This window comes from Oncorhynchus gorbuscha, linkage group LG02, assembly GCF_021184085.1.
Source record: "Oncorhynchus gorbuscha isolate QuinsamMale2020 ecotype Even-year linkage group LG02, OgorEven_v1.0, whole genome shotgun sequence".
NCBI lineage: Eukaryota > Metazoa > Chordata > Actinopteri > Salmoniformes > Salmonidae > Oncorhynchus > Oncorhynchus gorbuscha.
In genome coordinates, this window is record NC_060174.1 from 63,760,786 (window position 1) to 63,811,897 (window position 51,112).

Genomic DNA, 51,112 nt, shown 5'->3' on the forward strand with positions numbered 1-51,112 from the left:
GGACCTCTTCAGCTAGCCGGGAGATTGGTCTAGCACGAGGCTAGTTCCCTGCTAACTGGTGCTTGCTTCCGGACAGAGACGTTAGCCAGGAGCAGCCACTTGGATAGCAGCTAGCTAGCTGCGCTGATCCAGGTGAAAAGGTTCAGAGCTTGTGGTAGCAATTCGGAGATATGGAGATTTGGTGGAGAAAAGGCAGTCCGGTATGCCCTGGGTTGAATCGCGCTGTGCAGACTGGCAGGAGTTGACCGGGCTAAGGTTAGCTGATGGCTGCTTGCAGTGGCTAACTGACTTCTAGCTAGTAGCTAGTTAGCCGGCTAGCTTCTGTTGGGGGTTCCGGTTTGTTTTAATGGACAGTCAAGCAGGCATTGGCTGTGTAGCCGATTGATCATAGGGTCCAATGAGCAGCACTAGATGAAACAGGAAACAGTTCGGTAGTTGATTACTACGTTGAGAAAGCGGAAGACACAGCGTTCAGGGTGCTAGCAGGCCGGGGTTTGCAGATAGATCATCACCAAACATCCACGACCCAGAGGCCGGTTGAGAGCTCATCGGTCGAGTTATGTCAGTTGATCAGCAGACCAGTCGTGATGGATCGGAGGGGCTCCGTGTCGACAAAGGATCCAGGCCAATTGGTAAGAGAAGTGTTGTAGTTGGTGTACTTTGTTTGCTAGCTGGGAGATGGGCCTAGCTTGGAGCTAATTGGTGCATGCTTCTGGACAAGGGCGTTAGCCACAATAGCTCCTCGGTAGCAACTAGCTAGCTGTGAAGATCTGGTGTAATGGTCCAGCTTGTGGCAGGAATCAGGTGATGTAGTGGAAAAGAGCAGTCCGGTATGCTCAGGGCTGGTATCGCGCTGTGCAGACTGGCAGGTATTATCTGGGCTGTCTAGGCTAAAGCGGCAGGATACCCGATGATGTGGCAGGAATCCGGTGATGTAGTGAAAAAGAGTAGTCCGATATGCTTAGGGCTGGTATTGCTCTGTGCAGACTGGCAGGTATTATCTGGGCTGTCTAGGCTAAAGCGGTAGGAGTCCAAGCTAAAGGTAAAGACAGAGGCTAAAAATGACTGAATAGCTCGTAGCTAATTCGCTGTCTAACCTCTGATGGAGGTTCCAATTAAAAGGTCTAAAATAAATAGCTGATCCGTACCACATCGGTTGAGGCGGGTTGCAGGAATGTATATTTATTTTGAAAATGGAAAAAGAGATTGAAATGTATACAAAAAAAACAGAAAAAGACAATATTTACATGGGATGAAAACAAACACGTCCTTACTGCTGCGCCATCTTGGAATGGAATGCAGAGTCTCAATTTGGTGTTTGTCCCATTTTGTGAATTCTTGGTTGGTGAGCGGACCCCAGACCTCACAACCATACAGGACAATGGGTTCTACAACTGATTTAAGTATTTTGCCAGGTCCTACATGGGATGTTGAAATGTATGTTCCTTTTGATGGTGTAGAAGGCACTTCTTACCTTGTCTCTCAGATCGTTCACAGCTTTGTAAGTATAGTTTTTTGTATTCTCTAGGGCAACAGTATCTAGATGGAATTTTGGTCCTGGAAACTGGACCTTTTTTGGAACACCATTATTTTTGTCTTACTGAGATTTACTGTCAGGGCCCAGGCCTGAATATGCAGGATATGTAGGTGCTGCAGTAGGCCCTCCATGGTTGGGGACAGAGGCACCAGATCATCAGAAGACATTTGACTTCACTTTCTAATAGGGTAAGGTCGGGTGCTGCAGACTGTTCAAGTGCCCTCCCCAATTCGTTGATATATACAGTACCAGTAAAAAGTTTGGACAAACCTTCTCATTCAAGGGTTTTTCTATATTTGTAGTTTTTCTACATTGTAGAATAATAGTGAAGACATGAAAATGATGAAATAACGACATGAAATGTATGTAGTAACCAAAAAAGTGTTGAACAAATCCAAGTGACTACCTCATGAAGCTGTCATCAAGGCAAAAGGTGGCTACTTTGAAGAAGTAACTATTTTGGTGACTACATTTTGGTTACCATGTGTTATTTTGTTGTTTTGATGTCATCACTATTATTCTGCAATGTAGGAAATAGTAAAAATAAAGAAAAACCCTTGAATGAGTAGGTTTGTCCAAACTTTCGACTGGTACTGTATGTTGAAGAAGGTGGGGCTCAATCTGCATCCTTGTCACATCCCACGGCCCTGTGGAAATAAATGTGCGTGTGTTTTGCCCATTTTAACTGTCTCATTTGCAGTTGAACCTCTGTGAGCATGGCTCTGTCACTCTGATGTCACTTGAAGGTCACTAACCAGGCCGGGAGGCGCATGCCTCAGTGCTGTGGTAATGGAACGGAGACTCACCCTGCTCTGCACCCCTAAGTCCCCAGAAATCTCACCTCTTATTTAATACAACTGGCTGAAATCCCTTCAGAAGCCTGTGAGGGCAGCATTCTGGACCTGACACCTCTGTAAATCAAGACCTACCTCATCCCTATCCTAAACATACCCCTCTCTTGGCCTGTTATCCGCTGAACAAACATCTTGACAATGCTGGGGCTGTCTGGTGCATACCCCAACACATAAGAGACACACACAACCATCACTCAATCACCTACCAATGTGGTATAACCTATACATCCACCTCGTACCATACAAGCACCAGCACTATCCAATAACCATCAGCCATTTACAACCACATTATTGATCACCCCAAACCCCCATTTGCCAGGCTTTGTTCAGTGTTATCATAAACAAATAAAGTCTTTGAGTTAGTTTAATTGCAGTCTTTATTTCACCGTGCAGTGCTGTTCAACAGAGGTATTGCTCTTCAGGTTTGTCCCACATTAATACTATCCCTGCAATAACTCTTAATTACAACCTCTAAAATACATACCTGACAACAATCATGTTGTAAATCACACTTTATTTAATCCATAAAAGTAATCTATTTATTTTATTTTGTCCCATTAAGCGACAGCCGGATCCCTAATGAGTCTGACCCCATTCCTCTGTAGCAGTGTCGTATCTCAGAGATGTCAAATACATACTGGCACCGTGATTTTCCAGTCCCCCCCCCCCTTCCAATGAATACTGGTGGAAAGGGCTGAAGGTGGGAGGCTGTCACGATGCAACGCATGCACCTCTCCCATTATGTCTTATTCCTGGAAAATCAAAGGACACATTTTGTGGTTCTGACAACTGAGAGTACATAATCTGGGAGTGCAGACGAGCATGTGCTGGGGAGAATGTTTACTCAGATCATCTCTCGTCCACCCCACTCCACCCCCTGGCTCCATCCCTGCAGACCCCTCTCTCCCAGCCTTGGGTGAGTGAGTTACGGCCACAGGCATGGTCCACATTTTCACACGGGGCGGATCCACGGAGCAGATAATGGGTCTAATTTAACTCTGAGGCCGGTGGCCAGTTGCCAAGAGGCCAGGGATCAGACTCCTCACAGTGTTCCACAAACCAGTGGCACAGAGCCACTAGTCGGTAACTTAACTCAATTAAGCCTCACCAAACTGCCCTCTATGGGAAGAAATGACTCTGACCCACATTACCCTGGAGGGATTACACTCAACCAGGGTCCTAGACCTAGACTACCAGATAAAGCTCAATGCTTGATCCCTTTATCTGGAGACATCAGGGTACATAGAGCCCGGCGTGGTGAAGTAGATCCTTTGGGGTGTTGGCTGTGTGCTGCAACACAGGGAGAGCTCATGGATGGTTCTCGTATCTAATTAGGCAGTGGGCTAGTTCAACAGCTTTGTGTTGCTGGGTCCGAGAGGGTTATCCTATGAGGTGCTAGTTGTGTCATACGGAACCTTTTCTAAGCAGTAGAAATTGTAGCATGGTCACAATGCCTCAATAATCATTGTTGTTTGTGTTGTAGTCTTGGCCTTTACTAAACAGACCTTTGGCCTTCTGAAGTAGGCCATGTCATCGGGGAACCATTCAGTTCTGGGGAAGACCTGGCCATTCTTAGAAGGAATTCCATCTGCAGCCCCCTCCAAATAGCGCAGGTGCTTGTTGAACGTTCAGCCGACCCCCTCTCCCTGGCAAGAGGCCACTCAATTCACTTAGATGGCAGGCTACCATTTAACCTGTTTCCAAGAAGCCAGTGGCACCACCATTAATAAAAGAAGGGACCCGCTTTGGTTTAAACACCCAGAACAGATTTGGTTCATGAGTAACAATAGAAGTTAAGTGTGATAATCTGCTGCCCTGCATGCCCAACATTATGGGCATACGTCCGAGGTACAGGGACATGGCATCCTGCCACCTCCACTCCGAAACTCCACAAGGCCACAGCTCATGTGTGTGTGGCGCCAAGCCTTCTTAAAAGACAAACACGGTCGGAAACACTAGCCAGATATGCTAGAGCCAACCCTGTTGCCATACGGTCTATATTCTTTCCGTTTTAAAACACACACCGGAAGAACATTTCTTTACAAACCAGCCTTTGCCAACGCCATGTCATGTAACTAATGCTTTCTCTCTGTGATATGGGCACCATCTGGTTGACAAAGAGTACATGCACATCCCTACGCCACACGACACAATCACTGATGCCCAGAACATGTGGGTAGCCGTGCACTCACTGATGACAACAATCATATGAGTCCATAGCCACAAAAAAACCTACCTTCTACACATCGTTCCGTCCACACATAGAAATCGTTCTATACAATACCATACAATGAAAAGGGTTCATGTGGTTAAGGGTTAAGGGTTGGAAGTGGATAACCCATACTTACTATCCTCAGAGGTACAGACCTAATGCCACTCTGACAGCCAGCTGATGGCCAACATGCCACAGTGGCCTACAGTCTGTCTGAAGCCTAGCATCTCCTTCAACAACATCTCCCTCTCTACAATCACACATTGGTCCTGTGGGACAGATCCCCTTCCCCAGGAGCCATTAAGTCATACCGTGAACAAGGCTGGCCGATACATGAGAACCATCGCCGAGAGCTGGGCGGCTGGGTACTGTCTAGTTTTGGAAGTTTCACATTTCTCAAGAAAGGTCCTGTCGTGACTACCTCTCCGGGACTATTGTATGTCAGGATGGGGTATTGCGGGGACACTGTGGAGGAGTGGACCCATTCAATCATCTCATTGAGCAGTGGCTATTCATTGGTTAAGATATATCCTAGTAGCCCTTTCCTGCAGTCAAATGACCTAGTGGCCTCGTGGTTGGAATGTTATTCATCTTTTTTTTTCATTTCATAATTAATAAACATTATTATTTTTTAAACTGCAGAAAATATGGTGTTTCCATGTCAAACGGTTTTATTACATTTCAGTCTTCTGTGATGTCTATAAAGTGTAATATTGGGATGCAAACTCAAAATATCTATATTTTCTTGCCAATAACCATGTGTGTGAGTTGTATTATTTTCTTTCAAGTAGATTGTGACCCTGATTTATCCCACTGTAGTAAAAGATTAATATAATTGTATTTGGTATCCTTGCAGAACACTGTTAAGGTAACATAATTTGTTGATTTGAGTGCTAAGCTGATAATTGGGAAAGCTGGGAAAGATGGACAGTGTTCATTTCGATGTATCTGATAACACCACAGAACGCTTTGCTGAGAACACTGAACTAACAGAGGGTGACCAGTAGCGTTCCAAATGAGTCACATAATGAGGCCCAGAGCACTTGATTTGTCCCATTTGATCCCAGCGCAACAGCCCCAGTACTGTCTGTCCCCCCATAAGCCATCTATTAATCAAGGAGACACGCGCAGCTGTTTGACACCCCCGTTCCTCCCTCTCAGGGCCCCCCAACCCAATAGAGCAGATAAAAGGATTCTTCATGGTATTAGCGCATGCCCCCCTCCCAGTCCCCCCCACCGTCCCCGACAGAACAGGTGTTCACTGGTGTGACGTCACCCCCACAGACCCCAAGACTGACTGACAACCCGGTTATGTCGGCAGCAGGGACGAGCGCAAATGGTCAGGACCTCTTACCAGTTGTTTTACTTCATTACCTATCCGCATGTATTTTCTGAGATCTTAAGATTTCAACTTTCAATGAATGTTAATCCAGTCTCAATGAGCATTCAGACAGTCTTTCCTAGGTTTCCAATGCGCAGTCGGCACAATATTTTGGAAAGGCATTTTTTTTGCAGCGCTATAAACTAGTACTCTACTGCCCTCCTCTGGTTTGAAACTCCAATGGAATAAAACACGATTTACGTTTGGAACTGGCACATTTAATTCAACACAGCGAATAGTGCGCTTAACTGTGACAGATACATAATATGGTCTGCACTTTGCAGAAACTGTTATTTTATCAACGTCTCATAAACACTGAATTACAAACTCTCAAGCAAAAGTATGACGTCGTGATGTGTATTACAGCATGATGGGGCTCAGGACACAAAATGTCTACCTCCATGACATACTTCTCTGATTTCACATACCCATCTATCCTAGACAATATTCTGAACAGCTGAAAGTCTTTACTGATAAATAGCATGCTTAACGACAGAAATGTAACTGACCACAAACCTGTTGCGGAGAGTAGGTCAAAACAAAGGCTTTGGGTAACAGTTCCTTATACTTCTCCCAATTTACTACCACTCAAATATTATTTTCAGATCATCAGGCTATCCCCAATCTTGCTCCTTGAGTTCACCCTTATAAAAAAAAAAAACATTTAAAAAAAAATCACATGTTTTTCAGACACGTGAACGAACACCCTTGTGAATAAATAACCACTTCCAACTATGCCTGGTCCTCATCCTCCCATCCAGGATCAACCCTGCTTATCTACAGAGGCAAACCAGAAGTGGGGTGCAGGGTACTGGAACAAATGTTACAAAACTTGCAACTGGAATAAAAAGGCAGCGAAAGCAAAGGCCAATGTAACACAACCAAAGACAGGAAAGAGGGAGTAGTTTTATTGAATTATAAAATCATAAAATGGGATCCATTCATAATTAATTTGGTCTTGCAATAGTTCGTTTTGCTATCAATTCTTTTGGGTTTATGTTTTCCATTCAATATAATTATTTTGGTTTGCAATACTAAGAATGTTGATCTCGACTTCAGAAGATTTGCTTGATATTAATGGCATAAAAGTAACTCAAGCATTAGATTCCACCATTCTAATAACCCTATGACTCTATTAAAGGTGTTTCAAGCTGCCGTCCTTAATTGAAACATTAACAAATGGGTCTCCCTGCCACAGTTTCGATAAAAAGCTGAGGGATGGGACTAGAGAAGTGCAACCACTCTTAAATCCATAGACTACACTACGGATGCAGAGACCGACCGTCCATGATATTCAAATGATAGTTTTAACCATGTTTTTAGGCTAAGCAATGTACGTATATATTTACAAAAATTGCTAATTTGTCATGTGTATTTTTGCAAGGGAAGGCCTAGCCTATAGCTCAGTGGGATAATACAGTCTTATGTTATAGTCCAAATGTCCATGGGCTGATTCAGGCATAAGGGCATAGTGTCAATGTCCATGGGGTGATTTGGGAATCATGATCAAGCTGAATGACAGTCACAGATGTGTCGTGTGGGCCATTAATGACGTTGCTTGATTGATTGAGCTTTCAGTAAACATTGCAGTGGAGCACATAGATAGGAAACTTTAAGCTTACTCTTGACCCACTGGAACAGCTTGTCCCACTATGTCTGGGTCCAAAGGTCGCCCCAGCCAGATCATTTTTGGGAGCAGTTTCTATTCATGAAACTCAGAAATATCATGTTAAAAATAAAATTATATTATCCCACGAGACCAAGTTGAAAATCTGTTTCCAGTAGACACGCCAATAATAAGGCTATTTATTCCTTTACAAGTGTAAGAAAGTTCATAACAGCATGACTACATTTACATATCATTTATAAGCTTAGACCAAAAAATAAGAGGGCAGTCAGATTGTAAATGTCTGTTTAGGCCTACGTGGGGAACCCTCGATCCACCTCCTTTCCTCTACAGGGCCTGAAGTATCAACTACTCATTTCCTTGAACTTTGCACATTACATTTTCTTGTCACCGGGGTCAGACCAGCCAGCAACATGCAAACTTTCAAACTCCCTCATAGATTGCAGGAGTGCAGCACTGACAGGCTGGGAGTACGAGCAAGCGGACGAGGCGCCAGTCGACGGGCGAACAAGGCAACAGAACATCCAGCATGGTGGGAAGGAGACGTGGCTCCAGAGCCAACAGCGGACCACACCGGCCCCAACAGCAATGCAGTGGGGGACCCCGCAAGGTGAGTTAGACTACCGATAGGAGGCTTATCAAACGGTTAATAATTTTTAAAAAATAGCATATAAAATGTCTAATCTCTGCCAGGTCTAATGTGATTTATTGCCAGAGATTACTGATCCACATTTTGAGCCTATTTTTCAGTACTTCATTCTCAATGACAAACCCTATATGCAGCCAGCATTGCTGACTCAGCAAATGTTGCATTTTCTATAATTCTACATTTGATCTATCATTACTAGTAAACAGTCAGTTATTATGTTGCTCTGGAAATAAGTATTGTGTAATATGATCTTATTGTACACTTTAGTAAATCTGTGTACAGTATGGGAGGGCATGCGTCGAAGGTAGGCTATGCCCGATTGTTCCCCAGTGTATTGTATAACATAGGCAGCTACAAACGATTCCTCAATAAATGTCATGGTACTGTCACTGTTGTAAATGTCGTAATGTTAAAGCATTGTGGTATAGCTCTTCGCCTGGTATATTGATCTCTACCTTCAATTAAAACTTTTTCTTCCGCAGGGATTGAAGACAATTCTTAAATCATGGGCAGATGTCAAACAGTTCAGAGTTCAAAGTGTACTGACAACTCTCCAGATAATTGCTAGCAACCATATACACACCCACTAGCCCTCACATGCAGATATAAACACTAATGGAGCCAGAAATCCCTCTCATATCCAAACACTTATCACAGCCCCGATGATTGCGTTCACTGTAAACATAAAATACTTTACTTATAGAGTATTTATTATCCCCAAATCATCTATGTACCGATATCCCCTCCCATGAGGTAGGTTAACTCTTTCTGTGTCGTCTCAGACTCTGAGGGAGCCAGCATTATTTGCCAAGAAAACAGGATATGAGTCAGAAGTTCCTCATGAAAAGATGACCATCGCCCAGGCCAAGAGAGGCACTCCAGGTCAGTCTTCATTACAGGTCAGACCAATCACAGACCAGTCAGACTGATCATAGGTCAGTTTCACCACCAGTTTTATCAACCCTCACTGGGGCTATTAAAGGATGGGCATCGGAAGAGAAGAGATAAGGGCCAGTCGAGAGAGAGAGAGAGAGAGAGAGAGAGAGAGAGAGAGAGAGAGAGAGAGAGAGAGAGAGAGAGAGAGAGAGAGAGGGGGGGATGTGAACGTGAGAGGTGAGACAAGGAGAACGCAGCGAGACGTAGTTAAAGTCATTGTTTTTGCTTTTCTTGTAGCAGTCCGCCCGGTGCGAGTCTATGCCGATGGGATCTTTGACCTCTTCCACTCTGGACACGCGCGTGCTCTGATGCAAGCGAAGAACTTGTTCCCCAACACACATCTCATAGTGGGAGGTAAATCATATCTTTTGAATCTCAAGTGCCTTTCAAAGACTGCACAAACACGCGTGTACATAAATAAACCGCACACAGAGAGCATGTCATTGTGTGTCTGTCCTTGCAGTCTGCAGTGATGAACTCACACACAAGTATAAGGGCTACACGGTGATGACAGAGTCGGAGCGCTACGAAGCCCTGATACACTGTCGCTATGTGGATGAGGTGGTACGGGATGCTCCCTGGACCCTCAGCCCTGACTTCCTGAAAAAACATAAGGTCAGCACTTCTGGGTCATATGCAGTACACCACTCAATATTACAAACCATCTGCATTGCTTGCGGTTCTGGGTTTTAGGCTGGGGTGTCTGTGTAACCACTTTGTGACATCTGCCGATGTAAAAGGGCTTCATAAATATATTTGATTTGAACCGTCCTAAAATCTGATACAGATGTACGTAGCCCATGTCCCTTTGATCCACATGAAATGATTTTAGTGCTTTTCTGGGATTTCACCAGATTGACTTCGTGGCCCATGACGATATCCCATACACCTCTGCAGGATCAGAGGATGTCTACAAACACATCAAGGAAGCAGGTAAACAAATCTGCTCTGAAACAGACATGAACTTGTAGCCATTTGAGATTGTGTCTCTGTGTGTTTGCTGAGCTACCGACCACCTATTCTCTAACCTGTGCCATCTTGGCTGAGCTGTGTTCTCTCTGTTGGGTCTCAGGGATGTTTGTGGCCACACAGAGGACAGACGGCATCTCTACATCCGACCTCATCACCAGGATAGTGAGAGACTATGACCTTTATGTCCGACGCAACCTGCAGAGAGGCTACACAGCCAGAGACCTCAACGTTAGCTTCATCAGGGTATGAATGACCTAAGCACCTAATTAACTCCGAACAATTAATTAAGTTGGAATGACCATTTGTTACAATAATTTGTATTTGAGGAAGTGAAATGGTTGTTATAGTGTCGGTGGTTGTGGTTGATAAACAGAAGATGCCTTATAGCCGACCACTTGACTTGTCATAGGCTGTTCTCTCTGCTATCGCACGGCAAACGGTACCGGAGCGCCAAGTCTGGGACCAAAAGGTTCCTGAACAGCTTCAACCTCCAAGCCATAAGACTGCTGAACAGTTCATCAAATGGCCACCCTGACTATTTACATTGACTTTATTATTTGCACTGACTCTCTTGCACTGGCTCTATGCACACTCACGACTCTACCCACACACTGTAATACACTGACACTCCAACACTCCAACACTCCACACACACACACACACACACACACACACACACACACACACACACACACACACACACACACACACACACACACACACACACACACACACACACACACACACACACACACACACACACACACACACGTATATTGAAGCTACGCACACACACACTCACACATAGACACACTTTCACACTTCACATACACTGCTGCTACTGTGTTTATTATCTATCCTGATTGCCTAGTCACTTTTACCCCTACCTACATGAACACACTGTATAACCTCAACTACCTCGTACCCCTGCACATTGACTCAGTACTGGTACGCTTTGTATATTGTTGTTATTGTGTTACTATTTCCTTTTTTTTGCAAATACTTGTCTTACTTTTTTCTATCTCTGCATTGTTGGGAATGGGCTCATGCGTAAGCATTTCAAGTAAAGTCTACACATGTGATTTATTCTGCAGGAGAAGAAAATCCGTCTGCAGAACCAGGTGGATCGTATGAAGGAGACGGTGAAGACAGTGGAGGAGAAGTCCAAGCACTTTGTGTTCAAGGTGGAGGAGAAGAGCCATGACCTCATCCAGAAGTGGGAGGAGAAGTCACGGGAGTTCATTGGGAATTTCCTGGAGTTGTTTGGTCCAGATGGAGCGTGGGTGAGTTTACCTTTAGCCCACAATAGATACTATAGTAGGAAGTGTTAACGGTCAATAGGGGGAAGATAGTTAGTATTGATCTCATTCCTCTACGCAAGTGACCACTCATTATTAACAAGTAGCTTAGTAAAGCAACACTTAGTTGGTCAAACAATTTAAAAAAGGATTCATTCACTCTCACTCCCTCTCTTTGTCTCGCCCTCTCTCTCTCCCACCCTATCTCTCGCTCTCTCTCTGTCCTGCTCTTTCTCTCTGTTTCTCTCTCTCCCTCTCTGAGCAGCATGTGATCCAGGAGCAGAGTGGGCGCATGCTCCAGGCCCTGTCACCCTACGCGTCACCCGTTGCCTCGCCCCGTGGCTCCCCCAGCAGCAGCCCCACCAGAGGGCGCTCCCCATCGCCCCCCTCCTCTCCCACATCCCCTTCCTCCCGATCCCCTCGTTCTCCCCGTTCCCCTCATTCCTATCCCACCTCCCCTTCCTCTCGCAAGGGTGCCTTTGCCTATCCCTTAACCTTCCTCGGGGATGACGAGTAGAGATGGCACTGTCATTCCCAAACAAACACAGACACAAACAGTCAGTGCACATGGTTACTTTGTGCACTTTGTGTATGTAAGATGTCGCCCACAGTTTACCATATTTGTGTTATTTGATTGTGTATGTTAAGGTAACTGAATGCACTGTGGTATCTCAATCAGTTTACTCACTCCATTCTCACTTCTGATTCCTGTACCACACAAAAACATAAAAATAATACCACTTTTTCACTGTCTCCATTTTGCATCAACAAGGCTTTATTTTTCTTTAGAAATACTTAGTGAAATGCTCAAATTTGCATTCAGTTGTCTATGATATGCAGTAAAAACAAAACATTTTGGACATTTTATTTTTAATATTAAATACAAAACAATCATTTCTGAGAGTATTTTTTGTCATGCAATAAGCAATCTAAAGTAAGATATGTCTCAAATGATTTAGATATTGTTCCATGCATTTCATAAGCATCCAAAGTTATTATAATCTCTTACTAACTTACAGTACCAAATTGCATCATCATGCATTCAAATAACATCCGAGTAACATTTCATGTCACAAACACATACATACTAACCTAATCCCTTTTTCTAAGCTGGGAAAATGCCCACTGGGTTAATCTATTGAAAACCATTGTACACTGCCATAAAATGATAAACTAATATTCTTGTTTCACACAGTATACAGTTACGCTAGACCATTATTTGCATCAAGGGAAAAAGTACATTATTTCCTGTGGTGTCACTCCCACGTGACACTTATTAAACCTAATAACAGAGTCACTCTATCTGATGGAGGAGGTCACCAATCGCAATCTGCTACCATGGAAACTGTGGTCAATAATAACATACCAGCAAACAAGGAAACAAAGATGATCTGGATTAAAACTGTGTTTTGGCTTTACCTGCCTGATGGAAATAAATATGTTACATGTTGAGACAATATTTCAGTCAGTGCTGTGCTTTAGTTCTGTGCTTCACTGTAGGAGTGGAAGGTAACTTAATGTGTCTGTCATGTGACTAGACATGACCTATGGCATGCAGCATTGCCTGAGGGCCAGACTCAAGAGTTATTTGATCTTGTACTTGGCTGCATCACGTGGGTCACTGCTAGGGTTGCTCCAGTCATCTGCCTCAGGGCCAGTCTGGTAATGTCTCCACGCCGACTTGTTGAAGACGGGGAGACGTTCAAAGGACTCGCTGGACAGAGCCTGGAGGTCAGTGAGAAACAAATATGAAACCACAGCCAGATGATAACGACAATATGCTACTTAACTAAACGCAAGTCCTTAATGCACCTTCAGATAGATGACAGCGTCTGTGCCCACCCCCTCCATGGAGTAGAGGTTCAGGTCTCCTTGGAAGTAACGTGCATAAAGTCGAGAAATGGGGAGACCATACCCAAAGCCAGCCTAAGGACGGAGAAGAAAGAGTGGTTCATACTCCGAAACCGCGGGTCAATAGACTGGCCGCGTCATGAAAAGTTGCATGCGCAGTTCCTCGTCAGAAACCAGCTCTTTTCTACTAGCAGAGGATACGATAACACGCAACTTCAAATGCAGCCTGTGCTTGTTAACAAACACGTTATCAGATGGTTATCGCCTACAACGTCGCTATGTCACCAGAGGATTGATTGCCGAGCCAGCGAATCAAGGTCAAATATCACAAATAGAGCTGGATAAAGCCATAAGAATAATATGCTTGTTGAATATAGATAGCTATAGCCATCCGTCTGGTCTGTTTTCATGGTCATCACTCACTCCCTGTTAAGTTTGTCAAGGTCCCGGCATCAGTGTTCGCTATCTTGCTACAGCACTTTTTGGTGCTGGGGCGCACGTGCATCACTCGAAGATGATGCTGGTAAACCAAAAAATGTCACTATACACCTATTTGGGATGTGTTACCAGTGGTGCAGCCTGAGTTCCATTTCCTGGTTCAAGGCTCGGGGTGGGAGCGGTGGAGTACATGTAGCTAAAGAGCTTGTCAATCTTCCTGAGGGGCACGCCCCCTCCTCTGTCACTGATCTGAGGGGAGAGGACAGGTGTGTGTGAGAACCATGATGAGGTCATCTAAAAACACCAGACCGGTGTCCTTGCCAGTAACAGACCTTGATAGAGAGGTCTTCCTTTCCAAGCGTCACCATGGCCTTCACTTGGGGGAGTCCAGCACTACTGTTCTCATGGTGCTCCACTGTGGCCCGCATCGAATTCTACATAGTCATTCAATAAACATTCATGAATACACATAACTCAGTTGGAACGTATAAATACAACAGGATACAACCAACGATGTTACACACCTACAGTGCATTCGGAAAGTATTCAGACCCCTTGACCTTTTCAACATTTTGTTACGTTACAGCCTTACTCTAAAACAAGTTAATCTTTTTTTAGAATAAGACTGTAACGTAACAAAATGTTGAAAAAGTCAAGGGGTCTAAATACTTTCCAAATGCACCGGACACTACAAATTAGGACCAGTTAATTGATAGCCTAGAGAAGCTTTCGTTCAGTGCAACATAAATGCCGGTCACCTTGAAGAGCTCAAACAGCATATGGAACAGGTGAGATGGAACATAAACCACCTGGATAGCCTTCGAAGGGGCCTTGGCTGAGGAAAGAGACATGTAAATGTTAATGTGAAACAAAGGCAATCAATATGTATCAATCATTCTCTGTTCACATATTACAGTAGTCATGTTTAACGTAATATCACACGAAAATAGATTTCCATTGGATCTGCTCCTCCTCTGTTTACATTTGCAGGTTCGGACAGGAGCCAACGGGAAACTCTGATACGAGGCCAACTTTCCATTCCAGATGACTTTTTCCATTGCAGCTAATAAACCTGCCATATCCTAACCAAGAGCTTAGCGCATACTCAGACGTTTACAATTTAAGCGCCAGTGCCTTCTATCCTACCTATATTGCATTATAGACATGCTACCAGCCTTCATGTAAGCGAATGGCTCCGTACAACAGCTTATAAATGCATAGACGGCTATTCCTCTTTTATAATGCATACACAGGTGGCTCAGTGTGTTTAATTACATTTCAACTTACAATTGTACTCTTCTATGCTCAGCTCAGGGGCGACCAAGTAGTACTGCTCACAGAGCATCTTAGCGGTCTCATAAGCATCTGTAAAAGACAGTAGCATAGAGGCACAGAGGATTAATGTTATGTGGCACTGTGTTCAACTTTGACCTAATCTCCGCCTCACTTTCAGAGAAAAAAAGCAGGAGAGCTAGGTTTTACACAGTCAGACGTAACAAAAAAACAAACCAAAAAAGATATATAGAAATGTACAAATTATACATTTGTGATATCGGTATTTAAATACAATCAAAAATAATAATAACTCAATACAGTAATATGAGATCTGTATGTAAAACATTTACCATTTTTGTCAGTTAGCAGATGCCCTTATCCAGAGTGTCTTGCAGTTAGAACATTCATCTTAAGATGAATAATATTGTACACACACGAAGGTGTCCTCCATTTCAATAGTAATCATCCGCGACATCTCAAAATCCTTATCCCGACTGGTGTGCAAATCAAATCAAATCAAATATTATTTGTCACATACACATGGTTAGCAGATGTTAATGCGAGTGTAGCGAAATGCTTGTGCTTCTAGTTCCGACAATGCAGTGATAACCAACAAGTAATCTAACTAACAATTCCAAAACTACTGTCTTATACACAGTGTAAGGGGATAAGGAATATGTACATAAGGATATATGAATGAGTGATGGTACAGAGCAGCATACAGTAGATGGTATCGAGTACAGTATATACATATGAGATGAGTGTGTAGACAAAGTAAACAAAGTGGCATAGTTAAAGTGGCTAGTGATACATGTATTACATAAGGATGCAGTCGATGATGTAGAGTACAGTATATACATATGCATATGAGATGAATAATGTAGAGTAAGTAACATTATATAAGGTAGCATTGTTTAAAGTGGCTAGTGATATATTTACATAATTCCCCATCAATTCCCATTATTAAAATGGCTGGAGTTGGGTCAGTGTCAATGACAGTGTGTTGGCAGCAGCCACTCAATGTTAGTGGTGGCTGTTTAACAGTCTGATGGCCTTGAGATAGAAGCTGTTTTTCAGTCTCTCGGTCCCAGCTTTGATGCACCTGTACTGACCTCGCCTTCTGGATGATAGCGGGATGAACAGGCAGTGGTTCGGGTGGTTGATGTCCTTGATGATCTTTATGGCCTTCCTGTAACAACGGGTGGTGTAGGTGTCCTGGAGGGCAGGTAGTTTGCCCCCGGTGATGCGTTGTGCAGTCCTCACTACCCTCTGGAGAGCCTTACGGTTGAGGGCGGAGCAGTTGCCGTACCAGGCGGTGATACAGCCCGCCAGGATGCTCTCGATTGTGCATCTGTAGAAGTTTGTGAGTGCTTTTGGTGACAAGCCAAATTTCTTCAGCCTCCTGAGGTTGAATAGGCGCTGCTGCGCCTTCTTCACGACGCTGTCAGTGTGAGTGGACCAATTCAGTTTGTCTGTGATGTGTATGCCGAGGAACTTAAAACTAGCTACCCTCTCCACTACTGTTCCATCGATGTGGATAGGGGGAAGTTCCCTCTGCTGTTTCCTGAAGTCCACAATCATCTCCTTAGTTTTGTTGACGTTGAGTGTGAGGTTATTTTTCTGACACCACACTCCGAGGGCCCTCACCTCCTCCCTGTAGGCCTTCTCGTCGTTGTTGGTAATCAAGCCTACCACTGTTGTGTCGTCCGCAAACTTGATGATTGAGTTGGAGGCGTGCGTGGCCACCCAGTCGTGGGTGAACAGGGAGTACAGGAGAGGGCTCAGAACGCACCCTTGTGGGGCCCCGTGTTGAGGATCAGCGGGGAGGAGATGTTGTTGCCTACCCTCACCACCTGGGGGCGGCCCGTCAGGAAGTCCAGTACCCAGTTGCACAGGGCGGGGTCGAGGCCCAGGGTCTCGAGCTTGATGACGAGCTTGGAGGGTACTATGGTGTTGAATGCCGAGCTGTAGTCGATGAACAGCATTCTCACATAGGTATTCCTTTTGTCCAGGTGGGTTAGGGCAGTGTGCAGTGTGGTTGAGATTGCATCGTCTGTGGACCTATTTGGGCGGTAAGCAAATTGGAGTGGGTCTAGGGTGTCAGGTAGGGTGGAGGTGATATGGTCCTTGACTAGTCTCTCAAAGCACTTCATGATGACGGAAGTGAGTGCTACGGGGCGGTAGTCGTTTAGCTCAGTTACCTTAGCTTTCTTGGGAACAGGAACAATGGTGGGAACAGCAGACTGGGAACAGCAGACTGGTATAGGGATTGATTGAATATGTCCGTAAACACACCGGCCAGCTGGTCTGCGCATGCTCTGAGGGCGCGGCTGGGGATGCCGTCTGGGCCTGCAGCCTTGCGAGGGTTAACACGTTTAAATGTCTTACTCACCTCGGCTGCAGTGAAGGAGAGACCGCATGTTTTCATTGCAGGCCGTGTTATTTCTTACATTAGTACCCCAGGTCATCTTAGGTTTCATTACATACAGTCGAGAAGAACTACTGAATATAAGATGAGCGTCAACTCACCATCAGTACGACCAAGAATATGTTTTCCGCGACGCGGATCCTGTGTTCTGCCTTACAAACAGGACAACGGAATGGATCGCATGCAGCGACCCAAGGAAACGACTCCGAAAAAGAGGGAAATGCGGCGGTGTTCTGGTCAGACTCCGGAGACGGGCACATCGCGCACCACTTCCCAGCATTCTTCTTGCCAATGTCCAGTCTCTCGACAACAAGGTTGATGAAATCCGAGCAAGGGTGGCATTCCAGAGGGACATCAGAGACTGCAACGTTCTCTGCTTCACGGAAACATGGCTTACTGGGAAGACGCTATCCAGGGCGGTGCAGCCAACGGGTTTCTCCACGCATCGCGCCGACAGAAACAAACATCTTTCTGGTAAGAAGAGTGGCGGGGGCGTATGCCTCATGACTAACGAGACATGGTGTGATGAAGGAAACATACAGGAACTCAAATCATTCTGTTCACCTGATTTAGAATTCCTCACAATCAAATGTAGACCGCATTATCTTCCAAGAGAATTCTCTTCGATTATAATCACAGCCGTATATATCCCCCCCAAGCAGACACATCGATGGCTCTGAACGAACTTTATTTAACTCTTTGCAAACTGGAAACCATTTATCCGGAGGCTGCATTCATTGTAGCTGGGGATTTTAACAAAGCTAATCTGAAAACAAGACTCCCTAAATTTTATCAGCATATCGATTGCGTAACCAGGGGTGGTAAAACCTTGGATCATTGTTACTCTAACTCCGCGACGCATATAAGGCCCTGCCCCGCCCCCCTTTCGGAAAAGCTGACCACGACTCCATTTTGCTGATCCCTGCCTACAGGCAGAAATTAAAACAAGAGGCTCCCACGCTGAGGTCTGTCCAACGCTGGTCAGAACAAGCTGACTCTACACTCCAAGACTGCTTCCATCACGTGGACTGGGACATGTTTCGTATTGCGTCAGATGGAAATATTGACGAATACGCGGATTCGGTGTGCGAGTTCATTAGAACGTGCGTTGAAGATGTTGTTCCCATAGCAACGATTAAAACATTCCTTAACCCGAAACCGTGGATTGATGGCAGCATTCACATGAAACTGAAAGCGCGAACCACTGCTTTTAATCAGGGCAAGGTGTCTGGTAACATGTCCGAATATAAACAATGCAGCTATTCCCTCCGCAAGGCTATTAAACAAGCTAAGCGTCAGTACAGAGACAAAGTGGAATCTCAATTCAATGGCTCAGACACAAGAGGCATGTGGCAGGGTCTACAGTCATCACGGACTACAAGAAGGAACCCAGCCCAGTCACGGACCAGGATGTCTTGCTCCCAGGCAGACTAAATAACTTTTTTGCCCACTTTGAGGACAATACAGTGCCCCTGACACTGGGCTATTCTACAATCAGAGCCTGGTGGAAAGTCCCCCTCTCTTCTCGTACAGACATGCACAATCAGGGACATGCTGGTCCATTCTATCCCGAAGCCTGACCATACAAACTGGTTATCGCTACAAGGGAACTAGAAGTGTGGACGATGTGCTCAGTGTAACAACACGGCAAACAGTAAATACTTCACGCACCCTCCTAACAGGCCGAGAGTTCAACCAGAGACAGTTCAACAATTGTAACATTGTGTATATGCATAAGTGACTGTAAAGCCTATGTGGGCCAAACAGAAAGATATTTCCAAATAAGAATATCTGAACACAAAACAGGGATCAGCACGGGCAATATTGAACATGCTATGGCAAAACACTACTTAGAAGCCAAACACAGGCCCATTGTCCTCTTTGCGCTTTGTGGGCATGGAACAGGTTCATCAGAGTTGGCAAGGTCCCTAAAATGCTCTCACAACGAGAGATGTTTTGGATTGATAGGTTAAAACACCATGCATCCTCTTGGTCTAAACGATTATTTCTCATTCAGACTATTCTTGTGTATATGGCTGCGCTGTCATTTGTATGCTCATGTAGGCTATATTTTCATACATTCAATTACAATCTTTCTGTCTAAAAATATTTTTCATACCCCCAAAATCATCTATTTTTGTAGGCTTTATTGTGTCCCAGGAAGTAATTCATTGCGCTAAAATATCTCAAATTTCCTACGTCATCATGATACCTAAATGCAATTTTTTGAGTTTATTCTGCTGATCAGTGTATTTGTATGTAGAGTATATTGTAACAATTGTTTGTTTGACTAATAATTTGAGTACCGCTATCCACCGCCATCGCACAGTTGTGGGCAATTGTAATGATCACCGAGGCACCTGCATAAAAAAACGATGTCTTTGGCACATCTCTTGATGCTCTGATGAAAGCATAACTGCCAAAATGCGTTAGCCTACCAGGACTAAAATAAAATGAAATATTTTGGAGGAGTTCCACCGTTTCCCAATGTTCTTGAACCTGAGATTTAATTTGAAGCCATTGCCACATAATGCAGAGCACCCAGCTAATAAATTGAGATAGCGCACCCGTTACCCACTCCATATGAATGTACTCAAAAGCAATCATTTCTGATGAAAAAACACAAGTGTAAAAAAATGTGTGGATATAGCGTTTTGGAAAGAATCTCTTCACATACAGTGCATTCGGAAAGAATTCAGACCCCTTGACTTTTTCCACATTTTGTTACGTTACAGCCTTATTCTAAAATGGATTCAATTGTTGTTGCTTTTCTCATCAATCTACACACAATACCCCATAATGACAAAGCAAAATAAGGTTTTTAGAGTCTTCTTGGGTATGAAACTACAAGCTTGGCACACCTGTATTTGGGGAGTTTTTCCCCATTCTCCTCTACAGATCCACTCAAGCGCTGTCAGATTGGATGGGGAGCGTCACTACACAGCTATTTTCAGGTCTCTCCAGAGATGTTTGATCGGTTTCAAGTTTGGAGTTTGGCTGGGCCACTCAAGGACATTCAGAGACTTGTCCCGAAACCACTCCTGCGTTGTCTTGGCTGTGTGCTTAGGGTCATTGTCCTGTTGGAAGGTGAACCGTTGCCCCAGTGATCTCTCTGTATTTTGCTCCGCTTATCATTCCCTCGATCCTGACTAGTCTCCCAATCCCTGCCGCTGAATAACATCCCCACAGCATGATGCTGCCACCACCATGCTTCACCGTAGGGATGGTGCCGGGTTTCCTCCAGACGTGACCCTTGGCATTCAGGCCAAAGAGATTCATTTTGGTTTCATCAGACCAGAAAATATTGTTTCTCATGGTCAGAGTCCTTTAGGTACCTTTTTGGCAAACTCCAAGCGAGCCGCCATGTGCCTTTTACTGAGAAGTTGCTTCCGCCTGGGCACTCTACCATAAAGGCCTGATTGGTGGAGTGCTGCAGAGACGGTTGTCCTTCTGGAAGTTTCTCCAATCTCCACAGAGGAACTCTGGAGCTCTGTCAGTGTGATCACAGGGTTCTTGGTCCCCTCCCTGACCAAGGCCCTTCTCCCTCGATTTCTCAGTTTGGCCGGCCGGGCGGCCAGCTCTAGGAAGAGTCTTGGTGGTTCTAAACTTCTTCCATTTAAGAATTATGGAGGCCACTGTGTTCTTGGGGACCTTCAATGCTGCAGAAATTTGTTAGTACCCTTCCCTAGATCTGTGAATTGACACAATCCTATCTCTGAGCTCTACGGACATTTCCTTCGACCTCATGGCTTAGTTTTTGCTCTGACATGCACTGTCAACTGTGGGACCTTATGTAGACAGGTGTGTGCCTTTCCAAATCATGTCCAATCAATTGAATTCACCACAGGTGGATTCCAGTCTCATAGCAAAGGGTCTGAATACTTATGTAAATAAAGTATTTAAAAGTAATGTGCTCATAATCATTCTTCACTCATGCTGCCAAACATACACTTGTAAAACTGACCATCCTACCAATCCTCGACTTCGACGATGTCATTTACAAAATAGCGTCCAATACCCTACTCAACAAATTGGATGCAGTCTATCACAGTGCCATCCGTTTTGTCACCAAAGACCCATATACTACCCACCATTGTGACCTGTACGCTCTCGTTGGCTGGCCCTCGCTTCATACTAGTCGCCAAACCCACTGGCTCCATGTCATCTACAAGACCCTGCTAGGTATTGTCCCCCTTCCCCCCTTATCTCAGCTCGCTGGTCACCATAGCATCACCCACCTGTAGCACGAGCTCCAGCAGGTATATCTCTCTGGTCACCCCCAAAACCAAGTATTTCTTTGGCCGCCTCTCCTTCCAGTTCTCTGCTGCCAATGACTGGAACGAACTACAAAAATCTCTGAAACTGGAAACACTTATCTCCCTCACTAGCTTTAAGCACCAGCTGTCAGAGCAGCTCACAGATTACTGCACCTGTACATAGCCCACCTATAATTTAGCCCAAACAACTACCTCTTTCCCTACGGTATGTATTTTATTGATTTATTTTGCTCCTTTGCACCCCATTATTTTTATTTCTACTTTGCACATTCTTCCACTGCAAATCTACCACCAGTGTTTTACTTGCTATATTGTATTGACTTTGCCACCATGGCCTTTTTTTGCCTTTACCTCCCTTATCTCACCTCATTTGCTCACATCGTATATAGACTTGTTTCTACTGTATTATTGACTGTGTCGTTGTATGTGTCAAACTGCTTTGCTTTATCTTGGCCAGGTTGCAATTGTAAATGAGAACTTGTTCTCAACTTGCCTACCTGGTTAAATAAAGGTGAAATAAAACAATAATAATGTGCTCATTATAAAGCTGTTTTCGCTTTGTCATTATAGGGTATTGGGTGTAGAATAATTGAATCCATTTTAAAATAAGGCTGTAATGTAACAAAATGTCAAAAAAAGTCAATAGGTCTGAATACTTTCCCGAATGGACTGTACTCTTTATTGAATACAGTTTGAATAAGCTGATGTCGCCCTGATGCAGTCTGACTCAAAGTTGCTATTTGTCAAACATTAGGATCAGTGGTATTCTGCTCACCTTTCACCACCTCAGGGACATTGCAGGTCGGATCAATACTTCCTATGTGTTTGGGATGGGAGGTGGTTCTGTCATCACCAAAAAGGAGTGCTGAAACAAAGACTCACCTGATCAAGATCCTCATCAACATCCACTATAAACTCCAAGTCATACACATGCACTATTTGTATTTTATTTTTAATTTATACACACATATAGAAATAGCTGTATTGGCTGGTGATGTCACTTACTGTGCTGGTTGATGAGCATGCGGAAGGATATCCTGTTGGTGTAAAAGCGATCCAGGAAGTACTGAACGTTGCTGCTGATAAAAGGATCAAAGCCAAACTTCTGCTTGTACTCTATGACACCCTGGGCCATGGTGGGGACCACTTCATTGTGCCTATTACGGATTTTGACCAGGGTGTCTAGAAAGCTGTTACAGAGAAATATGGTGTGAGGACTCTCAGAAGTCTCAGTGCTGTCTGAAGTCTCAGTGCTGTCTGAAGATGTGGTGGGTGCCTGGTGCAACTGTGTACATGTCAACTCACTCGTTTAAGGTGCGGCTGTCCTCCGGACCCCTGTGTTCATAATCCAGCAGCTCTTCAAAGCTCTGAATGTACCTGAAACACAAAGACCACAGCACACTGTCATACCCTGGCGTACACACAGACGGATGTCACCATGCATCCCAGAATACTGTGCGCACAGTCACCCCTGAATCAGCACAGAGGGACAGACAGAGGTTCTCACCAACTGTGCACCAGTTTGACGGACGGCTGAATACGCAGGTCACTGGGTAACAGGTTGATTTCCTTCATGGTGTTGGCCCCCCGCACCGCAAGCTCCTTACGCAGGAACACGTAGGAGGTCTTCTCACATGCATTCTCCCTGCCTGTGGAAAAACATGGGGTCAATAAACAGGTGACTGGTAGCAGACCAATACTTGTGCTGTGTTCATTGGACAGAGGTTGTAAAACAAGATTATATCAACAGACCTCTCATGCATGTCAGTTGGAACTTTCAAAGTGTCTGTCTTAGAACCACCTGAATGGAGGTTTGTGACAAAACCACTGACGGAGGTTTGTATTAGTCCAATAAATTGGCCATAAGTACATATGAGGACACTGAGGCCTGGACCTCTAATGTTTTCTAATTTGAAAATAAAGAACTGGTCAACATTTAGTCAGCAGCTTACCACACTGTATCCCACTTCTGGCTTGCTTCTGAAGCTAAGCAGGCTTGGTCTTGGTCAGTTCCTGATGCTACTGGAAGTGGTGTTGGAGGGACAGTAGGAAGCACTCTTTCTCTGGTCTAAAAATAAAATATCCCAATGCCCCAGGGCAGTGATTGGGGACATTGCCATACGTAGGGTGCCGTCTTTCGGATGGGACGTTGAACAGGTGTTCTGACTCTCTGTGGTCACTAAAGATCCCATGGCACTTATTGTAAGAGTAGGGGTGTTAACCCTGGTGTCCTGGTTAAATTCCCAATCTGGCCCTCATACCATCATGGCCACCTAATTATCCCCAGCTTCCAATTGGCTCATTCATCCCCCTGTACCTATTTCCCAGGTCGTTGCTGTAAATGAGAATGTGTGCTTAGTCAACTTACCTGGGAAAAACAAAATCTAAATATTGCTCCCAGCGTTGATCACAACGCTTATATTCTTGATCTAACTCTGTCCTCTCGCGACACAGGCAGTGGGCCTGTGACGTGAAACAAACTACCCGAGCTCGCAGTCGGCTCAAGTAGGCAACTGAAGACGCTGCTGACTGTGCGTTTGTGAGATGCAGGACAAAAGGCCATTTTAAAACCGCCGCGGGACTCTTGCCATATCTACAAACATCCCCCAAACCAACAAAAACTGACTATGAGATTGATTGCACAACTGGCAAACAGTCATTTACAGATAGCCCATGTCAACCAGTAAGGTGGCTAGCTGCCGCCAGAGGCTTTTATTGCAGCAACGTTTAATGTCTTTGGCTAGTATTACTCTTACTTCATCCTTCTATCTGACTAACATTAAACAGAGCCTCTCAGCACTAGCAGAAAATACACTACTAAGTTATCCTAATAACTTTGTTATTGGCGAGGCTGAGGCAGGCTGCAATGAATGCAGGAGGAAGCAGAGGAGACAAGAGAGAGAGGAAGCAGAGGAGACAAGAGAGAGAGGAAGTAGAGGAGACAAGAGAGAGAGGAAGCAGAGGAGACAAGAGAGAGAGGAGGCAGAGGAGACAAGAGAGAGAGGAAGTAGAGGAGACAAGAGAGAGAGGAAGCAGAGGAGACAAGAGAGAGAGGAAGCAAGCAGAGAGAGAGGAAGCAAGCAGAGAGAGAGGAAGCAAGCAGAGAGAGAGAGAGAGAGAGAGAGAGATTAGTACAGTGGCTACAAAACTTGCGGTCGGGGGGACCCATTCCCCTGGGAAAAGAAAATCTGTACTAATCTTATCAAACAAGTTAGGAACTTAAAGAAAGGAAGATGTGTTGTAATATGAACATAACATGAACATCTGTAATCAAAATGCAAACAATACAGTTCTATAAATGTTGTATGTATCAGTGTGAATCATTTGTCATAACTCCGCCATTTCAGAGGTATAACATTACAATTGTATAGTTAATAGGCCATGTGTTTGTAGATCGACTGAGTCGAATGAACCTACAGCGGCCAAGGTGATAAAGGCTGTGTTTTCCTGTTCTGCAAATAGCATTTAAAAAATGTTTTTATTGTAAAGAAATGCAGTAAATGAGCTTCCAATATTATTGCCAGTTAGTCTATGAATATGGCTGCCACACATGCAGCAATAGGTCAGTGGCCAGTTCATATTGAGAGGCAGAACGACATGGAGCTATTTATAATGAGCTGCTGCTACGAACAGTGTTGTGCAGCTGTGAGCCAAAAGTTTCAAGTGGACAGACAGAGAGCTTTCGGGTTGACCTTAGACAGTTCAGCTGGCACAGTTTGTTCTCTAAACTTAAGACACTTACTCTCACAGAGCACGTGGCTTACTGAGAGACTGAAGCCATCCCTCTCAACACCAACATACAAACTCTAGAATGACAGACAGTGGAAATGTATCAAGGCCTCTGTGAGAATGATGTCACCTTGCTTAAATGGAGGTGGCAGCTGATGTAACTATCTACTGTTTATCAAAGCCACACTCAGGCATTATTGGGAAAGTAAGCGTTTTAAATATGAAGTGCCGCTGTCCCATATATCGCGTAAACACAGTAATGTTATTATCGCACACTAACGACAACATCTGAGGTGTATTCATTCCGCCGACTCTGTTGAAAAACGTTTCTTAAACTGAAGCAAACGAAACGGAGAGGGACCTACTTGAATTAGTCCAATAGAAACTCTCGTTTGGCTATGTTGGCTTCCATTAGGAAATGGTAAAAGTTTTCCATATACACCCGTTCGTTAAATAAAGCCATCAGTTATTTTTTTCAATCAAATGGCAACCCTGTGTCCATGACATTTAAACTCTTGGGAGTATTTATTTTTATACTCACCAAAGTCCAGAAACTGCTTGATAGACATCGGCGAGGGAGAGAACCTCGAATAATATTCTATTTTCGATGTTACATCTTTTAGTAGAAAGTTGAACAGCCTCATGATTGCTTCAAGTAATCACTTTCTAACCGTCAACACACATAAATATGAGTACAGTTGATGGCATAAGAACGATTTCCAAACAACCCCCTGTCTACTTGCATCGACAAATATAAACACTCAATACAAGTTACATCCTGATATCCCCTCCTTTGACAGTAGCCCCCCATGTTACATTGATGCATTCGGAAGTACTGTGTGTGTGTGTGTGTGTCCAATTCCGACCCACGTGACAGCAGGACGTGCAACCTTATTGGCTGACAGAACCTCTCCCTTCACCAGAATGATACAAATTTGCCATTGGGCGGTTGGCATCAACGTGCTCTTTTGTCTAGCTAGCAGGAACGTCATTGTAACTTCAATGCCATTTGGAGGGAATTTATTGTTATGACTTTAGATGACGGTATATAATTATTGGTCATGTATACCTTCTGGGCTCTTGTTCAGACAAACTGGACATGTAATTCCATGAACTATACCGCGCCACTGTTTAGGAATAGCCGATGTTCTTCCAACTAATCTCGTAAGAAGCAGAATGCATTAATCCAAATGTTATTTGGTAAACAGATATCTTGAAGAAAATGTAAGTGCCTGTTTCCCCCAGGCTACTTGCAAATCACTCCAATACCATAAGAGGGCGCGAAATGCATTGTAATCATTTGAACGTAACACACAATAATTTGCATAAAGATGTAATACACTATATTTATTGATATGAATACAAAATACACATTTGATCCATCTATTTAACCCATTTCGGTTTATAAACGTATTTCCAAAACCCTCACATATCCAACTCCACATAGCCGTGCTAAGAGCTGAGGCAATATGGATGGGACAGATATGTTGTTGTTGGAGGTATATGTCCTAACGTTATATTCAGCATAATACAACTAAACTTTTAAGATAGGCTACAGTAATTCTATGTTATAGGCCTACAGGATTAACCAAAAACTACAACAGCAGAATATAGGACACAATCAAGACAAAAGTCATAAAAATACAACAATAGTAACCATGTTTCCATCCAACCTTTTTATGCGAGTAATGTACATGTCGGATAAAAAATGTCATGACAGGCCTGATGGGAAACAGAACATTTGTTGGTAAACTTTCCACATTTCAAATAAACATAATATACTAGGCAAGGTAGGATTGTCTAATGTCGGTAAAATTCCTTATGCTAGAAATGTCGGCGGAAACGCTTTTATTCTCAAATATTGATATACTAACCATAATATAGAAGTACATTTGAAGTCACGCGATGACATGCTGTGTGGTCCTACCACTATGACTCGGGAAGGTATGAAGTTAATTAAGTAGGTTACAGATGAAATCATTAAGGATGAACTTCACAGGGTGGAAAAGAAGAAAGGGGATACCAAGTCAGTTGCACACCTGAACGCATTCTACCGAAATGCCCTCCAACCTGGTCTGGTCTGTGTCTCTGTATGTGGTGAAAGCCTAAAGTGATGAGCTTGATGCTCCGTTCCAATAAATATCGCGGGTCTTATTTTGGTGACATGATGATCGATGCTTGACTGCCATTTGACAAATAAAAATAATATTGTTCTTTTGTCCATAATAATCTCATTTTTTAGGCTATACCCGAACGAGCTGTTGGCTAGAGCGAACGTGCCAATACTAGAGTGGGCACATTCGCTAAATAACACAATATTTTTTTGTGACAAAGCCATCAGTAGAGTTGAAAATGCGATGGAAACCCATTTTACTTGTATTTTTTATTCGGTATATGGGCATTTACCCGTAAAAGTCATTTTTATGTGCACCTGTAGCACTATGTCATCATGCAAATACTTTTATCTACAAGTAATTTTGATGGAAATACATCTCTTGTGGGAAAATTCACATATTTGATTTCTGCAAATTTTAGAATATTCAAATGAAAATCTGTGCCAACAGGTTCGAAACCTAGCTACTGTAAATTAATATTTGTGAGGTTATATAGTGAGGTTATTAAAGCCTGTTGATACATCTCTCTCTCACACACACACACACACACACACACACACACACACACACACACACACACACACACACACACACACACACACACACACACACACACACACACACACACACACACACACACACACACACACACACACACACACACACCACTCTCTCTATTCACTCCACCACAATCTCTCAGGCAGCAGGCTCCCACTGTGGTGCCTGTGGGCTGATATTGGTGTTCTGGTCGTTGTCAGTCCCGTGGGGGTCGGAGGGCAGTGGGTCATAAGTGCGGCGGTACAATGCCCGGGTGACCAGGGTGATGATGAACATCTCCACAATCATTAGCTGCTGACTCAACACTGCAGACAGACAGATAGACACACACTAGACAGGGTTGGAGGACACAGACGTCATATTGATCAAGTAATGGCTCTCGTTTGGCCCTGTTTTGTCACTTACTGGTGCCACGGGCTCTAGAGGAGAAGGGCGGGGAGCAGGCAATGGTTCCATCCAAGGCCAGGACGTTAATAATGGCCGTCTGCAACTGACTGAGCACCAGCACCAGCTATGGACACATGACCAGTGGCTTCATGAAGATACATTGAATATTAGGATGTAGGAACGGACACTGCCAGACCCAAATCAGACAAAATATTCCAGAAAGCCAAGGTCAAGGACTAAGTAAATGACAGCAGATTATGTATTCTCATCAATGGCACTTAGAAGAAGGCAGTTCCTTGACTAGCTGGTTGGTGCAGTAAGGTCAGACTCACCTGGTACATGGCATACTTAGGTATGATCCTGACGCTACGCAGTGTGTTGCATGTGTTCATGAACATGATGGCGACAGACCAAAGGGAGATGATGGTGAGAACCCCTGTAAATGGGTTGATCCAACTCGCCGTGTTTGTGATCTCAAGCTAAACATTGAGACATGGAGAAAGGTCAAAGAGGGTAGGTTATGCATAGTGGACCTACATGGCATGCCACCGGGCTCGGTTGGAAACGTAAGGTGTAGAGGGTGTGATTCTTTTTGCTGACAGGAGTTTCACAAGAAGGAAGTGTATTACTTACATCAGAAATATCAAAGTTGCCGTTGGTCCACAATATTATGGAGAGGATTGAGAGAAGTGTCTTTAAGATAGCATACTGAAGAGCCCCCAGCTTCAGCAGGAATAACATACGCCTGAATGAAAACAATCCCAGAGTTATTAACATGTTCTTACCACTGTATACATTACCAAACACAAAGGATCATCTGCCCCAAGAGTGACCTGAGCATGTGACATCATGTGACCTGATTTATGTTGAAAGATAAAGTAAATGTGACAATTTTACATGTCTTCATAATAATAATTATCATCATAACCAAACCAGTTTGGCAAAGATAGTGCCGTTTGATGACAGACTCTGGTGTGCCACTGGTTACCGTGTCACCAGAACGCGGGGCAGGCAAGGACAGCAGCAGCAGCATGGTCCTGTACTGATCTTGAAGGTTTTCTTGTAATTGCGCTTCAGAAAGGTCTCGCTACCCCCACTCTCCTCTATCAGCAGAATTAAGACCTTATACACCACCACTGCAAAGTACCTATGAAGAAAAGAAGAGTGTTTACTTGGAAGATACAGTGCCTTCAGAAAGTGTTCAAACCCGTATCAATAATTTGTCACTATTTCTGAGGCTATATGATGTACTGTTCAGCAGATTTACTATGTAATATTAATTTGTTTGTTTTTATCTCATGATTTATTTGACATACTATCAAATTTGTTGAAAAAAATATATATCTATAAATGTATTGTATGAATCCTATGAATAGAAACAATAAAAATTGGATGAACATTTTTTAAAATGTTTAAATAGAGTATTCACACCCCTTCACTTTTTTTCTCTCCAGATTTTGGTATGTTACATCCTGAATTTAAATGTAGATTTTTTGTCACTGGCCTACACACAATACCCCATAATGTCAAAGTGGAATTAGGTTTTTCGAAAGTTTTACAAATGAATTAAAGGTGAAAAGCTGAAATGTCTTGAGTCAATAAGAATTCAACCCCTTTGTTATGGCAAGCCTAAAGTTTAGAAGTAAAAATTAGCGTAACAAGTCACATAATAAGTTGCATGGACTCACTATGTGTGCAATAATAATGCAATAATGTACCCCACACATACAATTATCTGTAAGGTCCCTCAGTAGAGCAGTGAATTTCAAACACAGATTCAACCCCAAAGACCAGGGAGATTTTTCAATGCCTCACAAAGGCATACCCCAGATTGGTAAAAAAATAAAATTGAGATTGAACATCTCTTTTAGCATGGTGAAGTTATTAATTACACTTTGGATGGTGTATCAATACACTTAGTCACTACAAATATACAGGCGTCCTGCCTAACTCAGTTGCCGGAGAGGAAGGAAACAGCTCAGGGATTTCACCATGAGGCCAATGGTGACTTTAAAACAGTTACAAAGTTTAATAGTAGGATGGATCAACGGCATTGTAAGAATTTGTTGTTAACTGATTGCCTAGTTAAATAAAGGTTAAATGAAATTAAGATAAATAAAAAAGATTGTATTGACTCCACAATACTAACCAAAATGACAAAGTGAAAAGAAGGAAGCCTGTTCAGAATAAAAATATTCCAGAACACGCATCCTGTTTTCACTATGTTTTCACCATGCTAAAAGAGATGTTCAATCTCAATTAACAACCCCACTTTAGCATAGGTCAGTGCCCTGACCACGTCCCCATGGATTGGACACAACAGTAGTTGTGAAACAGCATCAATTTAGACTTCTTTAGATTTAGCTACAGCTTCTTTTGAGGTTGAGTGCAAATGAGATCCCAACAATACTTCACTTCGGTCCAGTGAAAAGCCAGCTGCCTAAGTATACCCTGAATGGCTAATATGGACTGAGATCAAGGCTATCTGCAGAAACGTAAATTACTCTTAAAGAGATGCAACCTGAATGTAAAGGATGAAAGGTAATTTGTCATTCATATTAAATGATCCATCATGCTACTTCTGAGGACAGAACATGACTGTGGAGAAACCAAATATCCACATCTGTAGCCTACCCATGGACATTTGAAAATGGGCAGAAAGAGATTTAATCAAACATAGCGTGAGCACAGCCAATGCTGTCCCTCTAAACAGCTTGTACCACAGACTGGTTGAGGATATATATTTTTTTTATCCATTTTGTTTTCAAGCTATAACAACAACAACAACATGTGGAATAAGTCAAAGGGCTATGTACACACATAACGAGTGTGTGACCAACCTTCAAAACCAGTTAGTCTGCCCATTCAACTTTTGTTTGTGTCCCAAAAAAAGTTTGTGTTTGTTTGTGTCATTTACTGTATTTCTGTGGATGTGGTCTGATCTCTGTTCTTTCCCATACACTGACACGGCGTAATGATTAAGAAACGGATTAAACTGTGGTCAAAGAGTGCATTCATTAAAACGCCTCTGCTTTATGTCAGTGCTACTTGCTATAGTTCCCTGTCAGCTCATTATTACAGGAGGAAGAGCACTGCATCTCTATAGTAAAGTATAGTACACATGTGTTTGCCTTTATAGGAGAGTATGTGAAAGAGAAAGAGAGAGAGAGAGAGAGAGAGAGAGAGAGAGAGAATGAGAGAGAGAGAGAGAGAGAGAGAGAGAGAATGAGAGAGAGAGAGAGAGAGAGAGAGAGAGAGAGAGAGAGAGAGAGAGAGAGAGAGAGAGAGAGAGAGAATGAGAGAGAGAGAGAGAGAGAGAGAGAGAGAGAGAGAGAGAGAGAGAATGAGAGAGAGAGCGAGAAAGATAAAGAGAAAAAGAGAGAGAGAAAACAAGAACAAGAGAGAGAGAGAAAAAGAGAGACAGAAGGGGGAGAGAGCAGTAAGTACTGTGTGGGTGAGAGGAAACTTACGAATTAGAGGTCATATCTGTAAACATGGTTGCCCTTGGGATCCACATACCAAAACAAGCCATGGTAGCAATGACCTGAAACAGAGACAGAAATGGAAAGGAAAGGGGGAAACCTAGTCAGTTGTACAACTGACTGCATTCAACTGAAATGTGTCTTCCACTTTTAACCCGACCCCTCTGAATCAGAGGTGTGTGGGAGGGGGGGGGGGCTGCCTTAATCGAATGATACGTTCAGCCATCTATTCACCGTCCACACGGTTCTAATTCTTATAACTACAACACAAAATAGTCAGGACCAAAAATATGAACACAGAATGACAGCCATTCTCATTTACATCTTGAAAAAGTTGTCATCAAGGCAAAGAGTGGCTACTTTGAAGAATCTCAAGTATAAAATATATTTTGATTTGTTTAACACTTTTGTGGTTACTACATTATTCCATGTGTGTTATTTCATAGTTTTCGATATGTTCACTATTATTCTACAATGTAGAAAATTGTAAGAATAAAGAAGAACCCTGGAATGAGTAGGTGTGTCCAAACTTTTGACTGGTACTGTCTATGGTGATGGCTACTGAAAACAGGGAGCTTAGTTCTTACCGGTGCAGCTCCATTTACCCACATAATAGTTGTCTTCTTGGGAGACGGGACTTTTCTATAGATAAACACACACTCCTCCAGGTATAGTAGCAGGGACATTGTAGACATGAGGGTCAGCATGGAGTACAGAGCCACCCCAAAGATATCCAGCTCTAGATAAGGGAGATAGAGAGTGAGGAGTTCAGACGGTAGAGAGAGAGAGAGAGGTTGTACAGGTCATTGTGAAATCCATTACTGGACCGTTTATTGTAATCTAAGCCGCAGCCCCTGGCAACAACAACCCCACTTTAGGATAGGTCAGTGCCCTGACCACGTCCCCATGGATTGGACACAACAGTATTTGTGAAACAGCATCAATTTAGACTTCTTATTTAGCTACAGCTTCTTGAGGTTGAGTGCAAATGAGATCCCAACAATACTTCACTTCGGTCCAGTGAAAAGCCAGCTGCCTAAGTATACCCTGAATGGCTAATATGGACTGAGATCAAGGCTATCTGCAGAAACGTAAATTACTCTTAAAGAGATGCAACCTGAATGTAAAGGATGAAAGGTAATTTGTCATTCATATTAAATGATCCATCATGCTACTTCTGAGGACAGAACATGACTGTGGAGAAACCAAATATTCACATCTGTAGCCTACCCATGGACATTTGAAAATGGGCAGAAAGAGATTTAATCAAACATAGCGTGAGCACAGCCAATGCTGTCCCTCTAAACAGTCTGTACCACAGACTGTAGCCTACAATTTGAAGGACATTGTAAGGTTCTGTATTTTTGTTTTGTCAACCTAGTGTCCTGTTTCGTTGTGTTCTTTAACTTAGCCCTGTCTTTCATTTTTGTTCATAGATTATTTATTATTTACTTTATTTAACCAGGTAGGCCAGTTGAGAACAAGTTCTCATTTACAACTGCGGCCTGGCCAAGATAAAGCAAAGCAGTGCGACAAAAACACAGAGTTACACATGGGATAAACAAACACAGTCAATAACAATAAAAAATAAAAAATCTATATACAGTGAGTGCAAATGGAGTAAGGCAATACATAGGCCATAGTAGCGAAGTAATTACAATTTAGCAAATTAACACTGGAGTGATAGATGTGCAGATGATGATGTGCATTTCACCTGTGTTAGTTACTCGCCTGGTCTCATCAGTCTTTTCCTAGCTCGTTTGTGAGAACCAGTTATGGCCTTCAGCCCTAGTTTTGATTCACCTGCCTGTTTATGACCATTGCCTGCCTGTGACCACGATTCCTGCCTTTAGCGAAGGCGAAAAAATCCCCTGCAGCCCTCTGCGTGTGAATCTACACCTTTTTCTCCCTGAGTATTCAGTACAGACATGTTTACTCAGAAGCTGTTTATTGGGCTTGCCTGTGTATTGAAGATGGCTCTGTGAACTGGAAAGTGAATTAATTAATCAATGAAATAATGAATTTACAAATTAATACATATGTTAACTCTCAAGCTACCAACTGGGGTCACTTTGAGCATATGTTTGAATATACATAGGTGGTTTATTCAAACCTTAATATTTTTCTTGACTTTGACAATCAACTTATCCTTAACGAATGTAAATAATTATTTAGAGTTTCTGTATCAATATGCGCCTTTAAAAATAAATTGGGAGGGATTTGGAACTTTTCTCTAAATTAACTTTTTGGTAGTAATGTGGATAGTACTTTGGGAGAAAGATCATATAAATAACATGTTTGCCTTTTCGTTTGAAAGAACATGCTAATTATTGTAATTTTCCTAAAATAGCGGTCTGTTTATCTTTTTTTTAAAGATAACATGAATTATGTCTAATGATGTTTTGATAAGAAAAAAGTTTATATTTTGCGATTGTTGCTTTTCCAATAGTTTCTTATTGCGTTCAAAATGACCCCAGTTGGTAATTGATACATGTAAAATATGTTACTAACTTGAGAGTTAAGTTACTGCAGTAAATCAAACATTAAAAACCAGCTACAGCGTCCCAACAATGTGTTATAATAACGTGCTTTAAAAATAACACCGACATCTATAATGAAACACTATTTGCGAACTGATAGATAATGTAATCTGTGTCACTCACGCTTTATGATATCGACAGCCGGCGGAGGTTCTTGTAAACAGGTCGGATGTATAGTGCTGTTGAGGGCTTCTTCCATATCCCCGGTCAGTTGAAGTCGCTAACGTATGGACTCGCAGGTGGTGAAATAATGGATCAAATAAACTATCCGTACCTCTTGCCCACTGACAGCAGTTATAGGAGCTGAGCTGGGAGGAAGCGGACAGCAACAGGTAGACTATTGAACCTTCGCCCGCAATTCAATTCTGAGGAATGAAGGTATGAGTAAGATGTCAGCTCAGTGAATACAGCTGGGTCTACTAGTCGACGGGACCACCTCTGGATAGAGAATGGCAGATGCCTTTCATTCAAATCTTAGAACTACTGCACTTACTGAGCAACCTTGCTTATCAGGGATGTCCAATGCCCCGCAGTAGTGTTCTGTACCTCTCAGCGGAATTACTTGTCCATAGATTGTATTTCAATTCACACAGGAGAATGACCTTTGACTGAGGAGTATGTCATCTTGCCAGCCAATATACAGGAATAAAAGGAATGAATCCAAGGAAAAAAAAGAATGTAGTATTGTTCAGGCTACAATCTTAAAAGTTGTGGCTTTATTTAAACAGTATCACCTCTCTCTCTCTGATATTTCATTTCAGCATTCCGCCAATCTTATTTATGTCTCGCGTAAATGTCTCTAGAATGAATTGTTTTTTTCTTGTCATTCTTGTCATCTGATGTGTATCTCTGTCACTTTTAGCCCCACAGCATCTGTCGCCATGAACAGTAGCCAGAATAAAGACTGTCAGGCAGTGGGATTTAGCTACTAAATATTGATGGCTTCGTAAGGGGTCATCGCTGAACTGCATAATTGCATTTGAGCTAAGAAAAACATGATTATGTAGTAGGTAGGATGAGAAAATGAGGTCTAATCGGCTTACCTGGTTACAAATTAAGTGAAGGGAGAAGTTGGACCATGATCCAAAAACAGACCTCGATGGATTACAGTCAAACGTTGAGGCTTGCAATAATAAAATATGAAGAGAAAAGGAAGAGAGAGAGAAGGTGTGCACGAGAGACAGTCTAAAAGACACTTGTCTGAATAAGAAGCCAAGAATTTGCTTTGCCTACAAAAACACCTGTCGATAGTCATGTGTGGCTTCACCAAAGACATGGGCTTCTCACACATTTCTCTCCATTCGCACAACTCCAGTGGATGGCAGAGTTCTTTCCCCCACGGTAGACACTGTCACACTCTGTCCCTTCAAATCCCATCGGGGTTATAATCCCATTCCTGTGAAGAGAATGTCCTTGAGATACAAACTAGTGTCACTTCAATGCCATGATCTGGCGGAGAAAACCATCTAAAACTGCCGCTTTATTTCGCCAAGACAAACAATTCATCCTGAACAAATAGTCTCACCAAATCAGTTTATTGGTTGCGTACACAGTTTAGCAGATGTTATAGCGGGTGCAGCGAAATGCTTATGCTACTTGCTAACAATGCAGTAAAATGTCAAATTTACACAATCAATGAAATAAAAAAATCGTAACAAATTAACAACTAAAATAGCACTGTAACAATAATCCAAATGCAATCTATACGTGTCTACAGCGGATGAATTTACACAAGATATACTAGGAATGATATGCACAGTAGATATATTAATGAATCAAGAATGCAGTATATAAATAAATATGCGCAGTGTATAAACAGTGCAACTAAAATGCAATGTACAGTAGTTGAAGTATTAGAATGAACTGTCGAGAACAGTATACAGTACCAGTCAAAAGTTTGGACACAACTACTAATTCAAGGGTTTTTCTTAATTTGTACTATTTTCTACAATGTAGAATAATAAACTATTAAACAACACATATGGAATCACATAGCTTTTTGGTTTAACAGTTTTTTGGTTGCTATTTCGATTTTAGATTCTTTAAATTAGCCACCCTTTGCCTTGATGACAGCTTTGTACTCTTGGCATTCTCTCAACCAGCTTCATGAGGTAGTCAACTGGAATGCATTTCAATTAACAGGTGTGCCTTGTTAAAAGTTAATTTGTGGAAATTCTTTCCTTCTTAATTAATACATTTGAGCCAATCAGTTGTGTTGTGACAAGGTAGGGGGTGTATACAGAAGATAGCCCTATCTGGTAAAATACAGAGTCCATATTATGGCAAGAACAGCTCAAATAAGCAAAGAGAAACAACAATCCATCATTACTTTAAAATGTGAAGGTTAGTCAATGAGGAACATTTTAAGAACTTTGAAAGTTTATTCAAGTGCAGTCGCAAAAACCATCAAGTGCTTTGATGAAACTGGCTCTCATGAGGGCCGCCATAGGAAAGAAAGACCCAGAGTTACCTCTGCTGCAGAGAATAGGTTCATTAGAGTTAATTGCCTCAGAAATTGCAGCCCAAATAAATACTTCACAGAGCTCAAGTAACAGACATCAAGTAACATCTCAACATCAACTGTTCAGAGGAGACTGTGTGAATCAGGCCCTCGTGGTTGAATTGCTGCAAAGAAACCACCAATAATAAGAAGATACTTGCTTGGGCCAAGAAACACGAGCAATGGACATTAGACTGGTGGAAATCTGTCCTTTGGTCTGATGAGTCCAAATTTGAGATTTTTGGTTCCAACCACTGTGTCTTTGTGAGATGCAGAGTAGGTGCCTTCGATACTGTGAACCATCAGATCCTCCTCTCCACCCTCTCCGAGTTGGGCATCTCCGGCGCGGCCCACGCTTGGATTGCGTCCTACCTGACAGGTCGCTCCTACCAGGTGGCGTGGCGAGAATCTGTCTCCTCACCACGCGCTCTCACCACTGGTGTCCCCCAGGGCTCTGTTCTAGGCCCTCTCCTATTCTCGCTATACACCAAGTCACTTGGCTCTGTCATAACCTCACATGGTCTCTCCTATCATTGCTATGCAGACGACACACAATTAATCTTCTCCTTTCCCCCTTCTGATGACCAGGTGGCGAATCGCATCTCTGCATGTCTGGCAGACATATCAGTGTGGATGACGGATCACCACCTCAAGCTGAACTTCGGCAAGACGGAGCTGCTCTTCCTCCCGGGGAAGGACTGCCCGTTCCATGATCTCGCCATCACGGTTGACAACTCCATTGTGTCCTCCTCCCAGAGCGCTAAGAACCTTGGCGTGATCCTGGACAATACCCTGTCGTTCTCAACTAACATCAAGGCGGTGGCCCATTCCTGTAGGTTCATGCTCTACAACATCCGCAGAGTACGACCCTGCCTCACACAGGAAGCGGCGCAGGTCCTAATCCAGGCACTTGTCATCTCCCGTCTGGATTACTGCAACTCGCTGTTGGCTGGGCTCCCTGCCTGTGCCATTAAACCCCTACAACTCATCCAGAACGCCGCAGCCCGTCTAGTGTTCAACCTTCCCAAGTTCTCTCACGTCACCCCGCTCCTCCGCTCTCTCCACTGGCTTCCAGTTGAAGCTCGCATCCGCTACAAGACCATGGTGCTTGCCTACGGAGCTGTGAGGGGAACGGCACCTCAGTACCTCCAGGCTCTGATCAGGCCCTACACCCAAATAAGGGCACTGTGTTCATCCACCTCTGGCCTGCTCGCCTCCCTACCACTGAGGAAGTACAGTTCCCGCTCAGCCCAGTCAAAACTGTTCGCTGCTCTGGCTCCCCAATGGTGGAACAAACTCCCTCACGACGCCAGGACAGCGGAGTCAATCACCACCTTCCGGAGACACCTGAAACCCCACCTCTTTAAGGAATACCTAGGATAGGATAAAGTAATCCTTCTCACCCCCCTTAAAATATTTAGATGCACTATTGTAAAGTGGCTGTTCCACTGGATGTCATAAGGTGAATGCACCAATTTGTAAGTCGCTCTGGATAAGAGCGTCTGCTAAATGACTTAAATGTAAATGTAAATGTAATGTAAATGTAGGTGAATGGATGATCTCCGCATGTGTGGTTCCCACCGTGAAGCATGGAGGAGGAGGTGTGATGGTGTGATGGTGTGGGGTTGCTTTGCTGGTGACAACCAGCATGGCTAACACAGCATTCTGCAGTGATACACCATCACATCTGGTTTGCACTTAGTGGGACTATCATTTGTTTTTCAACAAGACAATGACCCAACACACCTCCAGGCTGTGTAAGGGCTATTTGATCAAGGAGAGTGATGGAGTGCTGCATCAGATCACCCGACCTCAATCCAAATGAGATGGTTTGGGATGAGTTGGACCACAGAGTGAAGGAAAAGCAGACAACAAGTGCACAGCATATGTGGGAACTTCAACTTCAAAAAGCATTCCAGGTGAAGCTGGTTGAGAGAATGCCAAGAGTGTGCAAAGCTGTCATCAAGGCAAAGAATCTCAAATACAAAATGTTTCTTATGACTGAAAATAACTTCTAGAAATCAGGACTGCGATTACTCACCACGGACGAGCAGAATCCTTTTTTCCCTTTAATGACTCTGATGAGCCCAAGGCGAAGGATATAATGCTTTCTCGGGAACAGGCCCAGATCCCCGTGATTTGCGTGAAGAGGCAGCCGAGAAAAAGGGGCCAAAGTGCTGCCTTCTGAGAATTCGTAGGCGATCGAATAAACCCCCACTTCCCTCCATTCTGCTAGCAAACACACAATCTTTGGAAAATAAAATTGACGAGCTACGCAGAACATTAAACTACCAACGGGACATTAAAAACTAACATCTAATGGTTCACGGAGTTGTGGCTGAAAGACGACACTATCAACATACAGCTGGTTACACGCTAGACCGGCAGGATAGAACAGCGGCGTCTGGTAAGACAAGGGGCGGCAGACTATGTCTTTTTGTAAATAACAGTTGGTGCACGATATCTAAGGAAGTATTGAGCTATTGCTCACCTGAGGTAGAGTATCTCATGATAAGCTGTAGACCACACTATCTACCATCTGTATTTTTCATACAGTGGCTTATGAAAGTATTCACCTCCCTTGGCATTTTTCCTATTTTGTTGCTTTACAACCTGGAATTAAAATGGATTTTGGGGGGGTTTGTATCATTTAATTTACACAACTTGCCTACCACTTTGAAGATGCTAAATATTTTTTCTTGTGAAACAAACAAGAAATAAGACAAAAAAACAGAACATTTGGGCGTTCATAACTATCCCCCCTCCCCAAAGTCAATACTTTGTAGAGCCACTTTTGCAGCAATTACAGCTGGAAGTCTCTTGGGGTATGTCTCTATAAGCTTGGCACATCAAGCCACTTGGATTTTTGCCCATTCTTCAAGGCAAAACTGCTCCATCTCCTCCAAGTTGGATGGGTTCCGCTGGTGTAAAGCAATCTTTAAGTCTTACCACAGATTCTCAATTGGATTGAGGTCTGGGCTTTGACTAGGCCATTCAAATGTTTCCCCTTAAACCACTCGAGTGTTGCTTTAGCAGTATGCTTACTGTCATTGTCCTGCTGGAAGGTGAACCTCCGTCCCAGTCTCAAATCTCCGGAAGACTGAAACATATTTCCCTCAAGAATTTCCCTGTATTTAGCATCATCCATCATTCCTTCAATTCTGACCAGTTTCAAAGTTCCTGCCGATGAGACACATGGTGTTCTCGAGGTGATGAGAGGTGTTGGGTTAGCGCCAGACATAACGTTTTCCTTGAGACAGCAAGGGTGGTTCGTTGCTCCAGAGCCTTTCCGTTCACCTTCACACTCCTGGGCCAGACTACACTCAATCATTTGACCCACTGAAGAGATGAGTCTTCAGTAAAGACTTAAAGATTGAGACCGAGTCTGCATCTCTCACATGGGTAGGCAGACCATTCCATAAAAATGGAGCTCTATAGGAGAAAGCCCTGCCTCCAGCTGTTTGCTTAGAAATTCTAGGGACAATTAGGAGGCCTGCGTCTTGTGACCATAGCGTACGTGTAGGTATGCAGGACCAAATCGGAAAGATAGGTAGGAGCAAACCCATGTAATGCTTTGTAGGTTAGCAGTAAAACCTTGCAATCAGCTCTTGCCTTAACAGGATGCCAGTGTAGGGAGGCTAGCACTGGAGTAATATGATCAAATTTTTTGGTTCTAGTCAGGTTTCTAGCAGCTGGATTTAGCACTAACTGAAGTTTATTTAGTGCTTTATCCGGGTAGCCGGAAAGTAGAGCATTGTCGTAGTCCAACCTAGAAGTAACAAAAGTATGGATTCATTTTTCTGCATCATTTTTGTACAGAAAGTTTCTGATTTTTGCAATGTTACATATATGGAAATAGGCTGTCCTTGAAATAGTCTTGATATGTTCGTCAAAAGAGAGATCAGGGTCCAGAATAACGGAATATGTTCCGGGATTCCTCTGATTGCATTGAGGAGTACACCACATCAGTCATTGGCTTCATAAATAAGTGCATCGAAGACGTTGTCCCCACAGTGACCGTACATACATACCCCAACCAGAAGCCATGGATTACAGGCAGCATCCGCACTGAGCTAAAGGATAGAGCTGCCGATTTCAAGGAGTGGGACTCTAACCCGGAAGCTTATAAGAAATCCCACTATGCCCTCTGACGAACTATCAAACATGAACAGGAAAAGCATCAATACAGGACTAAGATCGATTCATACTACACCAGCTGTGATGCTCGTTGGATGTGGCAGGGCATGCAAATCATTACAGACTACAAAGGGAAGCACAGCAGAAAGCTGCCCAGTGACATGAGCTTACCAGACGATCTAAACTACTTCTATGGTCGCTTTGAGGCAAATAACACTGAAACATGCATGAGAGCACCAGCTGTTCCGGAAGACCACGTGATCAAGTAAGACCTTTAAACAGGTCAATATTCACAAGGCTGCAGGGCTAGATGGATTACCATGACGTGTACTGCGAGCATGCGTTGACCATCTGGCAAGAGACTGGCACTGACATTTTCAACCTCTCCCTGTCCAAGTCTGTAATACCAACATTTTTTAAGCAGACCACCATAGTGTCTGTGCCCAAGAACACTAAGGTAACCTGACTAAATGACTACCGACCCGCAGCAGTCACGTCTGTAGCCATGAAGTGCATTGAAAGGATGGTCATGGCTCACAACACCATCATCCCAGAAGACCCATAGACCTACTCCAATTTGCATACTGCCCCAACAGATCCACAGATGATGCAGTCTCTATTGCACTCCACAATGCCCTTCCCACCTGGACAAAAGGAACACCTATGTGAGAATGCTATTCATTGACTACAGCTCAGCGTTCAACACCATAGTGCCCTCAAAGCTCATTAATAAGCTAAGGACCCTGGAACTAAACACCTCCATCTGCAACTGGATCCTGGACTTCCTGATGGGCCGCCCCCAGGTGGTAAGGGTAGGTATAACAACACATCCACCATGCTGATTCTCAATACAGAGGCCCCCCAGGGGTGTGTGCTCAGTCTCCTCCTGTACTCCCTGTTCCCTCATGACTGCATGGCCAGGCACAACTCAAACACCATCATTAAATTTACCGATGACACAACAGTAGTAGGCCTGATCACCGACAACGATGAGACAGCCTATAGGGAGGAGGTCAGAGACCTGGCCGTGTGGTGCCAGGACAACAACCTCTCCCTCAACATGGTCAAGACAACTGACTACAGGAAAAAGAGGACCAAGCACGCCCCCCATTCTCATCGAAGGGGCTGCAGTGGAGCAGGTTGAGAGCTTCAAGTTCCTTGGTGTCCACATCACCAACAAACTAAGTGGGTCCAAGCACACCAAGACAGTCGTGAAGAGGGCATGACAAAACCTATTCCCCCTCAGGAGACTGAAAAGATTTGGCATGGGTCCTCAGATCCACAAAAAGGTTCTACAGCTGCACCATTGAGAGCATCCTGACTGGTTGTATCACTGCCTGGTATGGCAACTGCTCGGCCTCCGACCGCAAGTCACTACTGAGGGTAATGCGAACGGCCCAGTACATCACTGGGGCCAAGCTTCCTGCCATCCAGGACCTCTTTACCAGGTGGTGTCAGAGGGAGGCCCTAAAAATTGTCAAAGACTCCAGCCACCCTAGACCCCAGCCACACTTGCCGTACTACCGCACGGCAAGCGGTAACGGAGCACCAAATCTAGATCCAAGAGGCTTCTAAACAGCTTTTACCTCCTCCTCCTGCCCCCCTCTTTACACCGATGCTACTCTCTGTTGTTGTCGTCATCGATGCATAGTCAATAACTCTACCAAGATGTACATACTACCTCAACTAACCGGTGCCCTCGCACATGGACTCTGTACCGGTAACCCCGTGTATATAGTCTCGCTATTGTTGTTTTACTGCTTCTCTTTGATTACTAGTTTATTTTCTTTTATTCTTTTCAATATTTTTTTAAAACTGCATTGTTGGTTGGGGGCTTGTAAGTAAGCATTTCTTTGTAAGGTACCTGCTGTATTCGACTAATCCAGTTTGATTTGATTATTTTACTGTTGTATTCGGCACATATGACTAATCCAATTTGATTTGATTTGAGTCCAAACTTTTGACTGGTACCGTATGTATGTGAATGGTGTGTATGGACAGTATGTGAATTGAAAAGGTGTGTAGAGCAGTAGTTATGTAGGATGGGCCATGACTAGAATAAAGTATATACATATAAAGTGGGTAAAACAGTATGTAAACATTATTAAAGTGACCAGTGTTCAATGACTATGTACTGTACATCGGGCAGCAGTCTAAGGTGCAGGGTAGTTAACTGGGTGGTGACAGTGTCTGAGGTTCTGGCCAGGGTACTGGGCAGAGGCTGGCTAGTGGTGACTGTTTAACAGTCAGATGGCCTGGAGATATAAGCTGATTATCAGTCTTTCAGTCGCAGTATTAATTCAACTGTACTTTCTCCGCCTTCTACATGGTAGCGGGATGAACAGTCCGTGGCTCAGGTGGCTGGGTCCTTGATGATCTTCTAGGCCTTTCTGACACCACATCTTAATGTAAGTCTTAAGGTAACAAAAGAGAAGGTTGTGATCTTCCCTATATATTTGTCATGGACATTCCTTGACCCCATTATGTGTGTGAAAAGTCTTATACTGCTAAACCTTGCCACAGAATTACCATCTTACTAATTGACTCATGACAGTGGATTCTTTTTGCTTGGCTTTTGTCACATTCAGTGGTGGAAAAAGTACCCAAATTGTCATACTTGAGTAAAAGTATAGATACCTTCATATAAAGTTACTCAAGTAAAAGTCATCCAGTTAAATACTACTTAAGTATATTTAAAACCAAAATCTACATCCACTACCGGTCAAAAGTTTTAGTTCTTTATTTTTAATATTTCATAGTTTTGATGTCTTCACTATTATTCTACAATGTAGCAAATAGTAAAAATAAAGAAAAACCCTGGAATGAGTAAGTGTTCTAAAACTTTTACAGTACACTACCGGTCATATATCAAAAGTAAAATATACATTTCTAAAATATATTTAAGTATCAAAAGTAAAATTATATTTTAAAATGTCTTATATTAAGCAAAGCAGGCACCATTTTCTTGCTTTTCAAATGTATGGATAGTCAGGGGCACACCCCAATATAAAATAGTAAAGTAAAACACAGATGCCCCAAAAAAACTACTTAAGTAGTACTTTAAAGTGGTCCAACTAAAATGTTATCCGGACTGTGTTCAAAATGAAGACAAGTCTTAATAAAACCACTTTGTAAGTGAGACGGTTTCCTTACTCAGTGGGTATCTAATTTAAAAACATGTGTAGTGTGTTTCACAGCATGCAGGTTTTGTGGGAACACTTAAATAACATATGGCACAGAGAGCAAAAAAGGTACAGTGAGTCTCAGATGGAATCACCTAACACCAATACCCAGTCAAAGGTTACTGGCTTGGGCTGGCTCAGGAAATAATGTCATACCATGGATGTTATTAAAAACCTGCCTTTCTAGTGTCTTTAAAACAAATCAATAACATTTGACAATTCACTGTGATCCAGTGAAAAGATGCTGCCTCTGGCTGTCTAGGAGCAGAACAATTTTACATACCTGTGTTAAGTTAACCATTTTGCTCAGGCATAAAAAAATGGATGTACAAAAAGCATTTATTCCCAGCTTCCTTGCCTTCAGTTCGCCGCATATCAGCAGTGCCTGCCCTTATTGATCATGGCACTATCTAGGCCTAGGGTAATCAAGTCTAAAAATGGGCAACCAACATAGTTTCTAACAATGTAAGAATCCATTAAATCAAGTATTTGAATGCATTAAACATTTATTAAAAACGTACACAATAATACATACACATGTAATTGTATTAGACGTACAAAACTTTGTGCAAACTATTTCCCAATTTAGAGTACATAAAAAGAAAAAACATTAACCAAAACTGTATGACAGGGTCCTACAAATGTAGTTAGAAAATACTAACGCATGCAAACAGATTCAATAAAATACTAATATTAAATCAAAGGAAATGGAGCCACGAATAAACTTCGACAAATTTTTTGACTATACAACGTAGCGCAAAATATCCGTCATTAATGGAAGTTACTCAAACTAGAAGGTTAAAGGCATGATGCTTTCACGCCACAATAGGGTGTTATACCATCATACATGCACCCAGTAAACAAAACAGCTTGTACATTCCAAACACAGATCATAGTCCTTTATATCGCAGAGCTTCTGAAATAAAATAATTTCTCCATTGATGCCTAGCTCTTACCCTCCTCTTGGTGGTCTGCGTCCATACTGACATGACGCAAGACTGCACATGGAAACTGGCCTACCGGTATTAACAAATTTGGTTCAATACATTAAATATTGCTGTACATGTTCAACATTGTACATTTTCCCCTGACAAAACAATAAAATAGCTTGAAAAATCAGGATCAGTGTCAAAGAAAGCCGCATTCGTCATGGAAAAACGTGCTTTTAATAAAGCATTTTTGTTCAAACCCTTCCTTTTCCCTTCATCTTTGGACACCAGACAAAGTTAGACATCAGAAACAAGACAGAAATTTAAGAAGTGTGTTTTGCATAAAGTGAACACATACCTATTCCATATTCTCAAAAGATTGAGGTTGAGTTCAAACACATTTCCCAACTAAGATTAATTGTTTCATGTTAAAAGTCTTCCCTATTGCCTATGAAAGTGATACTTTACAGATATCTTGCAGACATAAAACTCCCTTTTAAAAAAAGGAAAAAAAGGAGACATCTAAAAACAATACATGGCAATGGGGACAGTACGACACGGTACACGGTACCTTTTCCAGTACGACACACTGACGTCGCGTACGACTCTTGGCGGCAGTAAGAAAGCCATCTGTGCCCATTTGCCTGAATTTACATTTTTATTACTCCTAAACAAAATACATTTAGGTTCTCATACACTTACACTGGATGTTTTGACATTTTCTTGAACAGTAGTTAAGATTATATTTTGGTTGTGTTCTTTGCAAAATAACTTTTGAATGCAGCACTTAGCTAGAATGCTAACTGCTCATGGCTGTAGCAAAAGATAGCCAAAGAGCCATTTTACGGGTTGAAGTGGAATGCAGTTGATTTGCGATGACAAACATTAAAACAGGACATTATTACGAGCCTTAAACTCAAACTATACTCCAAAAGTAGTGTGATATGCACTCGTAAGCAGCATGTTCTGTAAGAACTCCCCCGTGTTCCGCTACCAACTTGCAGCGTCGCCCTCGTGCGGCAATGTTTGCAAACCCAGAAAGGTGTCAAAAGCAATAGAAACAAATGGAAAAACAGAAACAAATACTTCATGTAATAACAATCCTGTACAATGTTCAAAAACTACAGTGAACTCCAAATGTATTGGGACAGCGACACATTTGTTGTTTTGGCACTTTACTCCAGCATTTTGGATCTGAATAAAAAGACTCAGGAGAACAGTTTAGAAATTACAGCACTATTTGTAATTCATTAAGGACTATCCATAATCATGGTAGCATCCACATTAATTTACAAGTGTTTAGAAACATTCTATTTCTTATATATGATAAAAGTGACTCCAGAAATGACAATACATTATTTACCATTAATTTCCATTGGTCACAAAATCTGAAACTACAAAAACCAACAGCAAATGCATCCAACAAGTTTATAGAGTCACATGCTTGATGTAATCATTGTGTGCAAGGAATATGGGACCAAATACAAAACTTTAATACACCTCCAAAAGTTTTGGAACAAATTCACTTTGGTCTCCCACATTTTAGGGGACTATGTACAAAAAGTGTGGTAATTTCTAAACAGTTCACCCGATGTGGAGGAAAATACCCTCAAATGAATGCAGACTGTCTGCACTTTCACCTCATAGTATCATTTCAAATCCAAAGTGCTGGAGTACAGAGCCAAAACAACAAGTGTGTCGCTGTCCCAAAACTTGGGAGCTCACTGTTTTACAGTGCATTCAGAACCCTTCCCCCTTTTGTTACATTACAGCCTTATTTTAAAAATTGATAAAATATACACTGCTCCAAAAAATATAGGGAACACTAAACTAACACATCCTAGATCTGAATGAAAAATATTCTTAAATAGAATCAAATTATCAATGGAAAACCCAAATTTATCAACCCATGGAGGTCTGGATTTGGAGGCACACTCAAAATTGGAAAACCACACTACAGGCTGATCACACTACAGGCTGATCCAACTTTGATGTAATGTCCTTAAAACAAGTCAAAATGAGGCTCAGTAGTGTGTGTGACCTCCACGTGCCTGTATGACCTCCCTACAATGCCTGGGCATACTCCTGATGAGGTGGCGGATGGTCTCCTGAGGGATCTCCTCCCAGACCTGGACTAAAGCATCCACCAACTCCTGGACAGTCTGTGGTGCAACGTGGCGTTGGTGGATGGAGTGAGACATGATGTCCCAGATGTGCTCAATTGGATTCAGGTCTGGGGAATGGGCGGGCCAGTCCATAGCATCAATGCCTTCCTCTTGCAGGAACTGCTGACACACTCCAGCCACATAAGGTCTAACATTGTCTTGCATTAGGAGGAACCCAGGGCCAACCGCACCAGCATATGGTCTCACAAGGGGTCTGAGGATCTCATCTTGGTACCTAATGGCAGTCAGGCTACCTCTGGCGAGCACTTGGAGGGCTGTGTGGCCCCCCAAAGAAATACCACCCCACACCATGACTGACCCACCGCCAAACCGGTCATGCTGGAGGATGTTGCAGGCAGCAGAACGTTCTCCACGGCGTCTCCAGACTGTCACGTCTGTCACATGTGCACATTGTGAACCTGCTTTAATCTGTGAAGAGCGCAGGGCGCCAGTGGCGAATTTGCAAATCTTGGTGTCCTCTGGCAAATACCAAATGTCCTGCACGGTGTTGGGCTGTAAGCACAACCCCCTCCTTTGGACGTCGGGCCCTCATACCACCCTCATGGAGTCCATTTCTGTCCATTTGAGCAGACACATACATTTGTGGCCTGCTGGAGGTCATTTTGCAGGGCTCTGGCAGTGCTCCTTGCACAAAAGCAGAGGTCCTGCTGCTGGGTTGTTGCCCTTCTACAGCCTCCTCCATGTCTCCTGATGTACTGGCCTGTCTCCTGGCACCTCCATGCTCTGGACACTACGTTGACAGACACAGCAAACCTTCTTGCCACAGCTCGCATTGATGTGCCATCCTGGATGAGCTGCACTACCTGAGCCACTTGTGTGAGTTGTAGACTCAGTCTAATGCTACCACTAGAGTGAAAGCTCCACCAGCATTCAAAAGTGACCAAAACATCAGCCAGGAAGCACAGGAACTGAGAAGTGGTCTGTGGTTATCACCTGCAGAACCACTCCTTTATTGGGGGTGTCTTGCTAATTGCCTATAATTTCCACCTGTTGTCTATTCCATTTGCACAACAGCATGTGACATTTGTCAATCAGTGTTGCTTCCTAAGTGGACAGTTTGATTTCACAGAAGTGTGATTGACTTGGAGTTACATTGTGTTGTTTAAGTGATCCCTTTATTTTTTTGAGCAGTGTATATACAGTACTTATTTTCCACCATAATTTGCAAATAAATTCATTAAAAATCCTACAATGTGATTTTCTGGATTTGTTCCCCTCATTTTGTCTGTCATAGTTGAAGTGTACCTATGATGAAAATTACAGGCCTCTCATCTTAAGTGGGAGAACTTGCACAATTGGTGGCTGAATATTATTATTTTTTGCCCCACTGGGTGAGAGGGTGTGTGTATTATATATATATATATAAAAATCAAACAATACCCAATAATTGCAAAAGTATTTAAAACAAATATCTTATTTACATAAGTATTCAGATACTTTTATAAGACTGGAAATTGAGTTCAGGTGCATCTTGTTTCCATTGATCATCCTTGAGATGTTTAAAACTTGAGTTCACCTGTGGTCAATTCAATTGATTGGACATGATTTGGCAAGACACACACACAAAGGTCCCACAGTTAACACTGCATGTCAGAGCAAAAACCAAGCCATGACGTTGAAGGAATGGTCTGTAGAGCTCGGAGACAGGATTGTGTTGATTCGCAGACCTGGAGAAGGTCTGAAAAACATTTCTGCAGCATTTGAAGGTCCCCCCAAAGAACACAGTGGCAGCCATCATTCTTAAATGGAAGAAGTTTGGAATCACCAAAACCAAGATTTAACTATTCGGCCTGAATGCCAAGCGTCATGTCTGGAGGACACCTGGCACCATCTCTACGGTGAAGCATGGTGGTGGCATCATCATGCTGTGGGTATGTTTTATAGTGGCAGGGAGACTAGTCAGGATCGAGGGAAAGATGAACAGAGCAAAGTAGAGATCCTTGATGAAAACCTGCTCCAGAGCACACTCGGGACCTCAGACTGGGGCCCAGGTTATATATCCAAGATGGCCTAGTAGTCAGACGTCTTTCGTCTTGTCGTGTCCCATGTGTAGGTCTTTTTTTCCCCTCGCATATTTTTGTCAATCTCAACTTCAAAATACTGTCCTTCAACCTGCCTCAACCAATGTGATGTGGATCTGTTTTTTTCTCATTTTTATTTACCTCGGGACCAGAATCCCCCAACAGAAGCTAGCCAGCTCACTAGCTAGTAGCTAGCTAACCACTGCTAGCGGTCATCAGCTAACCTTTAACTCGGAAAGCTACTACCACAAGCTCTGAACCTTTTCACCGGATCGTAGCTAGCTAGCTGCAACCAGAGTGACTACTCCTGGCTAACATCTGTCCCGAAGCAAGCACCAATTAGCTTGGAGCTAGCCCATGCTAGGCCCATTCTCCCAGCTAGCTGAAGAGGCCTATCAGCCACTCCTGGGCTACAATACCCAGACCCCTTCTACTGCAGGTACGGGGCACAGAACCACGCCGATCCTTCATGACTGGACCACTGACGTAACCTGCTCGAGGGGGTACTCAACTGGCCCATACGCCACAGAGTCCCCTGACTGCCCATCTTCTAGACAGCTAGAGCATATTGGACTGTTAGCTGAATAGATCCATCGGCCAATTCCTTGGGCCACTATACCTATTTTGCCAATTGGACTTGGACCCCTCTGCTACTCGGAACCCTACTAATCCATCACATCTGGTCTATCGACATCACTGCACACAGAGGCTAAAACAGCCCGCTACCTGTCTGAATCCCCATGTCTCCAGCCAGCCCAACCATTCACTGGACCCCTATGATCACTCTGCTACGCATGCCTCTCCCTAATATCAATATGCCTTGTCCATTACTGTCCTGGTTAGTGATTGGCTTATTTCACTGTAGAGCCTCTAGCCCTGCTCAATAAGCCTTAACCAACCATTTAGTTCCACCTCCCACATATATGCGGTGACATCACCTTGTTTAAACATCTCTAGAGACAATATCTCATTACTCAATGCCTAGGTTTACCTCCAATGTTCTAATTTCCTACCATACCTTTGTCTGTACATTATGCCTTGAACCTATTCTCTCACCCAGAAACCTGCTCCTTTTACTGTTCCGAACATACAAGACGACCAGTTCTTATAGCCTTTAGCCATACCCTTATCCTACTCTGGTTATGTAAAGGTTAACCCAGGCCCTGCTCCCATTCCCCAGGCGCTCTCATTTGTTGACTTCTGTAACTGTAAAAGCCCTGGTTTCATGCATGTTAAAATTAGAAGCCTCCTAAGTTTGTTTTATTCACTGCTTTAGCACACTCTGCCAACCCAGATGTCCTAGCTGTGTCTGAATCCTGGCTTAGGAAGACCAAAAACCGTGAAATGTCCAACCCTAACTACAACATTTTCTGACAAGATAGAACTGCCAAAGGGGGCGGTGTTGCAATCTACAGCAGAGATAGCATGCAGAGTTCTGTCTTTACCCAAACAATTCAAGCTTCTACTTTTAAAAATCCACCTTCCCAGAAAGAAGTCGCTCACTGTTGCCGCTTGCTATAGACCTCCCTCTGCCCACAGCTGTGCACTGAACACCATATGTGAATTGATTGCCCCCCCCATCCATCCATCTTCAGAGCTCGTGCTGCTAGGT

The 51,112-nt window shown here is 43.2% G+C and overlaps 3 protein-coding genes across 4 annotated transcripts; 1 reads left to right on the plus strand and 2 right to left on the minus strand.

The window, feature by feature from the left end:
- The first annotated feature begins 8,027 nt into the window (after positions 1 to 8,027).
- On the plus strand, positions 8,028 to 12,219 carry LOC124006837 (choline-phosphate cytidylyltransferase B-like). Of its 2 annotated transcripts, none has more exons than XM_046317033.1 (8): positions 8,028 to 8,221; positions 9,043 to 9,142; positions 9,437 to 9,550; positions 9,660 to 9,811; positions 10,051 to 10,129; positions 10,269 to 10,411; positions 11,263 to 11,451; positions 11,732 to 12,219. In XM_046317033.1, exons 1-8 carry the CDS (start codon positions 8,141 to 8,143, stop codon positions 11,981 to 11,983), a joined length of 1,110 nt encoding a protein of 369 aa, XP_046172989.1. In that variant the 5' UTR covers positions 8,028 to 8,140; the 3' UTR covers positions 11,984 to 12,219. The 2 variants fall into 2 exon arrangements, with proteins under 2 accessions (XP_046172989.1, XP_046172981.1); XM_046317025.1 differs by having other exon boundaries at positions 8,029 to 8,221; positions 9,434 to 9,550.
- On the minus strand, positions 12,220 to 26,314 carry LOC124006829 (pyruvate dehydrogenase (acetyl-transferring) kinase isozyme 3, mitochondrial-like). The gene is made up of 11 exons (XM_046317012.1): positions 26,006 to 26,314; positions 23,243 to 23,384; positions 23,041 to 23,112; positions 22,741 to 22,925; positions 22,511 to 22,600; positions 15,043 to 15,120; positions 14,514 to 14,590; positions 14,088 to 14,189; positions 13,885 to 14,004; positions 13,279 to 13,392; positions 12,220 to 13,191 (listed from the first exon to the last, which is right to left on the minus strand). The coding sequence occupies exons 1-11, from the start codon at positions 26,106 to 26,108 to the stop codon at positions 13,051 to 13,053; spliced, it is 1,224 nt and encodes a 407-aa protein (XP_046172968.1). The 5' UTR covers positions 26,109 to 26,314; the 3' UTR covers positions 12,220 to 13,050.
- Positions 26,315 to 26,784: 470 nt separating this feature from the next.
- LOC124006846 (organic solute transporter subunit alpha-like) lies at positions 26,785 to 35,160 on the minus strand. The gene is made up of 8 exons (XM_046317046.1): positions 34,669 to 35,160; positions 32,593 to 32,744; positions 31,994 to 32,067; positions 29,512 to 29,670; positions 29,157 to 29,268; positions 28,856 to 29,002; positions 28,542 to 28,647; positions 26,785 to 28,441 (listed from the first exon to the last, which is right to left on the minus strand). Exons 1-8 carry the CDS (start codon positions 34,742 to 34,744, stop codon positions 28,275 to 28,277), a joined length of 993 nt encoding a protein of 330 aa, XP_046173002.1. The 5' UTR covers positions 34,745 to 35,160; the 3' UTR covers positions 26,785 to 28,274.
- Positions 35,161 to 51,112: the final 15,952 nt, after the last annotated feature.

Excerpts from the sequence above, each read along its gene's own strand:
- LOC124006837 (XM_046317025.1), top strand. The coding sequence starts at position 8,141 with ATGGTGGGAAGGAGACGTGGCTCCAGAGCCAACAGCGGACCACACCGG. Across the intron at positions 9,143-9,433 it reads GGCCAAGAGAGGCACTCCAG|CAGTCCGCCCGGTGCGAGTC; the intron begins GTCAGTCTTCAT and ends CTTTTCTTGTAG. Across the intron at positions 10,130-10,268 it reads CAAACACATCAAGGAAGCAG|GGATGTTTGTGGCCACACAG; the intron begins GTAAACAAATCT and ends GTTGGGTCTCAG.
- LOC124006829 (XM_046317012.1), bottom strand. The coding sequence starts at position 26,108 with ATGAGGCTGTTCAACTTTCTACTAAAAGATGTAACATCGAAAATAGAA. Across the intron at positions 23,113-23,242 it reads GTCAAACTGGTGCACAGTTG|GTACATTCAGAGCTTTGAAG; the intron begins GTGAGAACCTCT and ends TTTGTGTTTCAG. Across the intron at positions 14,591-15,042 it reads GAGCATAGAAGAGTACAATT|CCAAGGCCCCTTCGAAGGCT; the intron begins GTAAGTTGAAAT and ends CTCTTTCCTCAG.
- LOC124006846 (XM_046317046.1), bottom strand. The coding sequence starts at position 34,744 with ATGGAAGAAGCCCTCAACAGCACTATACATCCGACCTGTTTACAAGAA. Across the intron at positions 29,003-29,156 it reads GCAACTTTGATATTTCTGAT|CTTGAGATCACAAACACGGC; the intron begins GTAAGTAATACA and ends CTCAATGTTTAG. Across the intron at positions 28,442-28,541 it reads CTCTAGAGCCCGTGGCACCA|TGTTGAGTCAGCAGCTAATG; the intron begins GTAAGTGACAAA and ends GTCTGTCTGCAG.